Source organism: Gossypium raimondii, chromosome 9 (assembly GCF_025698545.1).
Source record: "Gossypium raimondii isolate GPD5lz chromosome 9, ASM2569854v1, whole genome shotgun sequence".
Classification (NCBI taxonomy): Eukaryota; Viridiplantae; Streptophyta; class Magnoliopsida; order Malvales; family Malvaceae; genus Gossypium; species Gossypium raimondii.
Window position 1 is genome coordinate 31667263 of NC_068573.1, and position 60948 is coordinate 31728210.

Here is a 60948-nt window from a genome sequence, read left to right on the forward strand (position 1 = left end):
ATGTAATCAATGTTCTCCATTGATTCTCCCTTTGTTCTTCAACTTCAAATCTCACTTTTTCAGCCCGCAAATTCAATAATTCCCCCATGGGTTATTTTTATTTTAGTCCCTTTACTATGCTAAAATTTAAAAGATTTAATCCTTTTAGTTTGACATAATTTGCTCATCTATCCTATAGTTACATGATCTGCAGAGGTCTAAAAATGGTAAATTTCTAGTTTACCCCCTTTAGAATTTGCAAAACTTTAAATTAATATAATGAAAATAAAATGCATTTTGGCATCCAAAATTTATATTTTAATTTTGCCCCATCCCAAAAATGGTAAATTTATAGTTTAAATCCTATAAAATTGTAAAATTTTAAGTTAATACATTGATAAAATTGTATTTAATTCTTTCAAAATTTATAATTCAATTCTACCCTCTTAGGAAAAACATCCTACATATCAACTGTTTTTTTAAAAAAACTCAACAACTTAGATATTATCAGTTTAGACCTATTAATAACATTTTAAAAGTAAGTAAATAACCAAATTATACTAAATTAAAGAGATAAAATCTAAATTTGAGCAAGTAGAGGGACCTAAACCACAATTAAACCTCCTCTTTGTTTTTTCTTCATTGAAACTTGTTGAAAGAACTTACATGTATACTTGAGTATTATCAGCTTAGCATTATAAGAGCAAGTAAATAACCAAAGATCAAATCCAAATTTCAACAAGTAGAGGGACTAAAACGATAATTAAATCACTCTTATTTTCTTCGTTGAAAAAACTTACATGTTGAGCAATGAATCCATCAAGTTGAGGTAGTTGGATGTGATACATTGATGAACCAAAGGCATTATTGATGAATGAATCTTTGGGTCTTCTCCTCATTCCCATATCAGCAATTGAATTTGAGGCTAAAATTGGATCAAAAAGCTCTGCAAATGAAGCTTGTTGCAAAGGAACACAAGAATCCATCAAATTATCTTTGTACATTCCTTCATTTGTTTTCATAAAATATCTGCTCAAAAAGGAGAGAATAAATAAATAAATAAATAAAACCCAATTTTTTAAAATAGAGGGGAAAAAAATAGAAGAAGAAGAAGAAGAAGAAGAACGGAGGTGGGTTATTTTTGAAGTACATTTACCTATTGATGATTAATTGAGGAGGCAAATTTTGGTTCATGTGTTGGGATTCAATTGCCATTGGAGCAAGGTTTTTGCATGTTTTTTTGCTTTGCTTTGATAAGAGAAAGATGAATATGATATGAACTAAGGGGGTTTGTCCCTCAATGAATTGGGATTTTATACTTTGGGTTTATAGTAGATGGGGAAAGTGAATTTGTATAATTATATATGGTGGAGGATTTATAAGATAATTTTAATTAAAATAATAGTTATTACTTCGTAAAAATAAAATTTTTTAAAGTAATTTCTCAATTGAATTGGAACCCATAACATCAACTCAAATGAAGAATTTAATATATCGTTTAGATATTACATCGCAGATAAAAAAATTTATGTGACGGTTGGAGGCAATAATGGCTTAGGTTCAAGTTTCACTGTGTAGATATTTTTCTGGATTTAAATAATTTTTTATAATTTTATATAAAAATATAAGAATGGACTTTTACTTCTTTTCCAATTAAATTAATGTTTAATTGAAGATCATTTCTCACTATATCAATAATTAATTAACAATATAATTTATAATTTGATTAAATTATATTATAGTGAATAGAATTTAAATTAATATTTGGTATACATATGATGTATTTTTAAAAAAATATTTACTTTTAATATTTTCCTTAAAGTTTATCTTCAATATACTTGAATCTAAAATCTGGTTTTGAATTTAAAGTTTTATGAGACTCATTAATGTATATTCAAACATAAACTTTTTTGAAAAATTAAAATAAATTATGGTAAACCCACATTTAAATGAAAAATATATGTATTAAAGTTTGATGTAAAAATGAAATAAAATTTGGTTGAGATAATAAGATTAAAATATGGTTAGGTCTTTTCGTATTTAAAATTCAATTCTCTAATTTTATATAAAATTTTAGTCGCGTGTGTTTTTGTGGTATTGCCTTTGGGGTGTATCAAACGAGGTGGGTGTGATTTGAATCAAAGCAACAGACAAGCGGCATATCTGCCACGTAATCCTATCACCACCAACCCCATCAACCAAAATGAATGAAAAGTACATTTAATTTCTGCAAATTGATTCTTATCCAATATTTTATCCCAACAACTGTTTAAATAAATTGATAAATTAATAATCATTCTGGCCAGATAATGGGCATATCAGATTATATTACAATTGAATGAAAATATCAAATTGTACCATTTTTATAATCACAATTTGATTTAAAAACAATTTAACGCGATCAATTTAATAAAAATTTATTTTTAAGATTGTGAGTGTGTTTATCCCAAGTGAAAGTATATACTTCAAAAAGAAAAACAAATTATATTATACAATTTTCAAAACATTAATGTATGTAAGTATCTACATTGGGGTTTATGTATTGAATACACAACTTTATTACAAGCATTCAACAAACCAACATAAAAATATACATAAATAAAAAGAATTCCCCTTTGAATAGCAACCAATGCGCATTTTGGGAAACACCTGTCGTCGGGGCGGTTATGAGGAGCCTGCCGCAGCTGCAATTCGTTTAAGAGAAACAATGAGAGATGATCATTTCCTATGTATTACCAGGACTCGAGTATTGAAGTATCGGATACAAGTATATGTTCAGTCTAAGATATTGTTGAGGGGATTTTGACCTCTTGAGGCCATTGGACCCTCTCAACAGGTCGGTATTGTCCCTGAGTCGAGCTGAGATTATCTTCTGGCTCAAGGGAAAGCTCTAGTGCCTTGAGAGGCAATGGTTTCACAGAGCAGGAGTGCCTCGTCAAGATAGACCATGCAGGGCAAGTGGCCAACTATAATGGAAATAGTGGACATTTGCCATTTGTAGGGCTTGACCCCCCCCCCCCCAATGGTCCATCCCAACAAGAAACTGAGTTCACCGTCTCTCAAGGCACTTGAGCTGTCCACAAAGTTGGGAGACAAAGTCCCGACTAAACCCGGGAAAAATACTGACATGTTGAGGAGGTTTGACAGCCCCAAAAGGTCAAAATCCACTCAACAGATATATATTTGAAAGAACATAATCTTTAATATGCGTGGAAAACAAGTATATAACATGAGTGCTTAAGGAAAAAAAATGAAGAATTCAGATAACATAAGAGGACGAGTAATTAACAATTCGAAAGAGATTCACGTATTCTATGCTACTCCTTTCATTTTCCTAAAGTACCAGTGTCCAACATACACAGAAGCGGTACAAACATATGGCCAACAATTACACCAAAATATGACTCTTTATACTTACCACTGTTTTCACCCGATTTTCCTTCAGAGGTCGTATCCCAAATAATATCTTTTAGTCCAGTGGAGAGATTATTATAGAACTGTAGAATCAAGATTAAGAAATGTGATGGTGAATACATGGTAATTTAAAGCCAAAAGGGGGAAAATGAACAAGGGAAAAGAAAACAATATAAAACTCGAGGGTAATTGCAATCAATGGAACACCAATTGACATGCTTAGCATGATAAAAGTGACCATGGTCTTTCAACCACGGGAAACTATATTACTCTGACTCTCATTTTCTTTATGTACCCATATCCAACACACATTCAGACATTGGTGGGTAAAAGTACCATGAAAGCCCCTATACTTGGAGTCGGATTGCATTTTGCCCTCTTTACTGAAAAAATGGACCAATTAGTCTTTATATGTTAGATCAAAAGGCAAACTGATCCTTTTGTTAAAAATTCTATCCATTTCTAGTGTTAAAAACTGATCCTCATACTTCAGCATGAGGTCCATGTGGCACGCCACTATTATTGTTTGGTTATTCCATCAGTCACGCTAGTTTTTAACAATACAAATGGATGAAAATTGTAACAGAAAAGAACCTTTTGCTCTTTGATTTAACGTACACGGGCTACTTTACTTATTTTTTGAGTAGAGAGGCAAAATGCAATCTGACTCCTAGTACAGGGGCCTCCATAGTACTTTTACCCACATTGGTGTGTGAATAATATCCTCCAAATACATGGAAAATCTTATCGACATATACCCGTATTCAACTCTCATCCCTAAGTCCAAGTAACATAGGCACTAACTACCTAAAGAACTAGAATTTATATTCAATTGGAGAGGATTTTCGTAAGTAAATAATACGGCAGCACATTAACATTTAGTGTATACCTTGTGAAATTCCAGGGTATCCCCTCCAGATTTTCGAAGTTCAACCATGCAAAGAGAAGGAGCCACCTGAAAAACCTGGAAAAGGAAAAAAAGAAAAGCAATGTCGGGGTAGATACGGAACCCAATTATCAACAACCATGTTTAAACAACTTTAAATTAAGGTGAAACTTAAACTACACTCAGAGGTACCTCTGTTGTAACAGCTAAATGACCCTTGCGTCCAGTTTTCTCTCCACGAAGCTTCATCTGAGGGTAAAAAGAAAGGGAATTCATCAGAAATAGAGAATGACTTAACTTCCGATGATCTGAAGAGATTATATGTCATATTAACTTGTTTACATATGAATCTTTCTTTCTCAGCCAACAAGGCACAAAGAAATTTGAAGCTATGTTGCCCCGACACATGGGTATGGAGATATGGCTTCCAAGGATCCTCCAGATATATGGAAAAAAATCATGCCATATCCGTGTCAAACACATACCCGTATACAACACTCACTCAAATCCAAGTAGGTAAAATTTGTTACAAGTCCCTATATTCTATTTGAAATTTAGTCCTACTTCTATTTTAAAGAATTCAGTTCCTCTACTTAAAAATGTAGGTCCAATGTTAATACAGTAAAAATTGTTTTGTCAAATTCAGGTTCATTACAACAATTTTTTTAATTACATAGCTACCAAGTGAGTATTTTTTTTATTTCAAAATGTTACACCATCAAATTTAACAGAAAAAAGTTTAATGGCATTAATCATTGGACTTGAATTTTGAAATCAGAAAAGTAAAGGGGCTAATTCCAAGAAAAAAAAGTATAGGGACTAAATTCCAAATTTACAAAGAGTACAAGGACTTATAGCATATTTTAACCATCCAAGTAACATAGATCTTAAGTGCTTAATGCAGATCCAATGAGAAAGAACTTGGCATCAAAACAATCATTACCAAATGAAGTTGGTAACAAGCACCAATCACAACTGAATCTAGTTCAATCAGTGTCCATCAAATATAGGACCATGGCTAACACTGAAAAGGTAACAAAGTTATTAAGAAATGATAAAATCTGATAAGGAAGCATGAAGAATGCTAATTCTTTTCATTTAAACATTGACCACAAATTTGTCCATCTAAATTTCTTGGGAAGATTAGAAGTAAAAAATGCAGAGGTTGGCAAGAGATTAAACCTTGTGGTTATTTTTCTTCACATCAAAACCCAAGGGCATAGCAGCTCTCTCTATTTGCGAGATTATCTCATTAGCAGGACGTTTTGATGTGAATCTTGTTTCCCTTTTAACAAGGCCCTGCAATCGGAAGAAATTGCAACCCGCATTACCTTTCAAGGTTACATAACAAGATGACGAATAACATTCCAAGACATACCCAAATTATGCAATTACATTGCATATCCAATCAGATATTCAACACCTTTTTTATTAGTGAATATAACAAATAGAGAAAGGAGCAATAAACAAATAGTGAATATAAAAAGATGCATCCTCCAGAACTATATTTCAGTAGAAGCTAGAAAGGAGCAATAAACAAAGAATATGACAGATAAATATGTACTGCATGCTTTAAAATGGTTAAAATCATTTACGGACAACTCTCTAGTTGAAGAAAATTATTTGAGGAATTTTTAATGTCACTACCAACCAAGGGACCTTCACTACACCAGGTAAATCAAAATATTATCACATAATAAGTCGGATATAAACAGCTATTACATACCATTTGCTTCTCAAACAGACTACTGAGGTTGAGACCCTGAGATGTTGAGATAAGATCAAAGGCATTCATGGTAGCAGGTAGTACAGGCCCTTCTTCTCGCCGTTCGACAACAAGGTTTCGAGAATCCTACTAGCAAAATCATGTGCACTGACTCATCCGATTTCAACAACACCACGAAACCACTTCCCAAAAACGAAAAACACAATTCTTACCCCTGATTCATCAAAAATGGCATCCACATCATCAAGAGTAGCATCAACTTGCTCAAACCTAGTTGGTATATATCCTTTCTTAAACCACTCATTCTGATGAAGCTCAGCAATGGTTATCCTCTGGTTTAATCACAAATAATAGAGTGAAAACTGTATCCAAAACCAAACAACTAAAACAATCCCAGCTAGCTTCAGGCACAAATTGTATTTTAAAAAATACCATCAGGAAAAAAAATAAAATAGGAAGAACTAAAGAATGCACAAGCAAAGGGGAAGAGACAAGAATTTACTGTCAAAGGATTAGGGTCTAGGATTCTCTTAATTAATTTCTTGGCATTTGAGGAGAACCATGGAGGACAGCTGAAGTCAGCCTTAGATATCTGCAGTCACATTAGAAACCCATTTAGAGAAAGAACTTAAAAATTTAAAAGACACAAAACGTTAACTACAAATTAACCGATCAGCATCGTTCTTTCGTGCATATTTGTTTTCTGATTGACATTTCCCTTGGTACTGTCCTACCTGCTACAAGTTACAACTACCACAATGCAATCACCAATAACTAAGATTATAATCTCTTAATTTATACATTTAAATAACACTGTTGATTGAAGAAGTGGAGATTGGAGAATGGCTAACAATAGGATCCAGATTAATCTTTATTAGGAGAAATTTGATGATTTCCAGAATATGAACACATTTGATTCTTTGATACGTAACATATGCAAATGATGACGTAATAAGCTAATAACACATTACAGTTGATACGCGAAAGTGTTAATTTTGAAGTACAAGGAAAAAAGAATTTTAAAAAATGGAAACAGACAGAACAAACACCTTTTTATACAGAGAGACTAAATTGGAGTCCTCAAAAGGCAAGTAACCAGCCATTAAGACAAAGAGAATCACACCACATGACCACAAATCTGCCTTAGCTCCATCATAGCCTTTATTGTCGATCACCTGAAAATAGATATCACAAAAACAATAAAGAAAAGCTAATGGAACATAAAGAAGAAGAATCTCTTTTGCAACAAAAGCAGTATACCTCTGGAGCAACATAGTTTGGTGTTCCACATGTTGTGTGAAGCAATCCATCCTCCTATATGAAAAGGGTAAGATAATCAATTCTGAAATATTTTATCAGCATATTATGAAAAGTTGCCCAATAAATAGCTCACCACCAATGTGGTAGGCCAAATATTATGAAATTATGGGATTCTGATACCAACAAAATTCAAGCACCCAAGCAAGACTAAAACCACACACATGCAAAGTGGGGACAAAGTCATCTTTCACTAAAGTGAAAAAGGGAATAGGACAGAGCAAGCAGTCATAAAAGCTCCATAATGAATACAAGATCTTGGGTAAAGATTATCATTGAGAGAGAGAGAGATTTCATAAGACAAACTCACTCGAACTTGCTGAGGTAAAGCACTCAAACCAAAATCCGAAACTTTAAGAACTCCATTACCATCTAGCAGCAAATTCTCAGGCTGTAAGTTACACAACACAGTTATGCTTATTCAAGAAATTTATATATTTAACGTTTATAGGCAAGAAGCTAATCAACACAAAATATATACCGTACCTTGAGGTCTCGATGGTAAACACCCCTGCTATGGCAGTAATCCACAGCATTAATAAGCTGCTGAAAATACTTTCTAGCTTCATCTTCCTTCAACCTCCCTTTGCTTGCCTGGCAGAGGAAGATAACAAGACAATAAAAACCAGATTAATATATGGTACTAAAACGTTGATACACAACTGAGATTTGATTCCTGAAGCACTTTTACATTCCAAGAGTAAACACAAATTTCTTACAATTTTGTCAAAAAGTTCACCACCAGTCACAAGTTCCAGAACAATGTATATTTTCGTCTTGCTAGCCATCACCTGTACCAAGAATATTGCTAGAAGTTACCAAGAAATATAGCCTTACCATACTTAAAATAAATTTTAAAACCCAAGTGGAGTCTTCTTCTGACAAAATGCAAGTCAGATTTGAACGAGAGCAAACGAGAAGCAAGGAAGAAATGCATGGAGATCAACAAAGTAACTAAACTAGTAAAACTTCGTGCCAAACCTCATACAAGCGGATGACATTTGGGTGTATGATGAGTTTCATTGTTGAAATTTCTCGTTTAATCTGCAAAGGAAAAGAGAAAAGAAGAAATGTAGCATGCATAAGGTAAAACATAAATAAGATTCATAAGGTAAAACAAATCCATCGCTTAATACTATTTTGAAGAATAGTTTTCTTCTTTTTGGGTAAAACATTAAGCAACCAAATGAGAGACATTCAAAGAAGTTAATCTCAATTCAGAATTAAGTCAAGCTCACAAATAAAACATGTATAATTGCCACCAAACGGGAGGACATGTTATCCGGACTCTTCATTTTCCCTAAAATAAAGTATATACCACACATGTGCTCAAAAAATATTTAGAAATGAGTATGGGGGATTGATCCTCCACTTAAACAAAGGAACTTAGAAAAAGTTTAGCAAAGCCATGTCAGACTCATACCCATATCTGAAACTCACCACAGAGTTGAGTAACATAGCATTGAGGGGAATAGAACCCGATAAAGAAAAGACATAAACTAAATTCTCTTGTATTGACTAAGTTGAATTATACCTTCTTTTGCAAGCTAATTTCTATTCCGCAAAAACTCTAGAAAAAGTGCAGAATTTTAAACAATGAACCAGTTTTTTTAATAGTTCAAAAATATAAAACACTGGGCACAAATTAAGTTGACCTGGTTTTTTTTTTCTTTTTTGAATTAAAAGCTCCATTGCTTTGTTTTTAATGTATTGTCCGTTCCTCAATCAACCAATCACTAAATCATCATATTCCTCACAATTCATAATTCAGTCACAAGAAAAAAAACAAAGAAAAAGGATAAAAATCAATAAAAATAAGAAATCACCAATCAAAATGAAAATTACAAAAATCATTCTAAGTAACTGATAAACAATGATTTTGTTAAATTATCTAGAAATCCCTAAACCCTAAATTATCTAATAACATTCAATTTCAAATAAAGAGATTTATTACTGGAATTATTATTATTTTTTAAAAAGAGTACCTGAGCAATCATCTTATGTTTCAAAACTTTCTCTTTATCAAGAATCTTAATTGCTACATTCTCTCCCGTCTCTAAATGCCTCGCGAATTTCACCTTCGCGAACGTTCCTTCTCCCAACGTTCTCCCTAACTCATACTTCCCCACACACGTCCGACTCGAACCGCTACTGCGAGTCGCCATCGTTGTCTCTACAAATCCTTTTTTTTATTATTTAATTTTTTTTCCCTATTTTCCCCCACTTCCTAAAGCTTGCTATTGATAAAATACCTCTTCTTCTTGCATGGCTGCCATACCCGAGATTTAGCCACCATTTTTTTAAAGAAAAAAATCAAAATCCTAATATAAATTGAAACAAATTTATAGCATGGGACGAAAGAAATCAAATTTGGTAGCCATGGGATCAGATATGGTGCCCATGAAATCGAAGAAATCGAAAAGGAAAAAGAAAAAAAAAAAAAGGGAAGAAATTAGGGATTTTGATTTTGCACGAAATTCAAGGTGGGAGATTAGATTGTAAAAATCGAACCAGAGAGTGGATCTAGTCCATGGTTTTTGTCTGGGTTTGAGATAATAAATTATTGATAAAAATATAAAATTATTTGATTATTTATTGGGAAAATAACAAATCATTAAAAGATAAATACTTTTATAATACCCAATGTTAGGGTATAGTTTTATAGAAGGAATATAACCACGTGTTCAAATTTTCAATAAATTGATATGATTTTTTTAGAATAAAAAATATATATATTGTGAGAGAAAATAAATAGGAAATTAGGAATGGAGCTAAAGAAAGACGGCTTAATGTTTAAAATTCTAGGTTAATATTTTTGTCAATATTATATCTATTTTGAAATTGGGTAAACTGCAAAAATAGTCACTTTTGTTTACCTTAGGTTACATTTTAGTCACTTTTGTTTAAAATGTTACGTTTTAGTCACTTACGTTATCATGTTATAACATTTTAGTCATTGAGTCATTAATTGCTGTCAATAGTGTAACGGTAAGCTGAATTGGCACATTAAATCACCATTTCAAACAAAAATTTTAAGTTAAATTTTACAATTAGTCCCTATATTTTTCATTTTGAGCAATTTAATTTTTTTTCTTTTATGTTCTTTTAAGTTTATTTTTCTTACTTTCCATTCTTTTATGCTCTCTCTCTGTTTTCCTCCATTCTTCATTTCTTTTAATATAATTTTTCTATATTCTCCATTTGTTGTTTTACCATTTTATCTAAAATCAAGATAATATGATTGACAACAATATATATTTACTCAAAAATGATTGATCTTCTAAAATAAATAAAAATAAAATTATATTTAAAATATAATTCTCAACCAATTCATACATCAATGGTTTTTATATTAAACTATTTAACATAAAAAATAGTTTTCAAACTGTTTTTCTAACAAATTTGATGAAAGTATCGTTAAAAAATTAACGGGATGATGTGGAATATTTTAATGAGATGTAATTTATTATTTAGGTAATCCAATAAGATAGTTACATGTGAAAATAATAAAATAAATAAATAAATCATACATGAAATTAAAAAATAACTCTTAATTTACGAAAGTAAACGTAATTGTCTAAAAAATGGTTCAAAATAAATGCATATGTTTGTTTACTGAGAGGCTTCAAAAATATAATTAATAAATCAAACCGAAAATACTAAATGTGTGCATTCATTTTGAAATCTTTTTAGATAATTATGTTCATTTCTTTAAATTAAGAGTTATTTTTTAACTTCATGAATTATTTATTTTATTATTTTCCACATGTAATTATTTTCTTGGGTTATCTAAGTAATAAATTATATATCTTTAAAATATTCCACATATGAAATTCCACATCATCCAGTTAAATTTTTACTTTTATCAAATTTGTTAAAAAAGATAATTTGAAAAAATAATAAAAGTTGACAGTAAAAAAAAGCTCAAAAATATAATTAGAGCAATTTTGACAAAACATATAAACATTAGTGGTCAAATTTTTCATTAAGCCAAAAATATTAACTCTATAACTATTTTGCTGGGTAAACCATAGCTCTCATGGATAATTAGAGATGAATTTTGATATTTATGTAAAGATAATGGTGAAAACGGAAGAAAAACAAATATTCAAAAGTGAAATAATTGATTGTTTGTTATTAGGGGTGAATAAAAGTCAATTTGATTTGAAAAGCTTGATAAAAAATTTAAATTTTAAATTAAATAGTTTGAATTACTTGAGTTAATCGAATTATTCGAATCAACTCAAATAAAAAATCAAAATTTTCGGTTTAACTCGAATATGATTTACACAATTCGAGTTATTCAAAAATTCGAATAAGAAAAGGCAAAACTACGCCGTTTTGATAAATGTTTACCTTTTCTAAATTTAAAAGTTAAAAACATCAAGTTAAAAGGCAAAACTTTGTCGTTTTGATAAATGTTTACCCATTAAGTTAAAAGCAAAACCATTATATTGTTTTTGTAGTTAAATGATCTTGTACTTCATCTACTAGTTAAATAATCGGTCCATGTAAATACAATATTGAGTATTGTTATACATCAGTGACCACCAACTCGAGTCCTGGATAGGGTCCGGGTCACCTAATGTGACCCGGATAGGTCCCACTAGATGACCGAGTGAGAAGCAAACTGCGAGAGAACAACAAAGGGTGTTCGCGGACCCAATTCGCATGGCACGCTCGCAGATCTAGCTTGCACGAACTAATGGAAAGTCACGATCTCAGCTTACTTGCGTTCAATGAGCTCACAGAAGGGGGACCGCATGCTTTGCAGGTAACCCAGAGTGAAATATGTGTCTAGTAGGCTTAAAGCCCGTACGGAATGTCAATACTAGGAATAGAAAGGACCGCGTGCTCTGCAGACAACCCAGAGTGAAACACGTGTCTAGCATGCCTGAAGTCCGCACGGAATGTCAATGCTAGAAACGGCGGAGTCAAAACAAAATAGTGGGGATCCTATCGTGAGTTGTGCTAACATGTATAAATACCCAAATACTCCATTAATAAAACACGAGAAAAATTACTCAACAAGTATAAATAATAAGATTTGTTAACTAGACTCGACTTGACTTAAAAATTTTTTACTCGATTCGATTTGATTCGAAAAAATTTCAAATTGAGTTCGGTTGCTAAAATAGGATTCGTCAACTCAACTAATTCAAAAATTTTTGACTCGACTTGACCAAATGCTCACCATTTGTAACTTCTATTAAATTAAAAGTTACAAAAAGTAACTTCCAAATTAAAAAAAAAAAATTAAAGCAAACCTGATTAATTTTGAATCAAAATGTTCTTTATTTTCTTCTTTCATCTAAACATAACTAATTAAAAAAGAAAATAGTTAATTATATACAAATAAATTTATTTATACATAAAAAACAAATAATAAACATAATAAAAATTAAAATTTATAAATAAACTTTTTTTTGTTTTTGCTTGCATGACCAAGATAACCTATACATAATCAACAAAATAATATTTATTTATTTATAAATTAAATAAAATTTATTAAAATTTAAAATTTATTAATTTATTAATTTATTAATTTATTTTTTTGTAATTTTTGTAAAATTTCTAAATAACCCTTGTTAAGTCCTCATGTCTAAATTATCCATATTGATTTTCTGTACTACCTAAAATACCCTTATTAACTCCTATGGCTATAATATATAAATAAGGAAGGTACCTTGAGAAATATAAAAAATAATAATAATAAATAAGGGAATTTAGGATTTGTCTAACAGATTTTGGGATCTAAAGAATTTACATGTTTTCATAATAGAATTGGTGGTTAAATTAATCATATCATCAGTTTGTAATTTGATAAGTTTAACTGACTGTTCGATTTTAATTAAATAAATTATTAAAGTTTTATGAAAAATTTAAAATATATATTAAAATTATAAAACTCAGCTTAATCGTTGATTCAACTAATATTTTTTATTCTGAACTGTACAAATTTATAGATTAACTAATTTTTTCTTTAATCCAAACAGATATACCAATCAATTTCTAATCCAACCCACCAGTTATTACTTATAGTTTACAATGTTGAATAATTTCTACCGAATAACTTGAAATGTTTATATACCAATCAATTAAACATGCAGTAAAATAATAAAACTTTATAAAAAGATAATTAAAATTAGGTGTTAAAATATACAAATTTTAATATTGAATAATAGATTAATTTTGGTATTGAAAATTCAATATACAAATTTTGAATATTCAATTTTGAAATACAATTTTACAATAGGAAATATTTTATATATTATGTAAAATACTGATTGCTTCTCTCAATAATATTATCTCTAATGTTCGAACTTAAATTCTTTTCTTAAGTATGCAATATATTTTATCACTATAAATATTTTTTTGACTTCAGAAAAATTAAAAAAATTACTATAGATATCTTTGAACTTGACTAGTCTATGATTTCTTTTCAAAATTAAAGACATGATTGTCACAACATATCTTTATTTATTTAACTAGGTAAAAAATTATTAAGTTACAATTTTAAAAGTCAATGGTGAAATTTTATTAGGTTAAAATATGTCTTAGGTCCTTAAACTCTTCATAAATTAGAATTGAATATTTATCTTTTATTTTTAGAAATTTAGTTCTTCTACTTTTCAATTTTCAAAATCCAGTCAAATTGTTAACTTTGTTATTTTTTTTGTTAAATTTATTGATGTGACATTTTGAAATAAAAAAATACCCATTTAATAGCAATGTAACTAAAAAATGGAGTTGAGATGAACTTGAATTTAGCAAAATAATTTTAACTATGTTAACAATTGTACCTAAATTTTGATATATGAAAAGTGTAGAGATTAAATTCTTAGAAATAAAAGTACAGGGACTATAACACCCTAAACCCGGCGTAGACGTTATGGCCGAATCTAGAGGGTTACAATAATACGTTGAAATCTTTACTTTCCAAAACATGGCTTGATATGAAACCGAAAATCAAAGTTTTATAAAACCCATTTCAAATTTGCAGCGGAAAATCCTTAGATTGTTTTAGTTTTGAAAACTGAAATCCAATTTGTTAACTAGTGTGATTTGCAGTTTTATGCTCGAAAATATTAAATACCAACAAATAAAGCAAAACCAAAACAAAGCCCCAAAACAAAACCAAATATGAAAACTTAGTCTGGAAATCTAGATTAACTAACCAAAATAGACCATTTTATGTGAAAACCAATCCAAGCTCATGCATGCCGTCCAATCCTATGTCGAAAGTTCACCCGAAATGTATCAAACAAACGAGTGAGTTAGAAGCCTTGTGTGTGACGAAGCTAGCAAAATTTTATTTAACAAGCACATATGTAAATGTTATCACAAAATTTTACTTATAATGTACAAATATCATATCAGAATGTTGTATTACTAGAAACATTTGTCAGATCATTATGTCATATTTCCGAAACATATTTCAGATTGAAATATCATATTTTCATAAACATATATCAGACCGGATTATCAAATTTTCAGAAACACATATATCATATTAGACCAAAACAAATGCAGATACAGATCCTATCCCCATCCGTTACACACCAACTCCGTCCAACCAATCACTCCAATTAGGACTACAAGAGTCCATCCATCTAATCACACCAGGTCGTGGTGGTATGCCACTCATAATGGTGTAGCTGAGCTACCAAACATATATTGCGGTTTAACCGCCGAAAATGTAGTATTACTGGCAGAAAACACTTCCTCCATCAAATTAGAACCCACCCCAATGCATATGCAAAATCACATTAACATACATACATATCACATAGGTTGTAAGGCATGCATACATAAACAGATATTATACGGAGCGTAACATAACACATAACTTATACATATCATAGCATATCATATTGCTTATACTAACAGTTATTTTTACTTACAGGTGTCATGCACGTATTTAAACGTAATTATACTTTCGAAGTTATCGAAACACAAGTCGTACATAAGTTTTTCACCTACCTTAACCAAAGCACATACAAACACATCTTGGTAGATGTTAGGGATCGTCCCGATTAAGCAACAAACAAGTAAAAATAGCGGAAGAAATTGAGAAGATGAATACACAAATTTAACGTGGAAAAACCCCTCCAAAGAGGATAAAAAACCACGGGCAAAGATAATTTTACTATAATGGCAAAAGAATGAAGAGCACAAAAGATGGAGATAAAACTAAGCCCCGAAAACCCGAAAAACAAAGAACCCTCAAATCGTAAACACAAAATTCTCTGAATGTGTTATGAGTTCTAATCTAATGGGTGTTTTTACTAAGGTTGTAAAAGAGCCTATTTATAGGCTAAATTCATATGTCAAATAATAATAAAATAATCTAAACTAATCAATGTTTGACTGAAACAAATAAACAGAGTTTAACTAAAAGATTGTTTCTCAAATTTGACTGAAAATAGGAGTCATACTTAACAAATCTCCACCTTGACTCATATTTCCACAACGCCATCTTTGCCAAAGCCCACCACGAGCCTATCTTGAACTATGCAGGGAATTAACTGAGTCGAATTTGTGCTTAGAAACTGGAAGACTTCTAGCCTTCGACTTGTACACTGCCAAATCAAAACTAACTCGGGTCTAATTTTCACGAACACAGTGCCCTAACTTTTCAAAACCTGCATCCAAAAGAGAACCTCTCTTCAATGAAACGGTCATACATTTTTCCCTCCTATGACCAAGTTGCCTCCGCTCCAAACGAGTTGACTTCGATCAGAAGCAGACGAGGACGTCCAATTTCACCGGCCATCGTAGAACCTTCCAGAATATAAAGACTGCCTGTTCTTTTACCTTTTAACAAAACGAGAGCTCCACGAGATACTTTAATGCCGCTTGACTCGATGTTGATTCTGTATCCTTTCAAGTCTAAAATACTCAAGGAGATGAGATTCTTTCGTAAATCAGGTACATACCTGACATCTAAGAGTGTCCTAATCGTCCCATCGTGTATCCTAATTTTAACAGTACCAATACAATTACCTTACTAGATGAATCGTTTCCCATGCGCACAACTCCACCTTCAACCGAACTGTATGTAGAGAACCATTTTCTATTGGGACACATGTGGAAAGAACATCCCGAATTTAGGATCCACTCGGACGTGAGCTTAGAGTTATCGCTCGTTGACACTAACAAGAAATCATCACCGCTTTTATCGGCCAAATTAGCATCAGCTACATCTTCCTCGTTACTCTCAGCAGCTCTTTTATTTCGCAGTTTATAACAATCTGCTTTGACGTGACCTAACTTTTTACAATAGTGACACATTTTGTCTCGTTTCTTTGATGCTACCAAAACGGAAGCTTGCCTATCTGCCTTGCTATCCAAATGAAACTCATTGTCTAGTTTGTCTCTACTCAATAAATGACCCTTCACATCTTCAAACGAGATTTTGTCTCTGCCATAAATCAGGGTCTCCCTGAAAGACTTGTATGAAGGGGGTAAATAGCACAATAATAGCATAGCTTGATCTTCATCATCAATATGAACCTCAACGTTCTTTAAATCATTTAAAAGAGTAATGAATTGACTGATGTGATCTCTAAGAAGCTCACCTTCATTCATGTGAAACGTAAATAGACGTTGTTTCAACACTAAACGGTTAGCCAAAGACTTAGTTGCATAAAGAGTTTCTAACCTTTTCCACAAGACGGATGAGGTCATCTCCATCAATACCTCCTGCAATACCGTATTCGTGAGGCACAACTGGATTACAAACAAGGCCTTTTCATCAAGCTCTTCCCATTCTGTTTTATTTAGATTTCAGGCTTTTTCCCGGTAACAACCTTTTTCAAACCGGATTGAACTAGAATTGCCATCATTTAAACTTGCCACTGATTGAAATTTGTCTCACCATCGAACTTCTCAATTTCAAATCTTGTTGTTGCCATATCTAAATGGGCTGATCTATGAAAATTGAACTAGCTCTGATACCACTTGTTAGGGATCGTCCCGATTAAGCAACAAACAAGTAAAAATAGTTGAACAAATCGAGAAGATGAATATACAAATTTAACGTGGAAAAACCCCTCCAAAGAGGATAAAAAACCACGGGCAAAGATAATTTTACTATAATGGCAAAAGAATGAAGAGTACAAAAGATGGAGATAAAACTAAACCCCGAAAACCCGAAAAATAAAGAACCCTCAAAACGTAAACACAAAATTCTCTGAATGTGTTATGAGTTCTAATCTAATGGGTGTTTTTACTAAGGTTGTAAAAGAGCCCATTTATAGGCTAAATTCATATGTCAAATAATAATAAAATAATCTAAACTAATCAGTGTTTGACTGAAACAAATAAACAGAGTTTAACTAAAAGATTATTTCTCAAATTTGACTGAAAATAGAAGTCATACTTAACAGTAGATGTCACATTTTGAGTCTTATTTAAGCCAAACGGTCCTTACGAAAGGTCTAATTACATATTTCTAGATCAAACGGGCCTAAGTAGAAATTTTTCAAAAATGGGCCTACATGGCCTACCAACACGAGCTATGAAATCACACAGGCCCATGTGCCCTGCATAGCCTACCACATGGCCATGTGATACACACGGCCTGTCACATGGTTGTGTAACGCTAGGCAGTTTCGAGAAACGACCTTGTTTTGCAATTTTTCCAAATTTTTGACGAGTTTTTCGGGTTAGATCACACACCTAATAGCAAAATCGGTCAATCACACAGCTAGGAACGCACGATACCTACATTCAAGTATCAAATTGAATCAATTACTTGTCATAAATCCATTCAAATTGGCATTCTTTTACCAAAAATTCAGTCCCTAAAATGAAATTTGTATACTTACTACTCAAAAACAATGCCAAAGACGAGAACTACTCTGCTGGAGGAATTTGATTCTCTCACCCTTCACCTAAAAATAAACCCATGATAACACTTATCACAACATAGAATGAGCATTAAAACACCAACAACTTAACTCTTGCTCAAGAGCAATTTAAAGCTAAAATAACAGAAAAATAATTTAATGAACTTACACCACACTTGAACTACAATCGAAGTGCAAATATCACACATGAACACAAAAGAAAACAGAACGGCAGTAAACAAAAATCAAAGAAGAAGGAAAAAAGAAAATAAAAGAAAGAAGAAAAATGGAGAAGAGGGGGAGAGAAGAACGTGAGAGTGGGAAGTGAGAGAGATAATTTGGGATAATTTCATAACTACCCACATCCCACTAAATCCCATTAATTAACCACCCACCAGATTCCCTCATAGTTAAAAAAAAAACAATTTCCACTTTGTACACACGAGGACTAAAACACGAGACCAATGGATAAGCTAAAGTCTTACCACTAAATCAGCAGATTCATTCTATCATAACTTGTATAGAAATAAGATTTAAGTCAAAAGACCATGGATAAGAATTGAGCTAAAAATTAACAAAATTTCAAAAGATAGAATTTGAACTTAGGACCTTACACACACATACAAAGCACACAACCACTAAACCACATTAAATTACTTCTCATAATTTTCACAACCTTAATCCAAAACAGGGCGTGACCTATCTTGGTTTCACTAACCTAATTTCTTCTAACCCGATTTTCGGGATGTGACATGGACTAAATTTTAAATTTATGAAGAGTACAATGGCTTATGACATATTTTAACCAATTTATTTCTCCCTCAATGTTGATCCCTTTATAATTTTTTTTCAAAAAAAAATCTTTTACCTTACACGATGACTATGTCAAATTTTAAATAATGTGTTATAAAAATTTATCATATCACTAAAATTAAAAGTATAATACTCTATCATCACACCACTCGGCTAATACTTGATTATGTATATTTTATTTTTCAATAAAAATGACTAATATTTGAAAATCACATTTGCCAATTATTTCTAAGTCGAGTTAGTTCGGACTTTAAATCATGGGAAAACTTGTAACAGCCAACTCGGTCACGAAGTCTAAGCTACGAGATGCTAGTATCGTTACTAGAGCAACTATAGTCACATACACAACACACAATCATTTACACATGCAATTAAGTATATTTCACATTCATTCTATGTTATATAATAATTTATGGGTTCTATAGGAGCTTACAAAAGCTCTTTTGCTAACCCAATGTTGAATTAGGACCGAAATTGTAAAGTTTACAAAGTTTTGGACCGACGTCACGACATAATGACTTCCACATCGCAACATCGCCAATCAGTGAGTTACGTCGTGACTTCAAGCATCTCGACATCTCGATGTCACTCATTGTCGGTCCATGTCACGACGTCGGAGACTTGAGGTCGCCACGCTACCCCTGTTTTGGCGAAGAGTACATTTGATGCAAAATTCATGCTTTCAATCCAACACTTATACCCATTCATACCACTTTTCACAATCCATACTAATTCAAGTCCATGAACATGTGAAATCAAACATTCAAGATAACATTAAACCAACACTTATCATTTAAGAAAATTCATTCCTTTAGCAAATAGTTATACCAATTTGTTACATTTTCCAATTCAAACATACCATACTTGAAATATTTAGGATCCAAGCACTTAAATGGCCCTAACATGAATCAAACAAAGCATACATTCAATTATATCTCATACTTAACATTCAAATATATCATTTCTCAAACTATTCATCAATTTAGCTATTCCAACTAGCTTACTTGCAACCTTTAACATGCCAAACCATACAAGTTTAAGATCATCATCCTTAAAAGCATAAACTTGACCAAATCATGCATCATTTGACTATATGTCATGTTAAACATTCAAGTTCAACCATCACCATATTTACCATATAACTATCAACTTAAGAATGACCATTTACACACCTAGGTACCCTTATATACATGCCATAATATTTGTGTAACACCCCAAAATTCGTTACATTATGAAAGTAGTGAAAAATCGAGAATTTGTCCTCGATGAAGTGAAATAAGGAAATAAAAGTGACAAAAGGAGAAAGTTGAGTAATGTCAAAGAAAAATTTAATTAAGAGGTCTGTTGAGATACATTAATTTAAAGTAAGGACTAGATCGTAAATATAAGAAAGGTTTGGGCTCAAGTGTAAATATTCAAAATTCGAGGGATTGAAGTGTAAAAATGAAAAATTTATAGGAAAAATAGTGAAAATAGCCCAATTTATTATGACATGGAATTGGCATGCAGGGACCAAGTTGAGTAAGTGAAGAATTATGAGGGACTAAATCACAATTTTACTAAATTAAGTGATGATTTAATGATGGAATTTTTATAGATCATAAAGGACAAAATGGTTAATTAGTAAGAGAGAATTCTAAAATGTAATGATTATGTTGATGATATTTTAAATTAATTAATTAGATAAATATTATTTTATTAATATTTTAATAAGATAATTTTGAATATTTTATTTAATTAAGGCTAATATAAAAAGAAAGAAAGATGAAAAAAATTCTTCATCTTTCATCCAAGGCTTCCAACGTCTATGAAGAGAGAAAGAAAGAAAGTTTTGCTTCTTTACAATTTGGTCTTTCCACCAAAAATCTACTATTTCACCTAGAAATCAAAAGAATTTTCATAACCACGAAGAGAGAAAAATCATAAGGAGACTATGGAGAGCAATGATAGCAATTTAGATTCAAGAAAATAGAAATTAGAGAGAGAGAAAATCAAGTTAAAGCTTAGTTTCAAGAGAACAATGTATGGATGTTAAAGTTTAATGTTCTTTTCAAGTTTAATAGTGTTAGAAAAGTATAAAGATAATGCTAAAGTAAAGATTACTCATGGAAAAGTATTATGTTTTTGACATGTTGATGAAGAAAGAAGTTGAAAAAGTGAATTAAGTGATAAGGAAAGAGAAGAGCAAATGGTTTTATTTTATTTTATAGAAAAGAGGTAAGTACCCTTGATTTTACTTGTTATTTAAGGATTAAAATGTGAACTTAGTGAAATATGTAGTAAGCTAGTAAAAAAATGTTTGAAACAATTTAACATGTGAAGTAGGAAATTATAATAAAAGCATAATAGATGTGTTATGTGATGATTAAAAATGCACAAAGCATTGAATAAGTGAAATTATGGAAAATATGGAATTAAGTTTAACGGACTCAGATTATAATATATATTGCCCGATGAAACTCTAGTAAAACGGACTCGGATTCACAGGTGAATTAAGTTTCTCATCCGAGTTGAATTACATCAGGTTACCCGTCCGGGCGAAACCCATGGCATATATTGCCTGAAAATCCACGAAAAAGATTGGATCCCATTATATAACCCATGAATCTGCAACAAGGCTAGATCTCGTTATGTTACTCAAGAATCTACAACAAATACTAGATCTTGTTATAATATATAATAATCTTTGATCAAGCACGTATATGACCTTATTGGCATGCCAATCATATCCTAAGCTTTTACTAAGTTCACATGGGAATCAATTGCATATATTTTAGTATCATACATGTAATCAATCATTTCCATACATTTATACCCTGTAGTTATTCACATGTTTCAATTCAAATCCGTTCTAACCATATGTAGGGGTGAGCAAAACTCGATTCGACTCGAAAAAATCGAAAAAAATTTGAATTTCGAGTTAAACGAATCGAGTTATTCGAGTTAATCGAGTTATTCGAATCAACTCGAATTTTTTTTTCGAATTTCGAGTTCGAATCGAGTTGAATTTTCAAATTCGAATAACTCGAATAATTCGAATAATTCGAATATCAAACTATAATATTTTACATTTTTACCCCAAACTCCTAAACCTTTTTACTTTTCCCTCAAAACTTTTACTCCTTCCCACTTTCCCCCCAAAACTTTTACTCCCCTCCCAACCCCCCAATCTACCCAAAATCCATTTCCCACCAAAATTTTACTCTCCTATTTATTTTTTCTCAAAATTTTACTTCCAAAAACCCTCAAAACCTTTTATTTTCTCCCAAAATTTTTACTCCCTCCCACTTTTCCCCTAAAACTTTTATTCCCTTCCCATCTCACCTCTCATCTACCCCAAACCCTCCCCCTCCAATTTTTTTTTTAATATTTTTCCTCCAAAATTTTACTCCCCTATTTACTTTCCCTTAAACTTTTATTCTCCAAAACTTTTTATTTTCCCCCTAAACTTTTACTTCTCACCCTTTACCCTCAAATAAAAAATCAAAATTATTCAAAAAAAATTCACTAAACATAAATAGTAATAATTTTATTTATATCTACTATTTATATTATTAAATTAAATTTCACATTTTATATTATTTATATTATTTATATTATTGAATTGTTTAGTCATATTGAATATTTATATTAAAATTGAATTATTAATTATGCCATAAAATATTCGTGTTAAAATTTTATATTGGTATCAATTTCACATTTTATTTTTAAAATAACTTTTATTAAAAAATCATATTTTTACATTTAATATATTTTTAATTCCAAAATACATAGTGACAAGAATCAAGATAATTGAAACAACTAAGCAAGCAAAAAAGCTAACAAATATATAAAAAATTAATAAATAAATTATGAGGTGATGAAAGTTAATAAAAAATTTGATTAAGGTGGACAAATTTTATTATGATGGGTGACAGTGGTTACAAGGACCCAAAATTATTTTTTAAAATTTAACTCGAACAAATATATTCGATTCGATTCGATTCGAATTCCATCTCACTCGACTCGATTCAAGAAAACTTCAAATAAAGTTAGGATGATAAAATGAGATTCGAAAACTCGATTAACTCGAAAATTTTCGATTCGATTCGATTCGATTCAATCGAATGCTCACCCCTAACCATATGTGTCAAACTACTAGTATATCAATATATACTAAAACATACACATACACTTATGTATCAAATTAATTACAAGTATACATATCACACAAGATGAGTTAGTAAGTTCCATGCTAACTTACCTATTCTAAACACCAAAACGAGTGGATTCTTCAGAGACTAATTCACAATTTTAGCTTTTCTCTTGTTAGCTCCACTTTGATCCAAATCTTGATCTATAAAATTGTTTTATTTAACCAAATCAATATCAAACATTTCCATGATATGCCATGGTATGCATGATCCTATATAAATATATATTTTTATTTTCCCTCATATTTTACATTTTATTCAATTTAGTCACTAAGTTTAGGATAAACATAACTTTCAATTTCTAGCTTCAATTAAAATCGATTTCATGTATTTCTCATTAGGGACCCTATACTTTCTATTTCTAACTAATTTCATAACATGTTTTACTTTTATTCAATTTGGTCCTTAATGGAACAAAGTTAATAAACAAGCTAAATTAACTTTACAATCTAGTCATTTTCTTAGTCTAAACTTAAAATCTATAAATTTCAAGTCTAATTTTTCAAGTAATCAACAATTGAAACTCTATAAAACTTTAAAATTTTATCAAATTGATACTTGAGCTAGCTAAATCAAGCTCCTATGACCTCAAATCTATAAAATTTACAAGAAATTACTTGAATTCACTTACTAATTAGTGGTCGAATGTGAAAGCTTCAAAAATGATTTTTTTCCCTTAGTTTTTCTAGGTTTGTATCCACTAATTAGTAACTCTATAACGATTGAAATTTTACAATTTAGTCTTTAGGCCATAATTTACTGCTAATTCTACAAAATTACTCGACCAATATTCAATCTATTTTTATATTATCCCTGTAAATATTCATATTTGATATTTATGGGCTCGATTTACAGAAATGGGGTTCCAAAATCTCATTTTTTGGTACCACTGAAAATTAGGTCGTTACAAAACTCTTGTCATATACGTTTGTTTCATTTGCTAAATTCGAACTCAAGAGTTTAAATATCAAACTAGATTACGAAAATGAAATAATTTATGTAACAAATTTATAAAAATAATATAATAATTAAATGTGGATTGGGTAAATTGCAACTAAGGTCATTAAACTATTAGTAAGTTTATGTTTTGGTTACTCAACTTTACAAAGTTACAAAGTTTATGTTTTGGCTATTAAAATCGTTGTTGTATTGCCTTTTCTATTCCAACTACCTGCACCAATTGAAAACTTTCATTCTCTTTCTCTTCTACAGTTCATTTTTTTTATGAAACAACTTTGAACATCGCAAATCTACGAACTAAGATCCAAACAACTTTCTTCTCTGATCTTTGAAACTGACCGCTAGATCAACTTGGATCTAAGGTATGTTCTTCTACTCGTCAATGGGTACTGATCCACCATATCGATGGCCAAATCATCACTTGGAGCTTTCTAGCCAGACTTTAAAATAAAAACTTAACAACTCAGTGACTTAAATAAAAAGTTTCAAATAGTTTAGTGACCTTCGTGTAACTTTTTGAAGTTGGGCAATCAAAATGTAACTTTCCAATAGTTTAATGATTTTAGTTGTAGTTTACCCATGTGGGTTTGGATGGAATGGTAAAGTTGAAATGATAAAAGATCACAATGTTTTAGGTTCAAATCCCATTGTAAGTAATTATCATTCTAGATTTATATGAAATGACAAATATACCCTTAGAATAATATTTGATGCTTTGTAAAAGTAAAAGGGTTTTGGTAATTTCATGACTAAATTGAAACTCGTTTGATGGATGATGCCAACTCAATCAAACACATTATTAAGGTTGAAATGTTCTTATAGTCCTTGTACTTTTTGAAATTTAGGAATTTTGTCCTTTTACTTTTCAAATTTCAAAATCCAAGTCTAACTACTAGCATTATTTTTTTTGTTAAATTTGTTATGTGACATTTTAAAATAAAAAGTACTCATTTGGTAGCTATATAATTAAAAAATTGTAATTAACCTGAATTTAACCCACAAAAATAATAATATTAAAAATTGAAACTAAATTTTAAATTTAAAAAAAATAAAAGACTAAATTCCTAAAAATATAAACACAATTTCAAATATTTTAACACAACATTAAATAGGTTAGATTGTTTACAAACCAACCCCACTAATGTTGACATTTGATGGCTCTTAAAGTCAAAATTTAAACGTATTAGTCTTTTAAAAATGATCACATCAACCTCGCTCATTGTCTTTCTGATCTTACACAACCAACCCTTCATTGCCACGACAACGAATCTTTGGCATATTCTTAAGGATTTATTACATTATGGCATTCACGTGAATGAAAAATTTTATGCATTAAGTTTATAATAAAAATATTAAAAACAAAACTTAAATTAAAATAATAAAAATTTTGATGTCTTGGTTCAAATCTCCTTATTTATATGTGTTTTTGAAATCTTATACAAAAATATAAAAAACGAAAAATACCCTCGAAATAATATTTGTTGTATTATAAAACTAGAACTCCTATAATACGCATATGCATGTAGAAATCACTTAATTTAAAATAAAGATTTGTGCTCAATAATAGCATATAATAAATAATGAAATGTATGGTTTGAAACTAATTAATCATAATAACACATGAAATATGTACGATATTAAAATAAAAAAAGATTAAATTGTGAGTAAAACAAATTTTAAACCCATAAATACATCATATGAATAATATTAAATGCATTACAATTATTTATCATGTTGTTTTCATCAATTGTGAATTAGTATTGAGTTGACTTGTGATACCAACTCAACCGATGACATTACCTAGAAGAAATCCTATCACATGTGTATGCGTGTGAAAATTAATGATTTAGAATACAGATGTGCATTTAAAAATAGCATATAATAAATAATGGAACATGTGGTTTGAAACTAACGAATCACAATAATACATGAAATATGTATGAAATCATTAAAAAGAACATCAAAATAAAGCTTTAGTAGAGAGGTAATTTAAGGTATGCGGGTTTAAATCTCATTGTATGCATATTTTAACTATGAAAGGACATTTTCATAAGTTCCTAACCATCTTGGTACCTATTTAACCCGTGACACCAACTCAGTTTGGGTTTTATTAATAGTAGATAATGAATTTTGGTAATTTTGTACCTGAGTTGGCATCTAGTTTATAGGTGATCCTAGCTCAATCAACATCTTTCTATTATTTAAGAGCCATTTTAACAAAAGCCAATAAAAATTTGTATATAATGGAATCTAATCACACATCAATTGAATTAATAAACCCTTAAATTTACCAATCAACTAAAATTTCATTTTATTATATTTTATATATTTTTATTTTAATATGCTAATTTATTATCCATCATTTACATATATTAACAATGATATTAATTAAGTTGGTGTTACAACTTATCTTGACACTAATTCACAATTGATGTCAATGCCATGATAAGTAATTGTAGTGCATTTAGTGTTTGTTAATCGATGTATTTATACGTTAATTTCATGTGTTATAATGGTTAATTAGTTTCAAATAATACATTTAATTTTTTATTGTATGTTATTTTAAAAATATACTTGTGTGTTAAGTCAGTAGTTTCTACATGCATATGCGTTTAATAGGATTTCTAGTATTATTTATCTATTTTATGAATAACTAAATTATGGTAGAGCCAAGAAATTTATGTAAAAATATATTCATAAACTGTCTTTATAAATAACAAATTTATAAAAAATATTTATGTAAACCTAACATTACTTTGATTGAAATGTTATGATTAAAATAAAGAAGATTTTGATGTCTTGAGTACAAATCTCATCATTTATTTGTTTTTCTAGATTTTATATAAAATACAATAAATACTTTCAAAATGGTATTTGTTGCTTTATAAAATAATGAGTTTTAAAAAATTATCACTTAATATTTGTGAATTATAACAACTCAGTCAAACTCTTAAATAATAAATATTATTTTTCTATTTTATGAATAAACAAATTATGATACACTATGAGAGAAAAATTATGTAAAATATATTTATAAAAATTTCATATAAAAAACAATAAAGTTTTTTTTTTGTTGTTGTGAATTATAATAACAGGATAAAACCCGAACAACAAACGCAATTAACACGATTTGAACCCAAACACCCTTAATCATCAAACCATCACATGGGGTTCAAATAAAGCTTTATTTTAATTATAAAGTAGAGGTTTAAGATTTTGATGCCCTAAGATTCAATTATTTTTTTATAGTAAAATACTCTCACAATAATAATCATTACTTTTTAAATAAAATGATATTCTTAATCAATTTTTAGTTGATTTATTATACTAACTTAGAAACTTGAATATAAAATAATATCGGTTAAAAACAAATTTTATATAGAAAATTTATATAAAATAACAATAACAATGTTCTAATTGAAATGCTAAAATTGAAAATTTAGAAAGTTGGATGTTTTATGTTCAAGTTCCACAATATAGATTCTTTTAAGATCTATTAATGTATAAAAAGTCAAAAATATCTTATAACTTGTTTTAAATTTTAATTTTTAATATTTTCTAGATCTACTTAATATTGAATTAATTAGTTACATCAATTTAATTAATCAAATAATTTTTTTAATATAATGCTTACTTTTGTTTATAACTTTCCGAATTCACCCATGTCCTCAAAGTTGTTGTAATAGCAACAGTACCAATTGAATTAAGTGGTAAATCCAAGGGGTTGGCAGAAATCCCAATCCCTATAAAATGAAAAATTTTCTATTTAGACCCCTTTACAGTTTATAAAATTTCAAATTATTAATAGTCAAATTACACTTTGGCCCCCTCAAAATTATAAAAAATTTAATTCTAACCTTCAAATAAATTCTAACTTCGCCCCTGATTTGAATTCAAGCTCAAACAACAATTCAATCGAATACTTAAATAATACATATATATTAATAAATAATTCTCTTGAAACAAGAAAGTTTAATATTTTTGCATATAGCTCAACTGGATTCATGAGGATCTTAATAAAAAAGATAGGGTTACTATCACAGAAATAATTGTCAACATTAATTTTAAGATTTAGGGCTTAAAATTCATTATATGTCGCTATTGCCAGATAATGGATTTCTAAAGCCAAAATTACAAGCAACATTTAAGCACGCTGAGCCAGAATAAAATAAAATTACAAGCTAATGTAATAATAAAATGGTTAAAACATGTTACAGATCCCTATACTTATCATATATTTAAATCTTTGTACTTCTATATTTTTAAATAAAAAAATTCAACCAAAATACGACACAAAAGATGTGTATAATTTGAAAACGATTGAATTGATTTTCAATTTTTGGAATAAATCCAAGAATTAGTTCTTTTAAATATTTTTTATTTAAGACATTAAAATATTAGAACATTATATGTATACTTTGCATATTTAATAAATTGAAGATCAAACACAGCACTTCCGTCACAAGTTCTTACATTGTCCAGGAAAACATTTAAAAAAGAAAGTTTTAATCCAAATCATACAAATTCTAGCTGAGGCTCCAAATGTCACCTGTAAAAAGTACCACAAATGTATCTTGCCATGTTTATAAACATGCCTGAAATAGATACCGAAAACCATACCCTCACCCCTTTTGGTCAAGAATGGTGTCAACCCTAGACCTCCTAAGATTCTCACTTTAAACATGAGTCAATTATACACGAAAAAGTAGTCCATATCACTCAAGGGGTTGAGGAAAATGTTGCAAACAAGAGGTTTTAACTTCAGACACCGTCGAATACAACCGCTTTTAAGGGTAGCTGCATGAATCAACTGAACTAAATTCTGGGTTTATAATGAATATGTTCTCGCTAAAACGAATGATCAACCCAAAGAAAGTCACACCAAAACAGTACTCGGTTATATTTTATTTTCATTCTAAATATAAGATAGCTAAAGAAGAATAAGTGATTATTCCTACACAAAAGCTGCTATAGGAGACTATTTTACTTGGACTGGGGTGTGAATAGGTCACAAGTATGTATCTTACGCGAGTATGGTCAAAATTTTCTAAGCTTTTACACGTACTTGGGAGAATCCTAATCGGTCATATCCCCATACCCAAATGTCAAATATAGGCACTTAAAGAAAAAGAGTCGGAGCAACATAGGTAGGAGATCATATAGAAGAAAAGAACCAAGTTCCAGAATATAGCAGACAATTATGCAGCAAAAGATACAATAGCATACTAACATCATAGAATCATTTGAGATATGGTACTAACAGCTAAGAGTTTCAACATGACAAACTGGTTGGCAGCCACTAGAAGCCCCCAAAGGTTTCATTCTGCTGCTGGATGAGACTCAAGAAATGGGACTAGGTTGCCGGTGTAAAGCAATGGAATGCTAAAGCTACAGAAATAAGAACAGCAATGCACCTCATAGTTTCATTGTCTAAGAATGAAAAGCTAGGTTACTCAGACTTTGGTGTAAATGTCAGAAACAGGTGTGATTACTTTCTTCTATGTTTTTCCATGTCTTTGGAGGGTTATATCCTTGTACCCTTATCTTGAATAAGTGTTGGATATGAGTGATGGAGACGGATACTTCAAGAAAAATGAAGAGTGGGAGCAACCTATACAATATCAATGGCAGGGAAGGGGTGCAGGAGGGCACTGATCAGATGTAAACGATATCAAAAGGAAGATCGAAAGCCACTGCAAAGGAAAATGCCATGGAAAGAAGGGAAATGTGATGTCTTGAGAAAAAATTCAACAATTAAAAAACATTCATATCAAAAGCCAGAACAGTAAATATGGTGGAGATGATGTATGCATGCCATTCTAGGAAACGATGCCATTGTGAAGGATGCAAGCATCGTTAATGATGTTCATGAGCTATGCAACCATTAATATAGGCATCTGACAACATGAAATATGGAATTCGCCAACAAGCTCAACTGATTTTTGATTTCTAAAGGAAGGTGCCTTTAAGAAACATGCATTTCCTGTTTGCAAGGAAAAGTTACCCAACTGGGGATCATTCAAGATCAGAAAATCGTAAGCCAATAGTAAGATAATGATATTATTTTAGTTCACTTGGCAAATCAAGATCCAGGGAAGCAAAAGAGTAGAGTGAATGAGTTACATACAATCATTATCAAGCAGAAAACAGTCCAAGATGAAGAAGTTATGCAGAATTCCATCAGACATGATGCAAAATTTGCAGCAATGAATGATAATCGAGGTATCAAGAGAAGCTCCGAAAATTTTAGTATGAGATAGAACACAGTATTCAGTTTTTGCATTGACTGATTCACGAAGCAGGAACATGGCACAATATTATGAATAGAAAGAAAGAAACCGAGAACATTCTTCACAGAAGAGTCAATATGCTATTTATTTACGGTAGATTATTTCCCTTTTTCTTTTGATATAGCACTAGAAACAGACCACGGAAAAAGATGATGGGGGAATATTCATCGAAGTATCACATTGTACCATCACTAGGACGATATGAGCAGCAGAGAGCAAGAGAGGGATAGGTAGACATATAATAAACAAACATACTATGAATTTGTTATTTCTAGGAGTAAACATTAAACGCAGAGTATAAAAGTAATGGAAATAAGGACGCCATACTAAGAAAAGATCTGATGTAACAGTTCCCAAGGAATGAAAGATCCTAAGAAGTTGCTAAGATATCACAGATGGAGAATAATAGTTTAAGCAATGAGGAGGGAGCCTAACTCCCATGAATGCTAAACCAGCAGCAAGTCTTCCGGAAAGATCTTGAAAGGCATTCTTATGGACGAAATACAGGGAGTTTGGTTGAAGAAAACTAGAATAGGAAGTCATCTCCAAAAAGCAAAACTAAGGGAATGACTGAGGAAACATCTGAGGAAGAAAATTCCAAGATTCTAAACCATTCACCTTCAACTACCAAGATCTTTAAGATTCAAGTAGCCATTATAAATGCTTGGATCAAGTTTTCAGCTTCACGCTTCTGCTGTGGAGTGCCAGTTATAAGAGCCACACGTTCCCCTCGAGAGGATTTGGATTCAGAAATTTCAATCATTGCCCCGGATAACTGAAAGACAGTAAGACAGTGTGAGAATGTCATTCAATCACCTTTCGCACTAATAAAAATAATTCAGTAAACGATACAAAATATTATCCCAACTTACTAAGGCATCATAGTTAAAACAATAGCTATAAAAAGGGGGGGGGGGGCAAAAAACCATGTCGTCAATATTCAATTTTTTATCTTCATTCATCTCAATTTTAGGCTTATTCTACAGCTAAATCATCAATAAACTAATAACCAACCTTTCTTATGTTGGCTAAATTGAGCCCTCCTTTGCCCATCACTTTACCAACTGCATTTGCAGGGATCAATATTTCAAGAGTTGAAGATGCAGGCAAGCTGTATGAAATCCATAAATGGAAGAAACAGATTCAAATTGAAGGTATTAATGTCGGAAGAAAGACTTAAAGCATGATATCATACAAGCATGATATACCTACCCTCCATAGAGCTTTGATGAATATGAGGACATGGACCCATAGCCGTTTTCCCCCATCTATTAGAGAAGAAAACAGAAATGTCAAGGAAAGAAACTAAAATCAAGACAAGCACAAACAAATTCTAAATCGCATAAAAAATAAAAAGGGAACATGAAATCAAAGAAAACAGGAAGTAATGTATCATAAACAGATAGGCAATAACTGAAAACGACAAATAACCATTAAAAACTGCCCTGGAATTGCATCCCAGCACAAAGCTACCACATATTCAATAAATGGAAGAGAAGCTGAGAGCAAGCATGCAAATGAGACGGAGAAACAAATTTTCATTGGTAAAAAGAAAATTGTAATTTATCCCTAACTATTAAATAAAACTCAACACCCCACTCACCACCCTGACCCAATAAAAGAAGTCTTAATAACATAGCTCAAACGCTTAGATTGAGTGGTAAATCAATCAACAATTATTTAAAAACTTCAGCAGATCAAATTCAATGACCATATTTTAAACTAGTAAAGTTATTTTAGGGGGAAAATTAATGGTTTGATAAAACAAAATTTTATAGCAGCTTACTGCAGGAATGAATCACATTTATAAGTATGATGCATAAAGATGACACCAACATTGACCAGGGCATGAAAAATAAGGATCAAAAACCATAGTTATGATGGTAGCAGTAACAACATCTCCATAATTACGTACTGGCAGGGTTCCATATCCATAGAGGCTGCTTGAAGAAAGAACACCAAGGTCACTTCCACTTTCGGCCCTTTGATCAAAAGCCAAAGTAGCAACTGGAGGAACAGAAGACAAGAGAGATGATACTGAAAGACTTGCACCACCCGAGTAGAGAGCATCAGCACCTACAGAAGGGTTATGACCACCGTCTTTTTCTTTCAAAACATCATCTCGGAGCCTTAGAACAATCTGTATAAGTGCATCTCTAACACTACTAACTTCTCCAGCAACCTAAAGACACAGAGTTAGCATAGGAAAATGTTCCAATAGAAAGAAAACAAAAACATCATGTGTCTTCAGAGAGAAAGGAAGAGAACAAACCTCAACAAGCTCATCATTGGCATCAGCACACTTCGGCTTATCCTTTTTTGATATACGTACATCAGCTTTAGTTCTCTTCCGAATTTCATTTATAATAGAACCACCTTTTCCAATAATACAACCAATAACTTTAGATGGAACGAGGAGCCTCATAATTACAGTTTCGTAATCTTCATCATTAATCTTCCCTTGCAGCAATAGAACAGCTTCAACAGCCATGGATTTTAAATCATCAGGTGACTGTCAAGTCAAGCCACATTAAAAACATGAGAAAACCAAGTATATCTACCTAGTTGATGAATTGCAGATAAAATTATGCAGGAATCCAGACCAGAGAAATTGAATCAAGGGCATACCTCTGTAGCTATTACAGTTATAATACAGTCATCGCGATCAGCCTTTGTATCATCAACGTCGATACGAGCACCACTTGCCTGCCTTATACTTTTGATAGTACTCCCTGCCCTTCCAATGACACGCCCAATCTTGTCAAATGGGCATAGTACTCTGACTATCAATTCTTCAGATCGGGAGGCACCAGAAAACCCCGAAACAAGGGGAAGAGCAGATGAGTACACGGGCCAGGTACTCCCTGTATCACCATATCCTTGAAGATCTGACACATGTGCAGCACCCAATATAGGTGGAACTGATCTAGAAGGAAGAATAGGATCTGGATTCGGATATAAGCCACCTGGTGGATAAATAGGAACATCTGATGGGATAATGATACTTTGAGCTGAAGGAGCTTCTGCCACTGTTGTCTCAAGAGGGATTTCTTCCCTGGGACTGAACTTGTACATGATTGCAGAAACAGCAAAAAGTGCTTTCTTAACAGCCTCTGGTTCACCAATTATCTGATCACAGGATAGAGAAAATACTGAAAACTGATCCATGTAGCAAAGAAGATGAATAAAAACAAAATGACATCAAACCACCATGAAGAGAATATGCTATAAGAACATGAAGGCAATGCTTTTACAATCTCAATCATAGCATTGACTCACAACACTTTGTGGTAGACTCAATTCCTTGTAATAAGTGAAGCTTGTCTATGGCATTATCTATATTTCATTTTTAAAGTATAGGGATTGGGGAATACATTGGTGATATTAAATTTGACTAACACAACAATAAAAATTCTCACAATCAATGGTTGCTGAATATACAATAATCCATTATTTGCACAAGGAGGGATAAGGCATTCAAACACATCATCAAGCTTGAAAAACAAGAAAATAACCATTTGCAAACACCACAAACCTGAACGAAGTTGTCAAAATCCATGGCACAAGAATGACTTGGATCACCAGCATCCTTAGCAGTAACTTTAATGCTGGCCTGAGTCTTGCCCCTCAGTTTCTTAATAGTTGAACCCGCCTTCCCAATGATGTTAGAAGATTGGCTAGATGGGACAAGAATTTGGCATTCCTCCCTGTATTTATCTGTCCGTTTCTTTTCAGAATCCCCCATGGCAGCAATGGCATTTGCAATCACAGTGTGAACTCGAAGCAGAGCATCTTGAGAAGCACATAACGGCCCTTTGTTATAGAATTCATCCTCTACCTCAATTTCTTCCTTCTCCTTAACAAAACAATATATCGTAATAACCCTATACTTAGAACCAGGGTATGGATCAACCACCTTAACCTTTGCCCTCGTCTCTTGCCTAATCAAATTTATGACTTTACCACCTTTACCAATCACACTCCCAATCACCTCATCAGGGCAAAGTATTCTATAAACAACAAGTTCATTATTGCTTTTATCATCTCTATCATTCAATCTTCTCTTCTGATTCCTACTATCCCCATCATTATCTCTTTGACCTCGATAACGCTTACCACTCTCACCCATTGTATTTTGGTATTAAATTCAACAAGTCCTGAAACCATAAACTAAAAGTTTTAAGTCCAAAGGAAATCAAGTTGAGTCTAAACACAATGCAAGCACATATATACTTATAGTTAATACATTTTCAAGCCTTCTTTTCATATCAAAAACTATTTGCTTGGCTTCTCCCATTGCTTATTGAATTCAAAGCTACTTAAGAAATTAAAAACAAAATTGCAGAACTCAAAGAATCATAATTTTAATCAAATATAAAGACACCCAAACCAAAAAAGCACCACTCAACCAACCGGTAAGACAACTACGATATATTCAAGATAGATTAAAACCCTATTTTTTTCATATGAAAATTTCCAATGAAAATTTTAAAAGGGAAAAACCCTATCACCAAAAAAAAGGGAAAATCAAAGGAAAGAATTGGAAAACAGAGATATGAAGGAAAACCCAGTTTGAGGAAGGAAATACAGAATGCTTACCAGACAGATTTTTCAAATTATGAGACGATAGAAAGGAAACCCTTAAACGAAGAAAAAAAGAGGAGGGTTTAGATAGAAAGAGGAAGGGTCCTTAGATGGAGTTTCCTTAGATTCGAAGTTAACAACAATAATTTCCTAGCGACTTTTTTTTTTTTTTTTTGGATAAACTACACTTTTAGTCATTAAACTATGGGTAATGTTTTTTCTCACTTAGCTAAAAAAGTTACAATTTGGTCACTGAACTATTCAAAAGTTTTTATTAAAGTCACTAAACTGTTAAGTTTTTCTTTTTAAAAAGTTCCGCCAACAAGCTTTAAGCAACGAATACAAGAATATACCTTAGATACAAGTTGATCTTACAGTCAATGTCGAAGATCGAAGAAAAAATCGTTTGAATTTTGGTTCGCAAATTTGTGACGTCTAAAGTTGTTTCATAAGAGAGAAAAACTAAACTATAGAAGAGAAGGGGAAATAGAGCTTTCAATTGGTGCAAAGTCCTAACAAAGAATGCCATATAGCATTGTTTTAAACTATCCAATGACTTAAATGAAAACTTTTAAATAGTTTACTAACCAAATTATAATTTTTTTTAGTTAAGTGACTAAAACGAAAACTTACCCATAGTTTAGTGACTAATAGTGTAGTTTACCATTTTTTAACTATAAATAAAAAAAGGGTAAACTTCCAAAATAGTCACTTTTATTTCTCTCAGGTTACATTTTAGTCACTTATATTTGAAATGTTATGTTTTAGTCACTTACGTTATCGTATTGCAACATTTTAGTCACTGAGTGTTAATTGCCATTAACAGTGTAACAGCAAGCTAACGTGGCACATTAAATCATCATTTCAAACAAAAATTTTAGATTAAATTATACATTTGGTCCCTATATTTTTTTTTGTTTTTAGAAATTTAATTTTTTTTTACGTTAAAAGAGATGGAGAAGGGAGAAAAATAGAGGGAGAAGTAGAAGAGAATGAAAATTAAAGAAAAAAAAGAAAATTAAAAGAACATAAAAGAAAAAAATGCTCAAAATGAAAAAATATGAGGACCAATTGTATAATTTAACCTAAAATTTTTGTTTGAACTAATGATTTAACGTGCCACGTTAGCTTACCATTAGACTGTCAACGGCAATTAACGGCTCAGTGACTAAAATGTTACAACACGTTAATGTAACTGATTAAAACGTAACATTTCAAACATAAATAACTAAAATGTAACATGTGGAAAATAAAAATAACTATTTTGATAGTTTACCAGAAAAAACTAATCGCCTAATTCAATGGGCTGAGCTTGGATTAGTTAATTGAACTTAGAAACCCTAAAATCAGTAATGTTAGATACTTGACTTGTTACTATTGAGAATTCCTCCAAGCCCAAAAATTTAATTAAAAATAGGTTAAATAAACAATATGTTCTTGTACTCTTTACAAATTTTGGATTTAGTCCCTATATCTTTATTTTTAGGAATTTAGTCTCTACTTTTCAGATTTCAAAATTTCGGTCAAATTGTTAACATTTTAAAATTATTTTGTTAAATTCAAGTTCATTATAACATCATTTTTTAGTTACATGGTTACCAAGGAGTTCCTTTTTTATTATTTCAAAATGTCACACTAACAAATTTAATAAAAAATTAACAATGTTAAATCTATTGGACCTAAATTTTGAAATATGAAAACTAGAGGGTAAATTCTCGAAACAAAAGTAGAGAGGTTGAATTCCAAATTTCGTGAAGAGTACAATGACTTATGGCATATTTTAACCTTAAAATATTAGGTTAAATATGCTCTAAGTTCACCTACTTTTCAGATATTTAATTTTTTTATTTTTAGGAATTTAGTTTCTTTATTTTTTTAAATTTCAAAATTCATATTCAAAATGTTAATACCATTAAAATTTTCTATTAAATTCATTAGCGTGACATTTTGAAATAATAAAAAGATACAAACAAAAAAATAACATTATAATAAACTTAGGGTCCGTTTGATTGCCAAGAAAATGTTTTCCGTAAAATGATTTCGGAAAATGTTTTACTTTTTCGTAAAATGATTTATGGAAAATATTTTCGGTGTTTGATTGAATCATGTAAAATATTTTACGCTATTTGGCGATTTTCAAAATATTTTTCGGAAAAGTTGTTTTTACATATATTAATATATATTAATAAATTTGTATATTTTAAATTGTTTTTGCATATATTGCAATAATTTATTTATAAATAAATCAAATTAAATATATAATAATACTCAATTATTAAAATATAAAAGCATTGCAAACTACTTCCGAAATTTACTAATTAGTAGTGAATCCATTGTAGTGATCTCCTGATGAAATTACACTCAGCATAAAAGCAATTACGAGAAATGAATTCAATGCCAAAGTACAAGATAAATGGAACTAGTCATTACTTGGTATGAGGTTAATGCTTGCAATAGAGGGATCAACACAATCAGTTGGTAACTTTAAGAAATTGATTCGAGGTCAATTATTCTTCTGAATCATAAAATGGGAAAAAGAACAATAAAATTAATGATACTGAGACAATAAAAATTATAACAGATAGAGGATCGTTGATCTTGGTCTTCCAGATATAGATGTTTGCACCAAAGATGCGGCAACTCTCATTAACAGCCCATTACCGTACTATTATACACAAAAGCACCTGTCCGTGCCTTGACAAGAAGCACATTCCACTCTTGTCCATCCTCGGTTCCCTCCTCGGATTCAAGAATGCGAACAATTACTCCATCATCATGCCCTCCATGACCTTCACTCCTATTACTAGTAAACTATTTCGCATGCTTTAAATGCCACTTCAACCGTAGGGAAGAGTCGCCTCACGGTAGTCTCTTCACAACATGAGTTATTAACCTTATCATATTTCTTAACTTCATTAGTTGCTTGATCAGCAGAGCAAAGTCGATTATTTACAACAAGAACTAAAGGAGGTGAACGATAGCAGATGAAACGTACTGCATCGCGACCGTGGTACATATTTTCTATCCTCCTCCATGACATTGTCTCAATATTGTACTCTTCACCACAAGTCAAACAATCTGTATGACTTGACATGCCCCCAATCACATAAAACTTCCCATCCATAAAAAATCCCGAACATAGTTTACGTGGAAAGTTCATGTCGAGCAATGTTTGCCAAGTACCTACTTCAGAATTGTAGAGTTCTGCAGATTGTAGGACATTGCCATTCTTATCACTTCCCCAAGAACAATGGCTATCTCCCAAGGTCGCTAGAACCAAATGCATAACGAGGCAAATTCATTAGGGGGCATTTAGACCAATTGTGGGTAGCCACACTATACATCCAAATAGCAAATCCTGACAATTCACGACTAAATACAAGTAATTCACTCCCCACTACAAGAGACTCATTGTCAACACAAGTAAAACAATCATCACATGGAATCCTAGGTAATCTCATCCATTTCTGTCTCATAGGATCAAAAGCTTCCCAAGGCATCATATTACAGGCCAAGTAAACCCAGTGTTCAAACCCTTGTATTGCCAAGGGATAAAGGTACACTCCAGGTGCTAAAAACCCTTGTATTGCCTCAGGCAGAAGGGGCAAAAAAGCGTTCACCTGATTGAAGTAAGGTGCAATATGCATGTATATGCATATATGTATATATGGTGCGTATATGTATGGTTAAGTAATATAATTATGATAAAACACTTTTATCCAATTTATCTACAAAACAAGGAACTTTTTTATTGTTGGCCAATATGCAAAAGTTCCTATTGGTTCCATGTCTGTTGTTCAATACACAAATATTACAAAATAGAGTTTTGATAATATCCCATTTCTTACAAGTAAAGGTATATCTAATGAAAAAGTTGAAAACAAAAGCAATTAAAGAGAACTTCAATTAGGAGGATTTTATATGCCCATCGCCTTACAAAAAAGCACGCCTACGCACACTAGGCGAGCGCCTAATCAAATGTGCCTCGCCCAAAAGGGTCTGAGGTCCTTTGGTTGTCTGAAGCTAAGGTGCAAAAGATAGGCACACCTTGACAACACAGTATGGTTCAATAAATTAACAATGCATCACTTCAGTACCATCTTCCTATGGGCAAGTTAACAGATCATATAGACTCATAAAAAGATCAAGCCTGAGATTGTACTGCCATTGATACGAATATACCCAGGAAAACCAAATATGAGTAGATGTTGCAACAAAATCTGCATGAAAGCAGTATCAAGAACGCAAGCAATATTGCGTAAGACTAACTCAAATCAAAGCTTCAGCCCATTAATGTCCCTTTTTTATTCAAAAGACAACTTCCATTGAGAGATCATTCACACTTTGCCTAAGTAATCCTTTCAATCTTCCTTTCTTGAAATCAGAAAGAAAAATAACAGGAAAGATTGGAATTTTTTGCCTAGTGCATGGCTAGATTAAGAAAAGAAAAAATACCCAATTAAATCAACAAAGTGAAGACAGATAAATTACAACCCGGAAAGTGGGAAAAAAGAAAAAGAAAAGACCTGGTAGAGTTGAGGCTTGAGATTTGCGCTCAAGAGGTGGTGAAGCGAATTATACCCACAAATTGATCCATCTTTGAAACTTTGCTTTTCTTCTGTGCTTCCATTTTCTTTCCCAATTCCATCAGCTTTCTCCATTTTCGATTCCTCAATTATTGCTCAAATCAAAACATAGAAAAAGGTCGATGAACGTCGGTGTCTGGTGTTAAGAATCGGTGTTGGCTAATGGCAAGCAGAAGATCAGGTGTCAAGGATAGGGGAAGGGGAAGGGAAAGGGAATATCAGTGTCTAAAATTTTCCTGAAAATGTCTTACCGAATTAGAAATGGAAAGACATTTTCCAAGATTAAAGGCTTCTTTTTCCCGTGTTTGTAAATGATTTTACGTGAGGAAAATATTTTCAGCCAAACAAACACTGGAAAAGGCTGAAAACCTTTTCCGGAAAATGTTTTACTACAATCAAACAGACCCTTAAATTTAATAGAATTATTTTAACGATGTTAACAATTGAACTTGCATTTTTAAATTTAGAAGATTTAACTACTAAAATTCTTGAAAGGATGATGTGTAAAGACTTTGAGCGTACATTTAACCAAAAAATTAATCTCAAAAAATGAATTTGAGCATTCATATATGATATCACTATTATATATGGATCTAATTTGATCCGTTCACTGAACACCACTGTTGACACCATTTTTTTGATGAAAAACGGAGTCGACTTGGATTTTGAAAAATGAAACGGGAGTCGCCACCAATCCTTTTTCATGAGGTGTGATTGGATCACCTCGAAGAGTGGCTGTTTTTAATAAACGGTTTGATTTTATTAAAACAACAAGTCTAGTCCACGAAATTCAGAAAAACGGGTTTGGGAGTCGGTTACGCACGAGGAAGGATTAGCACCCTCGATACGCCCAAAATTGGTACCTAGTTGATTACTTAATGTCTTAGTGTCGATAAATTGAAAACTTTAAAGAAATTTAAAAATACGATCTTTGTATTAAAATGTTGAAAATTTTGGAAAAGGAGCGTTCCACGTTAATCGAGAAAGAAAGCATCGTATCCAGTAAGTTAGGACACAATGTCTCGAATTCCGATATGCTAATAAAAAATTACTTATTTAAAGGTTTTAATTATCTCGAGTTTAGAAAGTGGATCATGCCCAGTAAGTTAGGACACAATCTTTTCTTAATTCCCGAGATTGTTTAAAACTTAAGTTTGAAAAGATTAGTGTATTTAGATTTATTATGAAAATCGAAACCCAGTGAGTTAGGGTACGACCTTCTCGAATCTAAATACGAGATTTTGTTCTTTCAAAAATCATAATTTATGTATCGAATAAAATTAATCTAACATGAAATAGAACACGTTGCCAATATGCGAACAAAGATGAGTACGATGATGTAGCATTAATAATATGAGTAATAACAATGAAAATAAGTCGATAAAAGGATAAACCAATAATATACAAAATAACAATGCATATAAGGTGATAACACTAGAACATTCATTCAAAATAATATTAAAATAAATAAAATCATTAAAAAATAAAACATATGTGTATGAATACAATCCAAGTTTAAAAAGAATAAAAATATATAAACAAGTAAATAGTGACAATGTGTATGTGTGTTTAAAATGTATATAAAAATATGTATGTATATATGTAAATGATAAAGTATGAAATATATAAGTATGTACATATATAACTATACACTTATGAAAGTTAAGAAATGTATGTAGGCATAAATATATGTATACATAAATTATAAAATATATATAAAAAATACAGTATATATGTATACATATATACGTATAAAGTTGTAAATAATATAAAACATAAAGGTAGGTATACATATATATATTTATAAAATTAAAAAATGCATATGACGCTTATAACAATATGTCTGTATATATATATGTAAATTACAAAGTGTATAAAAATGTTAATATGTACATATAAGAAAATTAAAAATATGTAAGTGTGAAGTATATATATCATATAAGTATTTATATCTATATAAATTAAAAGGTTATGTACGTATATATATTATAAATACGTATGTACGCAAGATATATATATATAACAAAGTTAGGAATTAACACGACATAAATGAGTAAATAATGATAATAATAATAATAATAATAATAATAATAATAATATAATAATAATGATAGTTGTAATAGGATTAAAATAGCTAATTTAATAATAAAATAGCTAAAAAGGGTTCAATTGAAAATAAACTAAATCGTAGGGCGTAAATCAAACCGAAAACAAACAAATGGATTAAACGTGACTCGCATGAAAATAGGAAGGACTAACTAAGAAATTGTCCTCGTCAATCAAAGCGGTGTCGTTTCGCCAAAACCCAGCGCATGGGCTCGGACCAAATTGAAATGAAGCAAAATTCTATGGTTAAATTAAATAAAATGAAGAAAACTACGCTGAATATGCCACAAAATCGAGGGCCAATTGCAAATATCCCCATAAACGAAAACACGCGGATCCTTCCCCGGTCGGTCATCACATGGTCAGGCCAAAACGGTGTCGCTTTTGGTCCCTAACCTCAAAGCAAAACAGCGCCCTATCATAACCCCTATTTAAAGCCATTTTTCTTAAAAATCATTCCTTGATGCTTTTTAAAAAACCGCAGAGAAAAGGATAGTTCCTCATCCCTTTTCTCCTTGGCCGAACAGCCACCATAGGCCCCACCATGCGCGGTGGTCGGAGGCACCGAATGGTTGCCTTTATACCCCGTTTTAGGGGTCAACTAAAGGCCGACCCTTCCTGGCCTTAGGACCGCGGAGTAAGACCCCAAACGCCACCTTCCTAGCCCGATCTCAGTGACCCGAAGAAGGACTCCGGCGACGGAGCAAATGGAGCGATTCAAGTAAGTCTTATTCCCCTTTTTTTCAAAAAAATAAATAAATAAATAAATAAACCCTAAGTAAATGGTGACCTTTCGGCCTCAACGCCCATTCAATCACAGTCCAAGCGAAACCTTAAAGGCTTTCGCGACCCCGACGAACGGAGAAGATCTCCGACGGTGGTCTATGGCCGATCCTCAGGTACGTTTCAAAACCGCTTTTCTATATTTATTTTAGTTATTATTCTTATCTATAATAGCGTAAAAAAGGGCATAATAAAATCAAAAAGAAGCAGAGGCGCGAAGTAAAAAAATCAACCTTGATACTTTGATTGATTTCCTTCTCTGTTTGTATTCTCTTTTTTTTTGTAAAGATTACATTTTTCAGGCTTTATAGCCGATTACAAAGATTTGTTTTTTGCTCTGTGTTCTGTCCTCTATTTTTGCTTTGTTCTGCAGGGTTAGGCAAGGTCAAAGGAGGTGACCTTGCCATTTCGGTGCAAAGGGGAGGTAGACCTCGGGACGAAGCACCTCGGGTGGCCCGAAAAAAGGGGGAAACGGCGCGAGAGGGGAGGGAACCCTAGGGTTCCCTGGTGCTTGCTTAATTTTGGGCCCCTTTGGGCCGTTTAGATTTTTTAGAATTTGGGCCGTTTTTTGGGCCTATTGTACATGGGTCACTTAGTTTCATTATTTTGGTTTTGCTCATTTTCGTGTAACGAGAGTGGAGCAAAGACTTCAAAAGGGCCAATTTCGCCCGGTCTCGCCGGGTTCTTGACTTCTTTTGGTGCTTCTCTTCTTCAAATAACTTCGTTCCAGTCCACTGTGTCTTGTTGCTTCGATCCACTCTACTGTGCTTCAGAGAGATCTAACGTGATAGCTTCAATCTTCTTCGCAGCAACTTCGGGGGGCGAAATTCGTGGTTTTATTCTAATCCACTACAATGTCAGGGAGATAAGACTTGTCATGGTAAATTTAATCCAACCCTCTGCCACTTCAGAGGTATAGGCTTTGGCGCTTCGGCCCACTCCGCCACATCGGGGAGGTAGAATCAATGGCTTCAATGTATTCCACTGTAACCACAGGGAGGTAAAATCCGCCACCTTCGATCTGCTCCACTACTGCTTAGGGGAAGAATATCTGACACGATCTACTCTACTGTAACTTCAGAGAGATAAGATCATTTATTTTAATCTATTCTACTGAAATCTCAGGGGGATAGGATAGTGTCTTCCTTCTGCTCCGCTATAATCTCAGGGAGATAAGATCCTAAATTTTAATCCGCTCTCATCAGTAATCTCGTGGAGATAGGATTATCGGCTTCAATCTGATGTGATCTACTCTACTGTAACTTCAGAGAGATAAGATCCTTTATTTTAATCCGCTCCACTGTAATTTCAGGGAGATAGGATTACTATCTTCAATCTGCTCCGCTGTAATCTTAGAGAGATAAGACCTGAATTTCTTCGGTCTACTCCACTGTAACCTCAGGGAGATAAGACCAGATGCGATCTACTCTACTGTAACCTCAGAGAGATAAGATCCTAAATTTTAAGCCGCTCCACTGTAACTTCAGGGAGATAAGATAGTGTCTTGGATCTGCTCCGCTGTAATCTCAGGGAGATAAGATCTCTGGCTTCAATCTGCTCCACTGTAACCTCAGGGAGATAAGATCTAAAATTCTTCGGTCTATTCCCCGGGGAACACAACCTGTATAATGAACCTAATTATGCCTAATGATTAGGATGACATGATCAAAACGAATCAAATGCTCCTAACTAGACATGTGTGAATGGTGTTCGCATGAATGCAGAATTTTATTTTTCGTGAATGATCTCACTTAGGTTATCATTACTCGAAGTTTATTAAGGCTTTGTCATCGAAGTATTATAACACATTCCTTCTCGACTGGCGTTTTCTGAAGAAACATTTAGCCAGGCTGCCCCCACTGTGAACTTCAAAGTTATATCCACTGGGATGCCAGAATTTATACCATCACTTTCTCACTGTAATCTAAGGGTAAAAATATGCGGCTTTTCCTCAATCTTCTCCTTCACTATTTGAGGATACATGATGTGAAAAATTTTTTGGTCCTTTATACCATTCTAATAATGTCGTACCAAATGCTCATAAAAAATTCCTTCTCCAAGGAGACTTCTTCCTATTGCCTGGTGATCATTGCTTACTTGTTTATTCAAGCTTTTTGTTAACGCTACATCCTGTCATTTTGTTCAATCAATGTGCTTGACAACATAATCCAAGGAGAAAGTCTAAATTTAGACTCTTCCTTCTCAAATTTTCAACTCCTAAATTTGGTGTTCTAAACAATTGTCTTGTCTCGGGTTCCTATATTATTTAGAAACTTTTCAGAGTAATATGCAAAACTTCCTTTGTGAAAGTTTTATTAGTCCATACAACATGTTTGTAAAAAGGTCATAACAATGGATAAGAATAAAGGTGGTTCTGATCATAAATCAAAAAGAAATAAAACATCGAAGATGGTGAAAGAAAGATAACAAAGAAGTGGATTGAGAATGTGTATCTTAGCAAAAAGAAAAACGTATTTTCAAGAATATACATATAAATAGAATAAGAACTAGGTGCCCCAGTTATCGCAGCTTGAATTTCTCTGTACAAACTTTCTGAAGACCATTCGGAGTTTGACATGTGTTTAGGAGATCTGCAATACTCTGTCAATGCTCCAAGACGTCGCATATCATTTCTTGTTGGTTCGGGTAAAGCAAGATCTTCACATGCCCCTGATCAGAATTTGATCTGCTCACATCACCTTATGCCCCAACTCGATCAATACTTGAGCCACCCTTTCCGGGTTTTCGACTTAAGCCCCCTTTGGCCTCAAGGTGCCCTTCGCGGGTTTTCACCTTGGCCTCTCCAATGTTTTTTTTTTTGGGAAGCAAAGCGCCCTTTTCGGGTTTTCACTTTGGTTCTCTTTCCTTTCAAGTGAAATATTTCTTGACGGAGTCTGCGTTTACAGGGTTTGGCAAACTTTTGCCATCCATCTCACATAGGATTAAAGCCCCACCGGAAAATGCCTTCTTTACAACATAGGGACCTTCCCAATTTGGCATCCATTTTCCTCTCGAATCCTTTTGCATGGGGAGAATCTTTTTAGCACCAAGTCTCCTTCACGAAACTTTCTGGGCGGACCTTTTATTATAGGCTCGCATCATTCGCTTCGTACATTTGCCCATGACGAATAGCTCTAAGCCTCTTTTCCTCTATTAGGTTCAACTGATCGCATCGAGATTGGACCCAATCGGCTTCGTCTAAATGTAGTTCAGATAGTACCCGTAGAGAGGGGATTTCAACTTCAATGGGTAATACCGCCTCCATTCCATATACCAGAGAAAAAGGTGTTGCTCCGGTAGAAGTTCTAACAGATGTTCGATAGGCGAGGAGAGCAAATGATAACTTCTCATGCCAATCCTTGTAAGTTTCAGTCATTTTCCCCACGATCCTTTTGATGTTCTTATTAGCCGCCTCCACTACACCATTCATTTTTGGACGATACGGGGATGAGTTATGATGTTTGATTTTAAATTGGCTGCAAACCTCAGCTATTGTGCTATTATTCAAATTTAACGCATTGTCGGATATAATTTTCTCAGGCATTCCATATCGACAAATAATCTCCTTCTTCAAGAATTTGCTAACTGCTGACTTTGTGACATTTGCGTATGAAGCAGCCTCTACCCATTTGGTAAAGTAATCAATGACCACAAAGATGAAGCGATGCCCATTAGAAGCCTTTGGTGATATTGGCCCAATGACATCCATACCCCACATGGAAAACGGCCAAGGAGAGGTCATGACGTGAAGAGGTGAAGGAGGCGCATGTATTTTGTCTCCGTAAATTTGACATTTGTGGCATTTCTTGGCGTAATCTATGCAATCTCCTTCCAGGGTGGGCCAATAGTACCCAAATCTCATGATTTGTCTGGCCATCATAAAACCATTGGCGTGCGTCCCACAAATACCCTCATGTACTTCCTCCAATATTTTCTTGGCTTCCACGGCATCCACACATCTTAACAATACTTGATCCTTCCTTCTTTGTATAACACTTCCCATCTAGGACATATTCGATGGCTATTCTTCTCGAGTTCTTTTGTCATTCTCTGTCGCTGATTGGGGTACTCCCGATCCTTCACGCATCGTAGGATATTCGATACCAAGGACAATCATCTTTTCCCCTCTTCAATATTGCAAGAATGAGTGGGTCTCATAGATACTCATCCGAATAGGCCTCATTGCCTCGAGTCTATTCACGAATCATCGAAGCTAGAGTAGCTAATGCGTCGACCATCCTGGTTTTCTCTCATGGAGATAATGAAGGTGATATCATCAAACTCACCACCAATTCGAGAACTAGTTTTCTATAATCAATTAGCTTAGGGTCCCTAGTTTCCCATTTCCTTTTAGTTGGTATATCACCAATGCGTAATCCCCATATACTCTTATCACTTTGATGTTTCGCTCAATGGTCGCACGAATGCCCATAATACATGCTTCATATTCGCCATATTATTAGTACAATCAAGTCCAACTTGCTAGCAACAGGATAATGATCTCCATTTGGGGATATCAAGATTGCCCCAATTCCATTACCCGTAACATTCGAAGCTCCATCAAAATTTAACCTCCATACGCTACCCATTCGAGGCTTCTCTTTAGTGTTCGCCACATACTTCAAGTCCTCATTTGGAAAATCGAAGTTCAAAGACTCATAGTCTTCCAAGGCTCTACTAGCTAAGAAGTCAGCTATCGCACTTCCCTTTATGGCCTTCTGACTTACATATACTATGTCAAATTCCGAGAGCAGGATCTGCCATATAGCCATTCTCCCGTTTAAAGCAGTAGATTCCATCATATACTTTAAAGGATCCAACTTTGAAATCAGCCAACTCGTATGATACAACATATACTGCCTTAGTCTTCGGGTTGCCCAGATTAAAGCACAACACAACTTCTCAATTGATGAATATCTCATTTCGCAATCAGTAAATTTCTTGCTGAGGTAGTATATTGCCTTTTCTTTCTTTCCCGTCTCATCATGTTGGCCTAATACGCATCCCATGGAATTCTCCAACACTGTTAGATATAATATCAATGGCCTATCTGGACTTGGTGGCGATAAGACTGGAGTATTAACTAAGTACTGCTTTATCTTATCGAAAGCTCTCTGGCATTCTTCATCCCATTCACCCGGATTATGCTTCTTTAAGAGACGGAATACTGGATCACATTTCTCCGTCAGTTGTGAGATGAATCGAGCAATGTAATTCAATCTCCTAGAAACCTCGAACTTCCTTCTGCGGCGCGGGAGGTAAATCTCAGACATTTTTACTTTGTCTGGGTCAACCTCAATCCCTTTTTTGCTAACTATGAAGCCTAATAACTTCCCTGATCTGGCTCCAAATGTGCATTTTACCGGGTTAAGCTTGAGCTGAAATTTTCTCAACCTCAAAAATAACTTTTTCAAGACTTGAACATGCTCTTCTTCCGTTCTAGACTTCGCAATCATATCATCCACATAGACTTCGATCTCCTTGTGCATCATGTCGTGAAACAAAGTCACCATAGCTCTTTGATATGTTGCTCCCGCATTTTTCAATCCGAAGGGCATTACCTTGTAACAAAATGTTCCCCATAAGGTAATGAATGTGGTTTTCCCTATGTCTTCAGGATGCATCTTTATTTGATTGTACCCAGAGAAGCCATCCATGAAAGAAAACAATGAATAGCCCGCCGTGTTATCTACCAAGGTATCAATGTGAGGCAGTGGAAAATTATCTTTTGGACTCGCCTTGTTCAAATCCCTATAATCCACACACATTCGTACCTTTCCATCTTTTTTAGGAACAGGGACGATGTTTGCTACCCAATCCGAATACTTGACCTCTTGTAAGAATCCGACGTCGAATTACCTTTTGACTTCTTCTTTTATTTTCAACACAATATCAGGTCTCATTCTCCTGAGCTTCTGTTGAACGGGTTTACAATCTTCTTTTATGGGCAGACGATGTACCACAATGTTAGTGCTTAGCCTGGGCATATCTTGGTACGACCACGCGAAAACATCTTTGAACTTTCGGAGCAAATTAATGAGGTCTTGTTTTGTCTTTGCAGTGATTTCAGTACCAATTTTCACCTCCTTTCCATCCTCTAGGCTCACGATTTCTAATAATTCCCCATGAGGTAGGATCTGTTTATCCTCTTCTTCCACCATTCTTAGCAAGTCCGGAGACACACCATAATCTTCGTCATTTCCAAAGTCGTGAGATCCCTCCAAACACATTTCTTGCTCAAAAATAGGCTCCGTGTTTGAAGCAGCATCACTCATGTCGTTGATATCTGAAGACCTATGAAGGCATATCAAAGAATATACCAAGAATATATAAATTTATGAATGAATATTTGTGCAAAAGAGTTACAAATAAAAGAATTATTTGTAAGACAATTAATCAAATGGAAAATATTTATTTATATGTAAAGGAAAAAAAAGTGACTGATCGAGATGAATGTAGATATGTATTTCATTAAAATGATGATATTTAGGCCCAAAGCCTATTTCACAAAAGATTTCATATCGTTCCTAGGCCAAAACAACAGGAATGTTTGGAGCATTACTCTGAATAAGCCCTAAATACTACAGGGATTTCTTCAGCAGTCCAATTGTTTAGCTCGTTCTCCTACTCATAAGGGCGGATCTCCAACAAGGTCCTTTTTTTTACTGCTTCCACAGTGTTGATATGAACATTTTCCAGCATTCCTTCAATACCTTTGCTACCGGACACTCCGCACTCAGAATGAATCAATCCTCCCGACACAAAGGATGTGGATATATGGGGAAAGGTTAAAGGCTCCCACTTAGCTTCATATCCGCTCAAACGTGCCCTTCTTTTCTCTTGTCTCTTCTCTATTTCTTTCTTTTTCTGCTTCATGTCTGGCTTGTATCCTAAGCCAAAACTATCGAACTTTTCCTTCAACATTGGGGCTTCAATCCTTCCCTGAAGATATTTTCCCAGTCCTTTCCCTGGTACGGCTCATCTTCCTACCATCAATCGCAACCCCATTTCGGTGGTCCTGGATATTTTCGGTATTAGAATTCTGCTTCCCTCCGCAATAAACATCGCGTTCACAAATTCTAATGACCGAAAAGAACATTCCAGTGCATCATCGTTGATGTCCACATAAGGTGTATCACTGGTCATCATTGCGATAATATCTTCCTCTGCATCTATTGTTCCAACCGACCCTCCGATACCAACTTCACCTTCTGATGTAATGATGAAGGTACTGCCCCCGATGAGTGTATCCACGGTCTTCCCAATAAACAGTTGTAGGAAGGCCTAATATCCATTACCAAGGAGTCCACATCATAAGTGATAGGACCAATCCTTAACGGTACCTCAATTCTCCCCATAACCTTCTTTTCTGTTCCGTCAAATGCCCTTACTATACTCTGACATGCTTTCATGTGCGAACTGTCCACCGGTAATCGACCAAGAGTGGATAGAGGTAATACATTCAGTGCAGATCCATTATCAACCAGGGCTCCCGGGAGTGTGTATCCTTTGCATCGGACAGTAACGTGCAGGGCTTTAGTAGAACCCCTTCCTCCGGATGGTATTTCGTCATCATTGAAGAAGATAAAATTGTCAGCGCCTATGTTGTTGATCAACCGATCTAGCTTGTTTACCGATATATCGTCGGCCACATATGTTTCGTTTAGTACCTTCAGAAGCGCATTCCGATGTATTTCTGAGCTTAGAAGTAAAGCTAATACAGAAATGCGGGCTGACTGTTTGTGCAGTTGCTCCACAACACTGTATTCACTGTGCTTCAGAAACTTCAAAAACTCTTTTGCCTCCTCTTCTTTTATTGGTTCATTAACCAATGGCTCAACTCCTGCTGCTTTTCCTTTCCTCTGTTCTTTCTTCCAATTCTCTTCCCTGGACGACTCTGCTTGAGTGTCATATCGTTTCCTATTGCGTGTGTAAGAACCTATTTCCTGGCTTTCTTCCGCTTCTTTTCCCAAGATGGTCACATTGCACCCATAATTCCACGGCACCATTTTGCTATCCTTATACAAGAAATTTGATGGTTTTTGAATTACAACTTTCGGTGTTACCTGAGCCCTAGTTTCATTACCCTTAGGGCGTGAGATAACGACCACAGGATGATTTATTTTCGGAGTTCCTGTTCCTGACTCTGTCGCGCATATGCTCCTCCTTTCTTCCGCCTCTTCATAAAACGTCATCTCCTTGTTATCCATCATGCTTTGAACCAAAGCCCTGAATCCTTCACATTCTTGGATTTCGTGCCTGCTTTTATGGTGGAATTCACAATAATTTCCCACTGCACTCTTCCTCAAAATTTGAAATAACTAACCCTCTCTTTGCCATCTCTTTCCAGACCCGTTTCAACGGAGTTTTTACTTCAGCAATGTCAGACTTGACTTCTCCTCTCGTACATTCGCTCACCATATTCACCCCCTTATCAGCGTGATTAGGTAACGGATTTTCTGCGTTAGGTGAGTCGTCAAGTTTAACAATACCTAATTTGATAAGTCCTTCCACTACCTTCTTGAAAGCTGTACAATTTTCTATTGAGTGCCCTGAAATTCCCACGTGATAATCACATTGTGCATTCGTGTCATACCATTTTGGATACGGGGGTTGTAGAGGACTCAAGTAACGAGGGGCGACAACATGTGCATTGAATAAAGTCTGATACAATTCCTTGTATGACATTGGGATTGGCGTGAATTGGGGCTTTTCAGTAGTTTGCCTAGCTCTCGACTCTTGTCTTGACGATCCCGGTTGATTAGCAACCACTTTCTTTGGTTGATTCACAGTAATTGACCTACCGTAGGCATTCACATTATTCACTTCGTTTTCTCTTTTCCTCGGGGCTGCCCTTCTATTATTCTCCCCTCCATCTATTCTTCCACTTTTAATGGCATGCTCAATCATTTCACCATTCATGATTATATCCGAGAAATTCTTTGAAGCACTTCCCAACATGTGAGTAATGAATGGGGCCTTCAATGTATTAATAAAAAACGTCGTCATCTCTTTTTCTAAAAGCGGTGGTTGTACCTGAACCGCCACCTCTCTCCACCTCTACGCGTACTGTCTAAAGCTTTCGTTCGATTTTTTTTCTAAATTCTGCAGAGTTATCCTGTCAGGCATCATTTCTGAGACATGATCGTATTGTCTCATGAAAGCCTGTGCCAAATCCTTCCAAGTAGCGATTTTTGTTCTGCTCAGCTGATTATACCACTTTGACACCGCTCCTGTAAGACTTTCCTGAAAGCAATGTATTAATAATTGATCATTATTAATATACCCCGTCATTCTTCTACAAAACATAGTAATATGGGCTCCTGGGCAACTGGTCCTATTATATTTCTCAAATTCCGGCATTTTAAATTTGTAAGGTAGCACCAAGTCCGGAACCAAGCTCAGGTCTTTTGCGTCTATCCCATGATAGCTTTCAATGCTTTCTATTGCCCTAAACTTCTCTTCGATCCATTTCCATTTCTCCTCAAGTTGTTTTGGAAGTTCCTCCTTCGCCTTGTCCCTTTCAGCCATCTCATCAAGATCTGGGATAGCAATATTATTCGGGCTATCTCCAGGATTAGAGCCCGCTCCGTGTTGAAAATTCATTGGTATTGAAGCATCGCATTGGAATTGCTGAGGCCTAACCGACACAGAGGGTCTTCGTGGATGCAGCTCAGTCTGCACCTGCGCGTGCGGAGGCGCGAAACCTGGAGGATAAAGTACTTCGCTATTGTTTTCTTCCTCATTAATAATCACAGGTCCTTTCCCCTTATCTACTCCCTTCAGTAATTGTGTCATCTTAGTTATCAGATCATTTTGAGACTCCTGCATCTTTTGTTCTATGTCATGCTGAATCTTTTCTATCTGCTCCTTCATTTGCGCCTGCAACTGGTCTTGCATTTCCTTTTGAAGTCGCTCTAGCTTTTCCAGCCTTTGGTCCATAATTTTTGACTTAGCTCGAGTGCCGTAACTTTGTCAGTTTTCCAGGTTAACTGAAATAATTTTATTCGATTAGGGTTCTTTAATGGTCATTAATGCATATGATGTGATGCAATGCATGAAAAGAATGCAAAAAGAGGCACTGATTCTAATTCAACTTCATTAGAAAACTTTACTAGAAAAGAATTTTCTTTACATAAAACAGATTACATTTATGGCTTTGCTCTTACACTCAAAGCCTTAACCTTTCTAAGAAGCCAAGCTAATTCACAGCCCCGGTCTGACTCCGACTCGTACTTCAAACTTAATAAATCAGCCTGAACTGCTAGGGTCTGCAAATGATCAGCTACTTCGCGTACTTGAGCCACCGCTTCGCCCATAATATAATCTCTTTCTCTGATCTGATCTTGAGATTGATGAAATTGCCCTTGCCACTGCTCATTACTTTTTTCCAGAAGCTCTATTCGGAGTTCACTATTTTGCAATGCATCCTCGAGCTCTCCTACTTGTCTTTTTAATCCTTCAATTTTGTCTAAGCTTGCCTTTAATTCAACCGTAGAATTACGACTACGGTATTGGTAAAGTGATCTTTCTAGTTCTGTTACTCGAACTTTCAACTTCGTCTTCTCATTTTGGCAGACTAGTAGACTCTCTCCCAAAGTAACTTCTCGAGTTCGAGTATCCTAAAATTTCTTTTCCCACTGATTAGCTTTCGTTTTTTCCTCCTGAATTTCCTGTCGCCATTGTTCTGGCGTTTTACCCAAGCCAGCAGTTCTTATAGACCTACGCAGCTTCTTGTAGTCCGTCTTCAGGCTGTCTAAATCTTCTTCTGCTTTGTTCTTTCCCTTTCTCAATTTGTCGGCCTCCAGTCTTTGAATGTCCACATCCAGCCCTAACTGTAGTTTTTCTTCCTCTAGTTGCTCTATCTTCTTCCCTAGCTCTAAACTCCTCTTTTCAAATTCTTGTTTGATGATTTCTATCTCTGAGGGCAATATTTGTAGGTGCTCCTCTAAAGATCGAGCAGTTTCTGGATTTGATGCTGGGATACTATCGTTGACCCTTTGATCACGCCACTGACTATACTCGGGGGTCATCACCGGTCCCACAGTTAATATTTTCATTCGGCGAGTCTGGTTCTAGGCATTAGACATTTCTCGAACCCTTTTCTTGTAATTGTCCTCCTTATAGGAAAATTCATAATGGGCCAACCCTTGTGTTGCTGGTATGAATTGTCGTTATCTAAACTGTCTTGATACTAGCAGAGGAGCATATCCGATAGCTCCCCATATTCTGAGCAGAGGAACCCAGTCAAAATCTCCACACCGATATAAAATCTCATCAGGAATTAACCAAGGAGCCCTCCACTCAACTTCTTCATCTTGGAGATTCTGGAGTATCGCCATCCACTTTTCTTCTGAAACGTCATCTCGCCTTGGCGTGGTCGCCAATTCTTCTAGAGGAGAGTAGCTATCAGAGAATACCCGATAAGAGATCTTCTCTGCTTTCCAGAAGTGGCTATGAAACCATGCTAGTAAGAGCTGGGCACATCCAATGAACCTTCCCTCTCCAGCTCTCCGGTATGCGTTCAAAGATCTGAAAGTTTCAGCCAGTATTGCCGGAACGGGAGTAACCCCTTTACCAAGCCGCTCAAACAGATCAGAAACGGCCTCGTCTATATGTCCTAATGCTTTAGGGAAGACCACTAGTCCGTAGATACCTAAAGAGAAGACATCGACCCTTTTCTTCACATCAGGATGTACCAGCACCAAATTTCGCAAGCTTTTCTAAGGAACGCATTTACTATCACCTTTCTGCTGGATTCGGGCAGCAACCCACTGCTCACTCATCCCAGTAATGTTCATTAGTTTCTTTAATAACGGAAGGGCCCCAGCAGCTCTAGAATAAGCCTTGTCGACTTGAATCTTTGGGCACCGAAGCAAGGTCGTATACTCCTCCACAGTAGGCGCCAAGTCCACTTTTCCGAAAGTGAAACAACCATAGGCGGGATTCCAAAATTGAGCAAGGGCTCGAAATAAGTACTTGTCCACTTTGACACTGAGCAGATAAGGCAGGTCACCGTAGTTGCAATAGAATAGCTACTTGGTCTCGACATCCCATTGATCCCAGACTTCTTTCATTTCTCGAAGGTCATTCTGGATTACACTGATACGAGCGAAATCCCACAATTCTGACATGTGTCCCGTGGTAAGACTATTTCCTTTCTCTCGTTGTGTCGTCTCAGCCCATATTCGCACAGCCGCATTATCTTCTACTTTATCAAGAAACCCCTTTTCCATGATAAGCTTTCTATCTAGATACTGAACGTGAATCGACACCTCTTTTAAAATGAAATGTCATGCAATCACAAACAAACAAATCAGTATTAAACACAGAACAATATCTAGAGTAAATGATGATAAATAAAGCATCCATTTGGGTAAGAGCTAAGGTTTGGCGGAGTTCCATCTAGGTGGGTTCCTATGGCTCACTACATGTGGTTCGGTTCTAAAGTAAGGGTACCTGAACTAGCAGATTCCTCAATCCTCACCCATTATAGGCTCATACGGACTGAGTTCAGTTCAGGGGAATACATTTCCCTATGGCCATGCGGAGATGAAAATCTCACGAAGACATAGGTACGGATGTATCCCGGAAGTGATTCACTATCCCATGCGGAGGTGAAAACCTCACGAAGGCGTAGCTTCTCACTCCCACTTAAAAGGTGTGACCAACGGTCATGCAATGCAATGTGCAGAAATATACATCTAAACGCAGTAATTATAAACAAGATGATAAAGACTGAAATAAAGACGAATGAAATGCAACACAAGGATTGTATCAAGTTTTCAATCTTTGACAAAAAGACAAAGTAATCAACAAATGGCTCGACTCTCTTATTTTTTCTCCCCAGTGGAGTCGCCAAGCTGTTGACACCATTTTTTTGATGAAAAACGGAGTCAACTTGGATTTTGAAAAATGAAACGGGAGTCGCCACCAATCCTTTTTCATGAGGTGTGATTGGATCACCTCGAAGAGTGGCTGTTTTTAATAAATGGTTTGATTTTATTAAAACAACAAGTTTAGTCCACGAAATTCAGAAAAACAGGTTTGGGAGTCGGTTACGCACGAGGAAGGATTAGCACCCTCGATACGCCCAAAATTGGTACCTAGTTGATTACTTAATGTCTTAGTGTCGATAAATTGAAAACTTTAAAGAAATTTAAAAATACGATCTTTGTATTAAAATGTTGAAAATTTTGGAAAAAGGCGTTCCACGTTAATCGAGAAAGAAAGCATCGTATCCAGTAAGTTAGGACACAATGTCTCGAATTCCCGATATGCGAATAAAAAAAATTACTTATTTAAAAGGTTTTTAATTATCTCGAGTTTAGAAAATGGATCATGCCCAGTAAGTTAGGACACAATCTTTTCTTAATTCCCGAGATTGTTTAAAACTTAAGTTTGAAAAGATTAGTGTATTTAGATTTATTATGAAAATCGAAACCCAGTGAGTTAGGGTACGACCTTCTCGAATCTAAATACGAGATTTTGTTCTTTCAAAAATCATAATTTATGCATCGAATAAAATTAATCTAACATGAAATAGAACACGATGCCAATATGCGAACAAAGATGAGTACGATGATGTAGCATAAATAATATGAGTAATAACAATGAAAATAAGTCAGATAAAAGGATAAACCAATAATATACAAAATAACAATGCATATAAGGTGATAACACTAGAACATTCATTCAAAATAATATTAAAATAAATAAAATCATTAAAAAAATAAAAACATATGTGTATGAATACAATCCAAGTTTAAAAGAATAAAATATATAAACAAGTAAATAGTGACAATGTGTATGTGTGTTTAAAATGTATATAAAAATATGTATGTATATATGTAAATGATAAAGTATGAAATATATAAGTATGTACATATATAAATATACACTTATGAAAGTTAAGAAATGTATGTAGGCATAAATATATGTATACATAAATTATAAAATATATATAAAAATACAGTATATATGTATACATATATACGTATAAAGTTGTAAATAATATAAAATATAAAGGTAGGTATACATATATATATTTATAAAATTAAAAAATACATAAATACGCTATAACAATATGTCTGTACATATATACGTAAATTACAAAGTGTATAAAAATGTTAATATGTACATATAAGAAAATTAAAAATATGTAAGTGTGAAGTATATATATCATATAAGTATTTATATCTATATAAATTAAAAGGTTATGTACGTATATATATTATAAATACGTATGTATGCATATATATATAACAAAGTTAGGAATTAACACGACATAAATGAGTAAATAATAATAATAATAATAATAATAATAATAATAATAATAATATAATGATAGTTGTAATAGGATTAAAATAGCTAATTTAATAATAAAATAGCTAAAAAGGGTTCAATTGAAAATAAACTAAATCGAGGGCTAAATCAAACCGAAAACAAACAAATGGATTAAACTGTGACTCACGCGAAAATAGGAAGGACTAACTAAGAAATTGTCCCCGTCAATCAAACGGTGTCGTTTCGCCAAAACCCAGCGCATGGGCTCGGACCAAATTGAAATGAAGCAAAATTCTATGGTTAAATTAAATAAAATGAAGAAAACTACGCTGAATATGCCGCAAAATTAGAGGGCCAATTTGCAAATATCCCCATAAACGAAAACACGCGGATCCTTCCCCGGTCGGTCATCACATGGTCAGGCCAAAATGGTGTCATTTTGGTCCCTAACCTCAAAGCAAAACGGCGCCGTATCATAACCCCTATTTAAAGCCATTTTTTCTTAAAAAATCATTCCTTCAGTGCTTTTTTTAAAAAAAACTGCAGAGAAAAAGGATAGTTCCCTCATCCCCTTTTCTCCCTTGGCCGAACGGGCCACCATAGGCCCCACCATGCGCGGTGGTCGGAGGCACCGAATGGTTGCCTTTATACCCCGTTTCAGGGGTCAACTAAAGGCCGACCCTTCCTGGCCTTAGGACCGCGGAGTAAGACCCCAAACGCCACCTTCCTAGCCCGACCTCGGTGACCCGAAGGACTCCGACGACGGAGCAAATGGAGCGATTCAAGTAAGTCTTATTCCGCTTTTTTTTCAAAAAAATAAAAATAAAAATAAATAAACCCTAAGTAAATGGTGACCTTTCGGCCTCAACGCCCCTTCAATCACAGTCCAAGCGAAACCTTAAAGGCTTTCGCGACCCCGACGAACGGAGAAGATCTCCGACGGTGGTCTATGGCCGATCCTCAGGTACGTTTCAAAACCGCTTTTCTATATTTATTTTAGTTATTATTCTTATCTATAACAGTGTAAAAAAGGGCATAATAAAATCAAAAAGAAGCAGAGGCGCGAAGTAAAAAAAATCAACCTTGATACTTTGATTGATTTCCTTCTCTGTTTGTATTCTCTCTTTTTTTGTAAAGATTACATTTTTCAGGCTTTATAGCCGATTACAAAGATTTGTTTTTTGCTCTGTGTTCTGTCCTCTATTTTTACTTTGTTCTGCAGGGTTAGGCAAGGTCAAAGGAGGTGACCTTGCCATTTCGGTGCAAAGGGGAGGCAGACCTCGGGACGAAGCACCTCGGGTGGCCCGAAAAAAAGGGGGAAACGACGCGAGAGGGGAGGGAACCCTAGGGTTCCCTGGTGCTTGCTTAATTTTGGGCCCCTTTGGGCCGTTTAGATTTTTTAGAATTTGGGCCGTTTTTTGGGCCTATTGTACATGGGTCACTTAGTTTCATTATTTTGGTTTTGTTTCGGGCCCGGGCTGAATTGGGCCTCTACAACCACTACCATATGAGATGTAATATCCTGAAAATTACTACAGTAAGAAAGTAGGTATACTTGATATAGTAAAATAAGGAAATAAAGTAACAAAAAGCAAAATTTTGATTTATGTCAACATTGGGAAGTATATTATGACATATTAATGCAAAAAAGGACTAATTCGCAAAAGTGAGAAAAGTTTTGTTGCCTAAGAGTAAATATTTAAAATTTGAGAGGTTAAAGTGTAAATATGAAAATTTTGAAAGATTAATTGTGCAAATATTTTAAGGGTGGAATGATCTAGAAACTAAGGAAAATGGATGAATTAGGACCAAATTGAATAAGTGAAGAATTATGAGGGACTAAATCATAATTTTACCAAATTGAGTGATGACTCAAGGATGGAATTTTAAAAGATCATGAAGGGCAAAATGGTCAATTAGAAGGAGAGAGAAATCTAGAAGGCAATGATGATGTTGGAGATATTTTAGATAAATAAATAAATATTAGTTTATAATATTTTATTTGATTTTTTTAATGATATTTTATTATTTTATTTAGTATATATATGTGGAAAGAAAGAATGAAAAAAAAGCCACCATCCCACCATTTTTCCCATGCACCAACGTGAGAAGAAGAGAGAAAGAAAGAAAGTTTTGCTTTCTTTACAATTTGGTCCTTTCACCAAATACTCACCATTTTCACTTAGAAATCAAAAGAATTTCCATATCCATCAAGAGAGAAAGATAACAAGGAGACTATGGGGAGCTAAAATATCAAGTTAGATTCAATAAATAGAAGCTGGAGGAGAGAGAAAATCAAGTTAAAGTTTGAAACTAATAGAACAAGGTAAGAACATCAAGATTTCAATACATTTTAAGTTTGATATTATTGAAAAAGCATGGAAATGATGTTTTCTTATATAAGGTCAATGTTGTTGATATATTAGTGAAGGAAAATAAGTGAAAGTGATGGGAAATATTATAGAGAAAGGGAATAAGGGAGTTATAAATTTAGTAATCAACATCTTGCACTAAAACAGTTTTGGACAGCAGCAGTAGATTAACTTTGAAAAATCACCATAAATTGTGAAAATCGAATTAGAGGATGAAAAAAATATGGAATTAAATCTTATTAAGTCTAGTTTCTCATAGAATAAACGGTGTAAGTAATGGAATTGTAAATCATGAGATATAATCAATTTTGTGAGACAGGGTCAGAATGAATTCTGGTTCCCCTGTTCTGACTTTGTAAAATCATAAAAAAATTAATAAAAATAATTATAGGCTTAAATTTATATGTTTAAAATTCTGAATGAGTCTATTTTCAATAGAAACAAACAGAAACATCATCCAAATTCTGTACAAAGAGATAATTAATTTTTAGTGAAAAGGGGTCGGAACTGTCAAACAGTGAAATAGGGGAAACTTTAAAGAATAAACTGTACTTATTGGCTAAGCCAAAAATTCTGAAAATTTTATGGTAAGAAGATATGTGAGTCTAGTTTCATAGGAATTTAGCGGATCTTAATTAGAAGTTCTGTAGCTCAAGATATAAATAATTTAGTGACTATGACTCAAGTGGACAGCTTTGAATTAATATATAAATAAATGATGGAATTATAGATAATGTTACATATAAGCATATTATACATTAAGGATGTGGAATGGAGAGGAGGAGGAGGAAAATAAATGATTATTCAACTAGCATGAGTTTTCATTAAAATGGCCAATTTGCATGTTTTAGGTTCAAGGACTAAATTGAATAAAAGTATTATTTTAAGGGTAAATTGGTAAAATGTCAAAAAGTGACCAAATTGCATGAAATGAATTGTTTTATTATTTAAATAATAAATTGAATGAAATATTAATTTAGATCATGATTGGGTGGAAATTGAGGAAAATAGAAAATTACCAATATATTCCTAAATTTTTGGTATTTCGCAATTTAGTCCGTAAGTTCATGTAACTTGAATTATATTCTTAAATGCTTGAAATGTATGTTATTGATGTGAATATGATTTGAATGTTCATTGTATGTAAATTGATGAAACATTGATATATTTGATAAAAGGGAATAATGCATTGAATGGATGTATAAATGTTTATCACACTATCTATTAATTCTATCGGTAATTTTGGATGTTTTGATTCTGGTTATAATGACATGTATGAGTTAAATTGGCCAACGTTAGCTCATTAATGTTTTGATTTTGATTGATTTTAAATATGAATGCTTGATGAAATGAAATGTCTGTAAATTAATTTGTAAACTCCGGTAATACCCTATAACCCTATTCTGGCGATGGATATGGGTTAGGGGTGTTACATGAGATGGGGTTGATATTTTCATGAACTATTACGATCTTTTTAAGTACCCAAGTTTGACACTTTTTATTCATGTATTATTTGTATTTTAGTATTTAGAGTTTGCCTCGATTTGGTACCGCTCTCGCGGCTCGTATCGAAACAATGTTTTACCCCTAAATGTTCAATCAACTGCTGTGCCTCAACTCATTTCGGGGAGAACCAGCTAGCTCTGGATTCGAGTGGCATTTCACCCCTAACCACAACTCATCCTTTGATTCTTCAACATCAGTCAATTCAGACCTCCACTTAGTTTCACCTAAGCTTCATCCTGGTCATGGATAGATCACCCAAGTTTGGGTCCATAAGCAATGACAATTGCCCTATGA

General features: G+C 33.5%; 4 protein-coding genes and 1 pseudogene across 5 annotated transcripts in view; all 5 read right to left on the minus strand.

Annotated features, from left to right (window-relative positions):
- LOC105799011 (E3 ubiquitin-protein ligase BOI) overlaps positions 1-1288 on the minus strand; it is a 1848-nt gene extending 560 nt beyond the window's left edge. The window contains exons 1-2 of the mRNA XM_052620753.1: positions 1136-1288; positions 1-1008 (exon numbers count right to left, since the gene is read on the minus strand). The exon at positions 1-1008 is cut by the window's left edge and continues 560 nt beyond it. Of these exons, the coding sequence (XP_052476713.1) occupies positions 1-88 (88 nt within the window). The 5' untranslated portion in view covers positions 89-1008; positions 1136-1288. The remainder of the gene's footprint in view (positions 1009-1135) is intronic.
- A 1158-nt stretch (positions 1289-2446) lies between these two features.
- Positions 2447-9908, minus strand: LOC105799013 (CBL-interacting serine/threonine-protein kinase 23). Of its 2 annotated transcripts, none has more exons than XM_012629323.2 (15): positions 9308-9900; positions 8304-8366; positions 8042-8113; positions 7809-7916; positions 7633-7713; positions 7266-7319; positions 7055-7180; positions 6508-6597; positions 6218-6337; positions 6006-6131; positions 5462-5578; positions 4472-4528; positions 4283-4357; positions 3398-3476; positions 2447-2663 (listed from the first exon to the last, which is right to left on the minus strand). In XM_012629323.2, the coding sequence occupies exons 1-15, from the start codon at positions 9485-9487 to the stop codon at positions 2644-2646; spliced, it is 1368 nt and encodes a 455-aa protein (XP_012484777.1). In that variant the 5' UTR covers positions 9488-9900; the 3' UTR covers positions 2447-2643. The 2 variants fall into 2 exon arrangements, 1 of the variants encoding a protein (XP_012484777.1); XR_001135436.2 differs by lacking the exon at positions 2447-2663 and adding an exon at positions 5223-5303 and having other exon boundaries at positions 3459-3476; positions 9308-9908.
- Positions 9909-30673: 20765 nt separating this feature from the next.
- Positions 30674-35183, minus strand: LOC105799012 (KH domain-containing protein At4g18375). Its single transcript, XM_012629321.2, has 8 exons — positions 35031-35183; positions 33967-34588; positions 33060-33560; positions 32704-32943; positions 32347-32613; positions 31644-31699; positions 31446-31542; positions 30674-31206 (listed from the first exon to the last, which is right to left on the minus strand). Exons 2-8 carry the CDS (start codon positions 34558-34560, stop codon positions 31075-31077), a joined length of 1887 nt encoding a protein of 628 aa, XP_012484775.1. The 5' UTR covers positions 34561-34588; positions 35031-35183; the 3' UTR covers positions 30674-31074.
- Positions 35184-37636: 2453 nt separating this feature from the next.
- LOC105799014 (F-box/kelch-repeat protein At5g60570-like) lies at positions 37637-39676 on the minus strand (annotated as a pseudogene).
- Positions 39677-48345: 8669 nt separating this feature from the next.
- Positions 48346-51499, minus strand: LOC128032588 (uncharacterized). The gene is made up of 4 exons (XM_052621223.1): positions 50817-51499; positions 49834-50749; positions 49578-49774; positions 48346-48784 (listed from the first exon to the last, which is right to left on the minus strand). Exons 1-4 carry the CDS (start codon positions 51497-51499, stop codon positions 48346-48348), a joined length of 2235 nt encoding a protein of 744 aa, XP_052477183.1.
- Between the last annotated feature and the right edge of the window lie 9449 nt (positions 51500-60948).

Coding starts and splice junctions, on each gene's coding strand:
- LOC105799013 (XM_012629323.2), bottom strand. CDS start 9,487: ATGGCGACTCGCAGTAGCGGTTCGAGTCGGACGTGTGTGGGGAAGTAT. Junction 6,338..6,507: donor TAGACCCTAATCCTTTGACA/GTAAATTCTTGT, acceptor TGATTAAACCAG/AGGATAACCATTGCTGAGCT. Junction 4,358..4,471: donor ATTTAGCTGTTACAACAGAG/GTACCTCTGAGT, acceptor TTCCTTTTCCAG/GTTTTTCAGGTGGCTCCTTC.
- LOC105799012 (XM_012629321.2), bottom strand. CDS start 34,560: ATGGGTGAGAGTGGTAAGCGTTATCGAGGTCAAAGAGATAATGATGGG. Junction 32,944..33,059: donor TAACTGTAATAGCTACAGAG/GTATGCCCTTGA, acceptor TTGACTTGACAG/TCACCTGATGATTTAAAATC. Junction 31,700..32,346: donor ATGGATATGGAACCCTGCCA/GTACGTAATTAT, acceptor CTTCTCTAATAG/ATGGGGGAAAACGGCTATGG.
- LOC128032588 (XM_052621223.1), bottom strand. CDS start 51,499: ATGACGACGTTTTTTATTAATACATTGAAGGCCCCATTCATTACTCAC. Junction 50,750..50,816: donor AAAGAGATGGCAAAGAGAGG/GTTAGTTATTTC, acceptor CCATAAAAGCAG/GCACGAAATCCAAGAATGTG. Junction 48,785..49,577: donor GCACTGGAATGTTCTTTTCG/GTCATTAGAATT, acceptor ATGCCTTCATAG/GTCTTCAGATATCAACGACA.